Source organism: Quercus robur, chromosome 10, assembly GCF_932294415.1.
Source record: "Quercus robur chromosome 10, dhQueRobu3.1, whole genome shotgun sequence".
In the NCBI taxonomy this organism is placed as follows: domain Eukaryota; kingdom Viridiplantae; phylum Streptophyta; class Magnoliopsida; order Fagales; family Fagaceae; genus Quercus; species Quercus robur.
In genome coordinates, this window is record NC_065543.1 from 33,676,089 (window position 1) to 33,748,177 (window position 72,089).

At 33.5% G+C, this 72,089-nt stretch overlaps 4 protein-coding genes across 9 annotated transcripts in view; 2 read left to right on the forward strand and 2 right to left on the reverse strand.

Annotated features, from left to right (window-relative positions):
* The first annotated feature begins 2,131 nt into the window (after nt 1-2,131).
* LOC126701385 (uncharacterized) lies at nt 2,132-11,912 on the forward strand. Of its 3 annotated transcripts, none has more exons than XM_050399443.1 (11): nt 2,132-2,419; nt 2,519-2,597; nt 3,215-3,462; nt 3,679-3,913; nt 4,852-5,021; nt 6,560-6,702; nt 6,884-7,061; nt 7,218-7,797; nt 8,284-8,396; nt 10,858-11,110; nt 11,508-11,912. In XM_050399443.1, exons 3-11 carry the CDS (start codon nt 3,272-3,274, stop codon nt 11,733-11,735), a joined length of 2,091 nt encoding a protein of 696 aa, XP_050255400.1. In that variant the 5' UTR covers nt 2,132-2,419; nt 2,519-2,597; nt 3,215-3,271; the 3' UTR covers nt 11,736-11,912. The 3 variants fall into 3 exon arrangements, with proteins under 3 accessions (XP_050255400.1, XP_050255401.1, XP_050255402.1); XM_050399445.1 differs by having other exon boundaries at nt 2,150-2,419; nt 10,870-11,110; XM_050399444.1 differs by having other exon boundaries at nt 2,132-2,597.
* A 5,171-nt stretch (nt 11,913-17,083) lies between these two features.
* Nucleotides 17,084-17,731, reverse strand: LOC126703575 (VQ motif-containing protein 20). Its single transcript, XM_050402532.1, has one exon. It carries the CDS (start codon nt 17,729-17,731, stop codon nt 17,084-17,086), a length of 648 nt encoding a protein of 215 aa, XP_050258489.1.
* A 27,977-nt stretch (nt 17,732-45,708) lies between these two features.
* LOC126701393 (synaptotagmin-5) lies at nt 45,709-57,974 on the forward strand. The gene is made up of 14 exons (XM_050399472.1): nt 45,709-46,157; nt 48,542-48,616; nt 48,706-48,813; nt 49,483-49,515; nt 49,617-49,706; nt 51,288-51,410; nt 52,202-52,345; nt 53,180-53,599; nt 54,027-54,158; nt 54,834-55,052; nt 55,162-55,434; nt 56,018-56,155; nt 56,842-57,144; nt 57,549-57,974. Exons 1-14 carry the CDS (start codon nt 45,969-45,971, stop codon nt 57,768-57,770), a joined length of 2,469 nt encoding a protein of 822 aa, XP_050255429.1. The 5' UTR covers nt 45,709-45,968; the 3' UTR covers nt 57,771-57,974.
* Nucleotides 57,975-64,356: 6,382 nt separating this feature from the next.
* Nucleotides 64,357-72,089, reverse strand: part of LOC126702251 (uncharacterized) — an 8,454-nt gene continuing 721 nt past the window's right edge. Inside the window, exons 2-6 of one of the 4 annotated variants that reach the window (XM_050400922.1) lie at nt 69,874-69,991; nt 67,892-68,177; nt 67,594-67,805; nt 66,969-67,233; nt 64,357-64,945 (exon numbers count right to left, since the gene is read on the reverse strand). In XM_050400922.1, coding sequence (XP_050256879.1) covers nt 64,649-64,945; nt 66,969-67,233; nt 67,594-67,805; nt 67,892-68,152 — 1,035 coding nt within the window. In that variant the 5' untranslated portion in view covers nt 68,153-68,177; nt 69,874-69,991 and the 3' untranslated portion in view covers nt 64,357-64,648. The remainder of the gene's footprint in view (nt 64,946-66,968; nt 67,234-67,593; nt 67,806-67,891; nt 68,178-69,873; nt 69,992-72,089) is intronic. The other 3 variants (XM_050400924.1, XM_050400921.1, XM_050400923.1) reach the window with 3 other exon arrangements.

Sequence of the window (72,089 nt, forward strand, 5' to 3'; positions counted from 1 at the left end):
ACTAAGATAAGAGAAGTTTTATAGACTAAGAAAAACCTTTATGACTCATAGACAGCTTACAACAAAAACCTTATGCTGCTCAAGAATATCTGAACTCTTCAATCACATGGAGGTCTTCATGAATGATGCACCCACGGTATGACTGAAACCATAGACCAACTCCAAGAACCTCTTGAAGCTCTACTCTACAGCAGTAGCATTGGGATAAAATCATGACTTCATCCTTGATCACCAATCTCCAATGATATCGTCTTCAAATCTACTTCTCAAACTTTGGTATGATGGCGAAGTAGAGAAAATTAGGGTTTGGATATTATTTGTGCTATGAATTGCTCTATCTCTCTCTCTCTCTCTCTCTCTCTCTCTCTCTCTCTTGTTTTGGTCGACCCTAATATGCCTTATGTAGTCTAGCAACTAAGGCACAAATTAGAGTTGCATAAACGACTTAATGAGTTAATGGGCCTTTACAAAATCTATTTCTCATAGTCTTGATTGATCAACACTCATTCTTGATCTATTGACACTTTCCTCAATAGATTGAAAAACATTCTTGATTGATCAAGAATGTATCAATAATTCATTCTTGATTGATCAAGAATGTGTCAATAATTCATAAACTTCTCTTTCTTTGAGTTGAACTTAGGTCTTTTGTTATGGACTTGAAAACACACCTTATAACTCAACAAAACTTACAGTTTGTCATGGTTTGCCATCACTAAACCTATTGGCCTGTACACACTTAAATGTAATCATGTTGATCACAACCTTGACCTTCAATGTAACAAGCAATTAAATTTGTAATTTCTATTTCAAATTTTTTGGAGAAGGAGATAACATTCTTAAGCAAATTATGCCAACAATCTTCTCTTAGCTTTTGGATAAATGTGTAGAGCATTCGAGGTGTCTTGAGACTTTTCTTGCAAAGCTTGACAAAGGACATCAATAGTACCTATGATTTCCTTCGTTAAATGTAAAATGAATATGAATTGGAAAGATGTCATTATTTTATAAGCTACACTGACATCCTCACATTGAGTGAGAATAAATCCTTTAATATTTCAGCATCGAACAAGTTTCACCAACCATCCTTATTAGGCTACAAATATAATAAAAATGAGAAACCCATAGAGAGTCATCAGCTTACTTCAAAGTTCCTATTTGGTTAGCTCATGTTTTGCTTTCAAGTTCAACAATAGCTAGGATATGTGCAATTTGTGTAGCTTAAGTAGCTTTTAGGTCATCATGGCATTCACATGAAGCACCAATCTCATTGATAAAGAAATTCAAATTGAAGAAGAATTCATGGACAAAAATTGCATCTTTATATGTAACAACTAACAACTTATGCCAAATATAATGTGCACAAAGACAATCATTAAGAAGTAATGTAAAAATGAATGTAAGATAAGTTACCTGGTTTTGAGAGTAACATTAAAGAAAAAAAATTGAATTATTTTATGAAAATATTATTATTAGATCTCTATTTTAAAGTAAAAAGGTTTAAAATAAAGAGATATTTTAGGAGTTCTCGTGAAATTTTTATTAAACCTAATTTAATTTTCTTCAATTATTCTAAATTTTGAGAAGAATGAAAATTTGAGATTTTTAAAAAATAGAAAGTAACAAGTTTTCCCTTCTATTCAGTTATATTTCATTAAACTTTCAAGTTCCAAACATGAAAAGAATATATTAAAAACTTAGGCCTCGTTTGGTAAAATGTCTTAAACACATATTTTCAGTTTTTAAACAATATTACATGCATTTTTATACGCATTTCTATACATTTTTTCCCTCACATATATTTCAAAAAAATACAAACCACGTTACTTAAATTCCTCAAATTCCTCTACCAAATGCCCTAATTCTAATCATTCCACTATCTTGTTTGGAATATTTCTTTTTCTTATTATTCTTATATAGTTTGACTGTCTTTATCTGACTTTTGACCATGTTTTAAACAAATCTTAAGAAACAAAATCTCATTTCAGTGCAATCCAAACGGAGGCTCAGATTCATTTCTACACAAATAAAATTAAAGTGGACTCGAGGTTCGGTTCTTTCAAGGTTCAATGATCTTCTACCCACAGTAACTTTGTGGGATTTATCACATCAACCAAACAATCTCATTTCAGTCCAAATCCAAAAGTCCCTATCTATTCCTACTTTACCTTAATAAAAGTAAAACAATCCTATCTCAACACGTTGTCATAAACCTCTGTACCCGACCTCTTCTGATCCTCTCCCAAAGACAAAACTCGGACACAGAAAAAAACACACAAGCTTCAGACGATGGTGCAAGCTTCTTGATCACTCTCTGCTTAAAATTCTTATTCTACACTTTTTCCTTTATCCATCATAAACCCCATTTCACGCCAAAACCATGACTGTGCCCGTGACGATTATCTTCTGCTTTGTCAGTGTACGTAATCCTTTGAATTTCGCAAATTGGTGATATGGGGGTTTGCTGATTATGCTTTTATGCTCATAATTCGAGGTGGGTTTTCTTCAAATGTGGCAGGAACCAAGAGAATTTCGTGTTTCGTGTAAAGCTGTCATTTTTTCGGGGGGTCTGAACTGAATAGAATATACAATTTGAGGTAAGTTGCTTTCTGTTGTAGTTAGTGAACAAGTTGTTGGGATTAGGTTGTTGATGAATTTTTGGTTGATGAGTTGGTGTAGAATTTGATACTTTTTGTTGTTGTGTAATAAAGTTTGGTCTTTTGTGTTTTGGTTTTTGAGTAGCAATGGCTTATTCCCACATGGTAAATCCATCATTTGCTCCTGGTAAGTTTCATTGCTAAAGGAAAAAGAAAAAGAAAATAGATACTTGGAGATTTGGAACAAATAAGTAATTGTAGTGAGTAATCTTGTGGCTTATATAGAATTGCAGTCAGTTTAAGCGGTGTATTAAAAAGTTGATTCTGGAGCTTCATCTCAAATTGTATTGAGTGATAAACCTGTAATGAATTTTTAAGTAGTAGCAGAGATTGAAAGTACTACGGAGAAATCTGATTCTTAGTTTTTAAATAAAAAGGTGTTAGGTGGGTAATCTCTGTCGGTTCTGCTTAAATAATGGAAGTATCATACAGGCCAAATTTGATGTTTGCACTTAAAATGAAGAGTTCATCTTCCTACGTTTCATCAAATGTAGCTCACTTTGACAGTGGTATTGGTGAAATTGAGGTTTTCTAATTGAATGCATGGATTTTGACAGGTAATTGAGTGTTGGGATTCTGTCCAATGAGATAAGATAGTGAGAGGGAAGTTGGAGATGGCTGTGGCAAGCAAAACCAGAACTATGCTCGAAGGTTTAGTAAGAGAAGGATCATTCAAATGGTTGCTTGGCAGACGCAGTTCTTTTGATGAAGAATTTGAAGAGATGGGAAGGTCTCCATCTGCCCAAAGGAATTGGATACCGGAACTTTCTCCAGTTGCAAATATTGTTATTCGCAGATGCTCAAAGTAAGCTTGTACTCTGTAATGCTTACATGTTTACTATAACAAGAGATGTATCAAGTAGAGTTTTGGTCCAGTGTTATTTGAAATTTCTTTTTAATATTTGGTTCTAGTATGGTCATCAGGCATCCTAGCTTAATTCAAATCCATTTTTTATGGCATATATATGTTCACTGTTTTTTTATTGATATTTATGCTGACAATGAAAACCGAATGATGCAGAATCCTTGGTATCCCTTCAAGTGAACTTCAAGAAAGCTTCAATGCAGAGGCTGCTGAATCTATAAAGCATCCATCACGGTATGCAAGGAACTTGTTGGAATACTGCTGTTTCAGGACGCTGGCTTTGTCCATACAAGTAACAGGTCATCTAGCTGATAAAAAGTTTAGACGCCTAACATATGACATGATGCTAGCTTGGGAGGCTCCAGCTGCTGCCAGCCAACCTGTGCTTAATGTAAGCTTTTCTTGTTCAATTAAGTTGTTAATTGTGCAGTAGTACTACATTTTTACTATGTAATGTGAAGACCTCTCTCTCTTTCTCTCTTACACACACACACACGCGCGCACATGTCAAAGCATGTGCGCATGGGCATCCACCCCCGTCTCAGAGAGACCCCTCACACACAAGTATAGTGTTGCATTTTTGGGTTATTTCCTGGACTCTTAACAGCATATCAATTGAAACTGTAAATACAGATAAAGACAGAAGTAAAAGTCTATTCCAACCATGTGGGCTGTGGTGGAAGCAGAGATGGATAATGTATGATTTTTGTATAGATAAGTAATGTATTAAAAAAGTGCAAAAAAGGGCATAACACTAGTACACTGTACAAATTTTCTTTTTTGAAAAGAAAAAATTTGATCTATGGATCTCTGAAGTCTATGCACTAAACAAGGTCCCAGTAATGTATTATATAAATTAATAAGTTGGCCATTCCAGGGTCACCAAGTGAAATTGGTAGTTTCTTGCCTTCTTGGTGACTACCAGCTAAGGCTAAAATTTAGTTGTTGAGCTTTTTTGAGGCGCATTACCTCCCGAGGGAATATTATTGGTTGAAGGAATATTCTTTGCTGACTTCCACATGCATAGCTTGATAAACTCCTGTACAGTTTAATTTCCTTATACCTGATGATCAATCATGTCATATGTGCTTTATTTGATCTGTTCATTGAAAAGCTATTAAATCTGTCTCACTCTCTCACACACACATGCACGCGCCACACAACTTTTTCTGTAACTAAATATGTGATTCCATTGGTAGAGGCTCCTTTTGAATTCTAGATTCATTTAAAATAATCATATCTGAGGTATTTAAATTATGGTGTCTAAATTCTGCAGTCTTTTGCTTGTTGACATTGCTATGGTCATGTATGGCTGACATCTATCTGCAGGTTGATGAGGATATAGCTGTTGGGGTAGAGGCCTTCTCACGAATAGCTTCAGCAGTCCCTATTATTGCGAATGTGATTATTAGTGAAAATCTTTTCGAGGTGCTTACAAAATCAACTGGTGGTCGGCTTCAGTTTTCTGTCTACGACAAGTATTTAAGTGGACTAGACAGGTTATTTCATGTCCATATTGTTTGCAATTAACCCCTTCCCTTTTCTGACAAACACTTTTTATTTCTTATTGAAATTCTTTAGGTGTCCTTTTTGGTTTTCTTTTGGGGGAAGAGCCGCCCGCTGGGGGAGGAGGGGGAGTGTTGGGAGAAGTGGGAGTTTTTTTTTTCTTCACTTGACATGTTTTAAAGTCACTTTAAGAATTGACTTTCCTGTTGAGCTTCTTGGTCTTTTTCACGCCCATCTAAGCTATTCTTAAGGAGGAGGACCATGGAGACAATTTGAATTTCTCCATCTTCTCTCTCTCTCTTACTAGTTTTAGTAAACAAGAACGGCCCTTTTACTTCTAGTCATAACCATTATCACTTTACAAGTTTATCTGTATATTTCAAATCTTAAGTCATCAAAAAGTGAAAATGTTAACATTATCTGAAGCTTTATTCTGATGGCTGAAACAACCAACAACACAGGAGGAGCTCTCTAACCAAATTAAAGGGATGAAGTTGTATAATATGCCAAATAAGCTTGAAGAATTTCTAGTAATAGGCCAGATCAACAGTGAAAGTGAAAACTACTGTAAGAATGCCAAAAAGCCTTAAACAACATTGATAAACAAAATCTAATGGCTTTATTGCCTTAGATAGCAATAAATTCCTACAAAGGACATTGGTGACAGTGTCACGTAGATTCAGGGGCAAAGTTCCATGGTTTCTGGCCCCTATTGTATATCTTGGGCTGTATCTGCTTTGAAGTTTCATTGTGGCACTGTACACTCAGCCGGCACTTGACTGATGTGTTGGACATGTGGTGGATGTTTTGGAATATGATCTTTATTTTCCCCTGCTAGAATGGTTGATATGCTAATCATTTAAAACATGTGCCATATGGTCGAGCGCATTTTGCTTCATTGTTCAGTGGCTAGAGATTTGTGTTCTCTAGTGTTTACTTTATTTGGAGTATCTGGGTTTATGCTAAAGATGGTAATTCAAATGTCAGCTTCAGCCTCATGACAATGTTCAATAATCACAGGCATGTAAAAATTTGCAAGACTGTTCCTTTATTCTGTGGACTGTTTGGTGAGAAAGGAATAGCTGGACCTTCAGTGATGGGACACCCAACTTGTGTCCTGAAATCATTTGCGTTACGTTCTTTGTATGATTTGATAATTGCATTAGGCAACATCCCTTTTGTTTCTTTTTTGGATTTCTTAGATTCTTTAAATTGCAGCTTGTACTTCTAATGAGTTGATTCATCAAGCAACAAAATATCATTTACTTATAAAACACACCCACACACGTGCACACAAGGACATGTAAAAAATGCTAAGGGCCTCCAGCCTCTAACTCTAATGTAAAAAGCTTCAAAACTCTTAATGTGTTTTGTATTCTTTTAATACTTATCTAAGTTTACACATCATACTTTACTTTATTGTCAAGTTTATGAAAAATCTGGGAGCATTTTTCATTGAATATGTATTAGGGACAGCTATTTATTCCTGACTTTTGTTTGCCTTTTTTTGGGGTTATTTTAAAATCTGCAGAGCTATCAGAAAAATGAAGACCCAATCAGATTCGTCTCTTCTTTCTTCTGTTCGATCATCAAAGGGAGAAAAGATTCTGGAAGTTGATGGAACAGTCACCACCCAACCAGTTCTTGAACATGTAGGAATTTCCACATGGCCAGGTAGGTTAATGGAATTAAGAGATTTTGTGAAATAAATTTCATTCCTACCTTTATTTATAAATGACAAAGTCCATGTTGACTGTTGTAATGGTGTTATCTACTCCACAATGTGATTAAATGTCAGCATAACTTAAATCCAGTATCTGGCCATTTTTATATCATTACTGTGGGGTGTATGCAGGTCGATTAGTTCTGACAGACCACGCACTGCACTTTGAAGCTCTTCGTGTTGTTTCTTATGACAAGGCAAAAAGATATGATTTAGCAGGTGATCTGAAACAAGTTGTTAAACCTGAGATGACTGGACCATGGGGTACTCGACTTTTTGACAAGGCTGTGTCATATAAATCAATTTCCTTGTAAGTTATGATGCTTATCTGTTTATCTTTTAATTGTTAAAATGTTTAGTTGTAATTTGTTAATGTTTAAATTATACATATTATTGCATGTGAACACTGGGCATCTTCTTTTATTCACTACATTGGCCATTAAATTTTTATAGTTTTCCCTTGTAGGTCAGAACCAGTTGTCATAGAATTTCCTGAGCTTAAAGGGCATTCTCGCCGTGATTACTGGCTAGCAATTATCCGAGAGATTTTATATGTTCATAGTTTTATAAATAAGTACCAGATCAAGGGAATTGAACGGGATGAAGCGCTTTCAAAGGCTGTACTTGGGATTCTGCGAGTACAAGCCATTCAAGATGTTAGTTCAGCTATTCCTCTGCAGTGTGAGAGTCTTCTTATGTTTAATCTTTGTGACCAACTTCCAGGTGGAGACTTGATACTGGAAACTCTTGCAAATATGTCAACTTTCAGGGAAATGGACCGGACTAACAACTCTAAGGGTGGGGGTGGAATGTATTCAATATCTGCCTTGGATATGGTTTCTAACTTAGGGTTTGTGTTTGGAACAAGTTCAAATAATTCTAACGAGGCTGGGCTTGTTGTGGGTGAGGTAACTGTGGGAGAGATGACTTCTTTGGAAAGAGCAGTAAAGGAATCTAAAAACAACTATGAAAAAGTGGTGCTAGCACAAGCAACGGTTGATGGAGTTAAAGTAGATGGCATTGACACTAATTTGGCTGTGATGAAGGTAGTTGTAATGCTGATTAAAGAATTTTTGTGGGTTCTCCTGTTAAATTTGCTTACTTGGACATCACTCTTCTTTCTTCTTCTTTGCCTCCTCCGCCCAACCCCCCACTCTTGGTTTTTGTTTTTTTTTGTTTTTTATTTTATTTTATTGAAATATAAATTCAATCAATGATCATCATATTGGTAATGGGATTAGTGAGATGTTATAATTATTAAAACCAAGTAATGGCACTAGGCACCGTTAAAGACCTCTCTCTCTCTTTCTCTCTCTCTCACATACACATTTTTATTTCATTAGAGTAGGTCTTGGTAAAATAGAATGAATAAACACTTGTGTCATAGTCAAATGTTGTTTTATCCCATCTATTTCGGCTCAGCACTATGAATCAGGATCTACTATTCTGTTCTCTCACTTAAACCAAGAGTATCTTCAACATTCTTAAAATCACATATCTTTAAAATCTTCTTGTTTCTTGTGTACTTGCAGGAGTTGCTCTTTCCAATGAGGGAACTTGGGAACTGCATTCTATCTTTGGTTTATTGGGATGATCCTGTGAAGTCTTTTGTGTTCTGTTTAGTTTTCAGTTATATAATTTGCAGGTAAAACTCTTGTTTGTGTGATTTCTTTCTGCTTTACAGACTATCTGGTGAGCTGTGGTAAAATAAATAAATGAATAAAAGAAAAGAAAAATCATATCTGTTGAGCATGAGAAATAAAGGTCAAGTGGTCAACATAAAGTTGAATTAATTGATTGTTGAGATGCAAAGCCACATGTCTTTGGTAACTTCTCACTTCTTGAAATGGGTTTATAACTCGTGTTGTGTACTATAAAAAATGAATATGTTCTAAAGGTTAAATTTAAAGAAAGGTGCACTTAGGTTTTTGAAACACAACAGATACACTTTTTAGAGAATCTTCTCTAAAAAATGTCTGACAGATGTTAAGATGGCATAAAGGATTTTGGAATTAAGCCTGTTACTGAATAATATAAAGTTAAGTCTTGCCTCACATGCCCAATCACATTTCTAGCACCCTAGCATAATAGGAAAAGAAGAAGAAATGATTTCTGTCCTATTGTCCATCATCATTCTGGCTTCATTTATTTCAAGGGAGAATAGTTTGAAAGGCCTTAATACTGCTGGATGAGGAGAATCTACAGCCAGATTTTTCTTTCTATTTTTTTTTTCCCAGGAAAGCTGATGATCCAAAATTTCATAAAGGAGATGCTTTCTTTTGTTTTAAAGGACTCGGGATAATTGATGGGAAAATGGGCATCTTTGCTGTATACTGCTAGAGTCTTACTTGATATCAAGTATCAACCTTACAAAATCATATAATGGTTTTACTTGTTAACAATTGCTCTTGCATTCTTGGGTGCTACCTCTTTCTCATTTAGGTGTCCTCGTAGAAAATATATAGGGTTTTGCTTTTAGCTGGAAAGGTGAAGATTAATGATATCTCATAGTGTGCTACTATGTTTTACATGCGTCAAATTGAGATCATAGGTTCAATGTTGAACAATCTTTAAAGGTGACAGTGATGAAGTCTGATGAGAGTTGAGACTACTCTTGAGGGATTCCATTTTCATTGTTGGTCCTTGTGGTTTTGGGCTATAGAATAATGTCTCTTAGTTTCCTTTCACCCCCCTTAAAAAAAAATCATAATTCTGGTGGGAAATAAAATAAAGATTCTAGTACAAAGGAAATTCTGTTGTATGAATAGTTCCTGATCTGTATACATAAATCATGGATGGTGCAAGGGTGTCACAGTATCACTCCAGCATCAATAAGAATTTTCGGAGGATGTTTCTGGGATCCTTGTGACTTAACTTTTCACATATCTTGTTCTGGATTTTTTTCCCTTTATTTCTCTGGCACATAGGAGTGAGAACATGTTGCCTGTCATATAATATGAAGTAACCTACACCGCGAATTGATATGCATGTAAAATAGGAATGAAAATGTGGTATGTGGTTTACCTATAATGTAAAACAATGTTTATGCAGAAGGGGAATGGTAACATGGTATGCCATTTACATTGGATCATGTATGATGGGATAGGTTTGAATTCAACCAACAAAGATTGCTCCACAAAAAGTTAGATGTTTTAAGCCTTTAATTTTACTTTCTATATTGCATTTTACAGAATTTAAGTTAAATGTGAATGTGATAAGGTAGCTCTAGGTTACTTAGTAACATTTGTGATCACCAAAATCTGTGCATTGGAATTAGTGCGTACCATGTTTCAGATCAAGCTATTGCTGACCATGACTCAAGGATGTTCTTGTCAAAAAAGATAAGAAATCTCAAGAATTTAAAGAATTCTGGTTCTTGTCAAGGGTCCCAGACCCTTTCACTTCCCCCTCCCTCCCATTCCACCTCTCCGCACAAATACCAAACACACAAGCACATGTACAAAACCTTTTTTTTTCATTATGGAACATGCTTTGAGCAAAATACTGGTAATATACCATCTAATGTTTAAAAGTTCAATGATCTGTAATTAGTGCTTCCTATGTTAAATCATTATGTCTCTAATTGGTGCTTCCTAAACTAAGTCAATATTATTTACCCTTATAGAATCAGCATATCTTCTGAATGAAATTGCAACTCTAAAGAAAATTTTAATCCACATTGTTTAGAAGATTGCAGAGAGAAACACGTGATGACTTGGTGATAATACTCGCTTTCTTACAAGCAGTGAGTGGCATACATATTGTCTGCATAAGATTTAAATCTTGCCTTTTCCACTCTAATATAACCTTAACATTGTTGTATGTGCGTGCACCGCTCAGGGGCACGTATGCTTATGTGTATGGTTGTATTTCTAGTGCAATTTGAAATTACTGTTCAAGTTAAGTAGTTCTTTCAACAAAATATAATTTCAATTGAACAAGGAATGGTGGGGGTTTTTTTTCTTCTTCTTCTTGTGGGTGGGGGGGGGGGGGGGGGTGAAAAGCGATGACAGTTTCACCGTTTAGCTTGATAATTGTTTTCGATGCTTTCTGTTAAGTTCCTGGAACACACCAAACTGGGAAATATCTTTTCTGATAAACTACAGCATGCATTTCAGGGGATGGCTGGGCTACACATTTGCTCTTATGCTCATCTTTATTGCGGTTTTCATGGTACTCACACGATTTTGTGGCCAAGTACCTGTTGATGATGTTAAGGTGATAGCACCTCCAGTGTTGAATACAATGGAGCAGCTTTTGGCTGTTCAGAATGCAATTTCTCAAACTGAAGGGTACATCCAGGATGGTAACATTGTTCTACTCAAGATACGGGCCCTGTTGCTATGCATTTTCCCTCAGGTTTTTCTTCCTTCTTTTTGTCCTGACTGCCCTCTGCACCTTCCGTTATTCTCATTGCTTCTCCTGTGATCCATCACAAGCACAAAATCTGGTGCATGTCATTTTTCACTACAGAAGTTTTTATTTTTTATTTTTAAAGTAATGCTAGGGACACAATTTCTCTCAATTTTTGACATGGCCTGTTGTGATTGAAGTAGAATCACTTTCACTTGGGTCCATCACTGACATCATTTTTATTATTTACCAATCACAACTAAAAGCCATATCAGCAGATGTGAAAAAAATTGAGGAAAATGTTCTTACCCTGGACTTATTGTTGTTTTAATGGTCTGCTAGTTTTTGTTATTAAGTCTTTTACTAGCACATGCCAATACATGGGTATTTATGATTTCATCAGGCAAGCGACAAATTCGCAGTTGCTCTCTTGGTCACAGCTTTGATTCTGGCCTTCCTACCTAGTAAGTTCATAGTTCTTATCGTTTTCTTGGAAACTTTCACAAGATATTCACCTCCAAGGAAAGCAATCACAGAGAGATGGATGAGGAGATTGAGAGAGTGGTGGTTCAGCATACCAGCAGCTCCTGTTGCACTTGAAAGAGAAAAAGAGGAAAAAAAGAGAAAGTGATGTAAGTATTAGAGGTAGTGATGGTGTGAAATTTGTTATAGTGTGTACATGTCATTTTTTGTTTTGTTTTGTTTTGAATGTGCCACAGATAACTTTTTGTGGCTTAAATATCAACAGTTAAAAGAGAAGCACAATAAGGAAAAAGAAAATAAATGACATATCAGATGTGATGCTTCATTTGTGTTTGGTACAGCGGAAAATGCAAGTAAATGGAAAATGTTTTATGTGGTTAAAAAAAAAAAAAAAAAAGAAGAAGTTAAATAGAGCGAGAAATGTTCTTTGCATTTTCAAGGAGAAATGTTCTTTGCAAGTCGGGCAATTCCTCCCCAATCCCGCCCTTCAAGGATCCAGATCCTGTGTAATAACTAGATTCTTACATTTGATGTAATGCCTTATGGATGGGATGCAATAACATTTTAACTCTTGTTCGTAGCCGTCCATGAGTATTTCATCATGTGCAGTAGGATTTTGATCCCCTCTAACCCTGGCTCCTTCCCCACGCATCTGAATAATAATATGATTACAACCTCTAGGTCGGAAACTGTAATTCAAATTAAATTACAGTCCATAAAAAATTAATAATAATAATAATAATAATTCATCCAATAAAATAAAAATATTAACTTAAAGGGGCTGAAAAAGGCAAAAAACCCCCCTCAATAATAATATTTTTTATTATAAAAACTGTTAACAGTGTAGCGCTACAGTAGTTTGAACTGTACCTTAAAAAAAAAAAAAAAAACTTTCTTCTCCTTCATGGCATCAATTTCCGAAGAAGAGAACTCAACAACAACCCAAAAAAGTGTAAATAGTGATCATACACTGCTAATTTCAAAGTCAGTTTAGAAGAAATTTCTGATATTGATTTTGCCATTGTAAATTACCAAATTGTGATTGAAACTCCTCCACTTTAAGACCCTCTTGGGACTCTTCAGTCACGTTTCTAGGCTTCTTTGATGACTTGTCGGGGGCATTTGATTCATTGTGATGTGCTTTTGTTATAATACAAATTACGATAACGTGACATTAAAGTTTTTGATTTATTTTATTTTTTCTAATATTACCATAATTTAAAATTACAAAATATATCACATCACTTTAATCTTATCACATTTTTAAATAATGTAATATTGTATTTTTGTATTAAAATTACATTAATGTAAGATTACAATATTATAATATTACGGTGTAACCAAACGCCCCTAAATATTTGGCTTTTAATTGCTCTTGATCACCGTGGAAGTCATAGAGATCAAACAGATCCGCAGCATTGAGGAAATGACTGATTTGAATATTATCCGGCAATTACACCACATAAGCCAATTTTGAACCTTTTATTTTACTTTTTCGAGAAGGAACCTTTTATTTTCTTGATGTCAACTAAGATATAAATCCTTAAGGAAACCTGTCTTTCCTCTACTACTGCCACCAAATACCTTGCACAGCCCACGCCCCACGGCATGCCTCCCTCGTGCCCCTGATTTTGTGTGGCTGCCATTGGTGTATGATGCCACTACATGCTGCCACACCCCATAAACCATCAAGGGTCTAAGAGATACACACCGATGATTCGATATGAATCATATAATATAACTCATTTATTGTAATTTTGATACTATCACTATAAGTACTCAAAAAATAAAGACTCAAGTCCACTAAGAACAGTGGCACCTTACCTTTTATACCAAGCCCAAACAATAGAATTTCTAAGAGAGTGAGAAAAATACTTCAAGTTTAACTTTAAGCTAAATCCTGGTGTATAGCCGAAGAAATTAGTGTGATAGAGAAGAGGAATTTAAGTAACGATTGGTAGTAATTCTCTCCTCAAGTTGGTCTGAGGATTGGTTTCTTATTTATGAGTATTACAAGTTCTAGATCAAATATACACTGTTCACTTCCTTGTTTTTTTGTTCCTTATAAAAAAAAAAAAAATCCGTCCTTGTTTTGGGGATGCTCTCTTCCTTTTATATCCTTCCTACTTGCATCCTAACCCTCCACCTATATGCCTCAAGACATTTCTTAGGATACTTGTTCCATCAAAACTCTATTGAAGCTGGTAGAAGGGGCTACTAGCTGTGACATTACTGTTCAAATGTTATTTTCACATTAATACAGCTGATATGGTTGGTGTAGGGCATTCAATGCGAAGGTGGGAAATATCTCTTTTAAGAAGCTTCCTCTCACATCCTTTGCCCCTATTATGGTTCTTCATAGGACACCAAATGCCCATGCTTCTACTTCCATCCTCGGGTTAACGGAATCCTCAGGGTTTATTTAGCTCTTTGGACTGACATACAAACCATTCTTTGATCTATTTCTCTTCGGTCCTTGCATCCCCACAATCACATTTCGTATTAGTTGGAGAAAGAAAATATCCTAATTAATAAGTGGTTTGTCGCAAGATGAATACACAAATAAAAAAGAGCAATGTTATAAGCATAAATTATTTTACAACATTTTTACAAAATAATGATGTAGCAAATTCTTATTTCTTCTCATTTGAGTTTACCACTAACATTACATTTTTACTTACCAATAATCACCTATCACATCATCAGTTTGTAAAAAAAATTGTAAAATAGTTCGTGGTATTAGCATTTAAAAAAAAAAAAAAACACATGTTGTTAAACATTTGTGATAAAAAAAAAAAGCTTTTGCCAAATTCTGATGGTGGTGCCGTGGTGGTGGTGGTGCTATGGTGGTGTTGTGATATATATATATATATATATATATATATTTATGTGGGTTTTGTGATTGTGATGAGATTTTTGAAGTGGGTTTTGTTGGGTTTTCTGATGGTAGTACTGTGGTGTTGTTATGTATGGTTGTGCCGTGGAATGTGGATTTGTTGCATATGGTGGTGTTGTGGTGGTATATTGTCACTGCGGTCTATGCTGAGAGGAGAGGAAAAAATATTTTAATGAGGCTGATGCATGAGCATAAAAAAAGTGGATAGCTAAATTAGAAAAAATAGAGCTTTTTAGGTTAATTTAACTAAAATTTGAGGAGACTAATGTGAATACTCTTAGATCAACATGTCAAAGATTCAAAATCATATCCTAAAGCATTTTGTTTTCGCGAGTTGGGTTTTGGATTGGCCCATTATTTTTACTGGTTTGGGCAAGTTGACAAGCTTGGGTCAAATTTTGCCAGGGGAATTTTTAACATCTTGGCTTGCCAAGTATGGATAGGAATTCCTACTTCCAATATATATATATAAATAAAGCAAAAAAGTGCCTTTTATATTTTCTGTTGAAGACATGGCTTCATTCTTGAATTCTCCTATTTAAATGATAAATTGTGAATACAAAAAAAAAAAAAAAAAATGCTAGTGTGACTATAAAAGCATAAATGGCTCCATGTAAATTGGGATGATGTATGAAGCTCAATTATATCAATAATTTATTTATCCACGTTTCTCTTAATGTATTTAAAAAGATATATGTTTTTTTTTTTTCCTTATCTTTAATAATTTTTTAAAAGAAATTTCCTTTTATTTTAATGAAAGATTGTCACATCACCTACTAATTAAATAAAATGTGAAAATTAAAAGCTATTACCACTTACTACTATATATTTAAAACAAAATAATATGTCTAGCTAAAAAAGTACTAGAGCCTAGAGGTAAGCCAAACTCTTTTTTTTTTTTTTTAATCTTTTTCTTTTCTTACATACAATTTAATTTATATATCCACGTTTCTTCTAATGTATTATTTATGCAAAAAAGATATGCGCATTTTGAATGAACTTTATAGTGGACATCCCAAGCTTTCATAAGAGAAAGTGGAGGAAGATAATTAACAAGGAAGATTCTAAAGAGTGCTATTAAATGCTCATAATCATCGTCATATGTTTGCCATAATTGTTCAAACTTCTAATTTGAAGGTGCTAAATTCTAATCCAAATAATTAGTGAACATTTGTACACACAAATTACTAAAAAAATTATGTCATAGCTCCAACCATTTTTAACGAGTGTCCTTATGATAATTATTAATAAATTATTTTAAGAAAGTTTTGATTTCACTTTTATGAAAAATACAAAAAGATGTTAAAAAATTTAATTATTTTTTTTATTTTCACATAAAAAGTTTCAAAAAATATATCCTAAATCAATACTCTTAAAGAATCCGTTAACTTTTCCCTTTAATAATTGCAATATTGTATCCAAAAGAATAATAATAATAATAATTGTAATATTTTGTTAAAATTTCCTTCAAACTCGTTTTACAAAAGAGAAGAATGTCGAAATGTGTTTATCTTTGGAAGAAAATCTGAAATTGTGTTAGACAGTTTTATCCACACAGCTGTAATAGATATAACCATCTTAATTTGAACTAATTTACGAGTAATAATTTAAAATTCTAAGGACTGGCAACTGGCAAGTGTTGTCATACAAATTCATTTGACCCTTCACACTCCCTAATCCCCATCTCTCAACCTTTTAACAAAATTTTAATGGCTATTTCCCATTTTGATTTCATTGCAAGTGCAAAAATAATGAGTAACACCAACCTTGCAATAATTTATATATATATATTTCATCAAAATTACTTCAATTGCAATGTGTTATATGTGAGGAGGACTAGTGCTACTAATTCTAACTATCATCATCATTCAAAACAAAACAAACTGAATGTCATTTGTTCAAGGTTCTTTTGAATAGGATTTGTTTTAGATTTTGAACCTTAATTAATACCATATTCTTCTCTTCTAATTGCTTTTCATGCATATGAACTTTTCCGTATTTAAAACCTTGATCAATAGACCTAGTAGTTCATGCTGTACTCATACATTTTACATGTCACATTTGTCATTAATTGTGTGTTACATACTTCCCAAGTTTTAACAATTAACGAAATCAAATATGTATTGTGGAATCCAGTTAGCTTAACTGGTAAAGTCTCTGATAGTTGAATAAGAGATTTAGGGTTCAATCTCCGCTTATACCAAAAACTGATTGGTGTCTTGGTTTGATGATAAATAACTATCATCAGGAATAGATGTCATAGGTTGAAACTCTCTCATGAAAAAAAACATATTTGGCCAAAAAAAAAAAGAAAAAGATAAAAAGAATAACAGTTCCTTTGATGAGATAACAGGAAGAAAATAGGAAAGAATACAGCATATAAAGTCATTCCAACTAAGAAAAAAATTACAAAGAAACAACTTCATTTCATTTTCGTTGCCTTTTATTCTGGCTATCAATGAAAAAACAAAACCCCAGAAAAAAACTAAGTCCTATCTCACAAAATTAGAACCTTATTGGCATGAAAAAGAAATGAAATATTGTTGAAAAAAAAAGAAAAAGAAAAAAACTCATTTCAAGAAATAAAATAACTAAAAACCTTAGTACTCACGAAACTCTCTAATCCCTTCCAAGTTGGAAGATGATGAAACAGAACTCCTCATGTTGGGGGTAAAAAACAAAGAGTCTGTGTAATTATAAAAGGGCTGATTCGAGCACAAAAACTCAGCCGAATTGGGTGTAAAAAATGGGATATTGGTCATGTATGGATTTGGTGTCTCAAAAATCGGTGGCACAAAACAAGAATTCACTTGACCATCACCTAGGCTGCTGCAATTCTCATCGGTAACAACCGATGACGACTCATTGTCATCGTTTCCCACGATCTTCACACTCTTGTTTTCCTCGTCGGACGAGGTTGAAGCATTGCCACCAGATTCAGATTTCTGTCGAGCCGTGTCATGTTCCTCGGACCGCGATTGCCCCGTGAGCTTTTGCACCAATGCCATGAAGTCCCTAGGGTGTGTGTGGATGACCTTCGGGGAATGTGTGTAGATTATGACCGGATGGCGCTGCTGCGGCTTGGCGGTCCCCGCCACGCTGTTAACAAGGGAGGAGGTCGACGAGGATGAGGACACCGACCCCGATGATTTCTTGATGAAATGAGAGTCCTTATTGACCTTCAAGGGAGGTGGGCACAAGACATTGTTGGTGACGTCCTTCTTTGCATGGAATTGTGTAGGACTCATGGTTTGGAAGAACACTTCTAGGCTAATGACCTTAAAAACAATATAAAATAGCTTCAACAAATCAACAAGAAGGTTAGAAATAACATGGAATTAGAGAGAGTTTTTATTATTATTTAATCTTTCTTGTTTTGGGGTAAGTTTGCTCCTAATTGTATGGAATTTGTTGAAACAAATTTAGATGGTTTTTTGGGTGAAGGTAATGGCATAGTGGCAGTTGTATTTATAGGAAAGCCACAAATATTCATGTGCATGTTTCCTTGTTGTTGGGAAAATTATTAGCTATTCTCGGAGTACCATAAATACGTATTCCTTCCTCTCACATTATTGGTGGGTCTTATTAATTAAATTTATAGTGGGACCCATCATTCATGTGAGAATGGGGAGTACGCATTTATGGTACTCCGGGAGTAGCTAATAATTTTCCTTCTTGTTGTTACAACTATTTGATGAGCAATGGTGTTGTGCCATGTAATAGGATTGATGTGCTGGTTTTATAAATTGGTTTAGTAGAATCTTCCTCAATCTATTATTGTGGCGATTTATAACACTATCCAATTGTATTACTTTTAAACGCGTTTCCTAAAATAAGTTGTTAAATTAAAAATACATATGGATAGTATTATGAGAAATGATATGTCCATAATATTTTCACAATATTTTTACAACGAATCCTGTGTGGCAGGTTGTTACTGGTTGTTATTGTTAGGGCAAAAAAGTAACTTAGTATTAGGTTCAAATTTGAACCAATAACAATTAATTACCCGTGATTTATTGTGAAAATGTTATAAAAATATTGTCAACGTAGTATTTCTTGTATTATTAATCAGCATGAAACAGATTAAACGAATTTCTTATAAATCGAGTTGGAGACAAACCATTTTTATGTTTCTTGAAATGGGAGAAGACTAGAGAAAAAGGTGATAAGAGAGAAGTGCCAGGTGGCGGACCGTTGGGGTAGGGAGTATGACGTGTCGAAATGGGAGTGGGTATAGGAAAGCAAGTCCAATGTGTTCGTCTTAGCGGATCTGTCGGTTGAACGCTTTTGTAGGAATATAAGGTTGGGCTTCTGGGAAGCTGAACGCGCTTCTTCACGCGTGCAACGCCCAAAGCTACAATTTGTATGTTTTTTTTTTGACTGACAAAGCTACAATTTGTTACTTTTAGTTACACTTTGGATTTGCAGTGAAGTGAAATAAAAAAACAAAAACAAAAAATAAGGACAAATTTAATTAACTAATTAATTTGCTATAAGTAAGAAAAATTAGAGAGTTAAAAAGAGCATTGCAAGTCAATGAGTCATTCTATTTCTATAGGCCTATTAAAGTGAAACCATTTAATTATTGACTTCTATTTCTTTTCTCGGGTAGTTTGAGATGGGATCTATGTTTGTGAAAGGAATTTATACATGTTGGATATGAATTCAAATAAGTAATTAGGTGTGATACACATTAAATAACACATATTTTATAGTATTTTTCAAGCTAAGAAAGTGAGATAGATTATATATAACAACCATCAAAACAAAGAAAATGGACAATCAATGTAAATGGACTTATACTAAGCCGTAAGCTCTTAGCAAATTTAAACAAGATCACCATAATTTTTGTTTTTTAAATTTAAATCTAAGTGCATTGACTAGCCATAGATTGGAATCCAAGTTACTTCGATTAATGTCTTCTTTCTATATAAGTCTAGATTAACTCCATGTCCTGCTTCTCAAAAAAAAAAAAAAAAAAAAAAAAAAACTCCATGTCCGTTGCCACTATGACTGGTTAAGATAACTCTAGATGCTCACTGTCAATCATATATCCATAACTGAAACTACTTATTAGGCGGGCTTAGTAACAACATCTAAACCGAAATTTTATCCAACAAATTTTTTTAACACAAATAGTATAATCACAAATTTTAACCTTTAACATTGCATATCGCGTGATAGTCATTTTATAAGTATAAATATTTGTGGGTGTAGGATGTAGGGGAGGCAAGACCGGGATTTAAGTATATCACACACATACACTTAGATTAGACTACAGTAAAAAAAGACTTAACTTTTAACTCAACCGAAAATTTTTGGGTTGTTGCAAATATGTTAATTTATTCTTAATCTATTCTTCATATTATACTTTTTATTGTTTATAATATAATTCAATGGTTAAGAGATGGAAGATTTGAATACTAAACATCTTTGTTGAAAACATTAAGAGATGTCAATTGAATTAAAAATTCTCTACCTCCATATTATTATATTTATCCATTAGATGGTCTTTTCTTTTAATGTAAAAAGGTATTGAGCCACAATTAATTTTCAGAGAGATTGTTTTAGAGTCTTTTCTTGTATTTATCTCTTTTCACATGTAATTTTGAAAGGATTGAGTTTTGCTGTTTTGATTTTACTTTCTTTCTAGTGTTGGATGTTAAGAGTTGAGACCATTGCTCCAATGCGTGTGGGATTCACTTCCAGGTGTGTATTTAAAATAAAAAAAAAAATTCATCAGAGAAATTATTGTGTATTCCCAGAGTATTATAAATGCGCACATTTTCTTTTCACATGAATGGTAGGTCCCACTAATTAAATTTATGGTAGGACTTACCATTCATGTGAGAGAAAAAAGTACGCATTGATGATACTCCGAAAATACCTAATAATTTTCTGCCTCGAAAATCGTGTGTGAATGAGTGGACTAGCAATAATTTGGGAGTAGTAATAATAAGGGGAAACATAAGGATTAATGGATTATAATGGATACATGGGGAAAAGAAAAGATTAATTTTTTTAAAAAAAATAATAAAGAAGGATTATGATGGACCCTTCTTTTCATCAAGTTCGGACCATTTTTATTTATTTTATAATCATTCTTTATAAAGGATGTGAGATTTAAATTCTAAATATTTATATTAAAAATATCAATTAATTATTTAATTGAGCTATGTATGCTCTTAGCAGTTCATACCTCCTTTTAACATAAAGAAAATTCATGGTTGTTCAAAGATAAAGATTAAACTTGCTTTAAGTTTATCTATGAAAGATGATGTAGAGCAGACAACACATGCATTCCTAAAGCAGCAAGGACGCAGAAAGTCACAACGCAAGATGAAAGGGGGTGTCAATAGAGGTCATCAGGGTGAGTGTCGAAATTGCATGAAATTTGGTAAGTTGAAGAGAAACGGCATTCTGATTAGGTGAAGTCCTTCATTAAGGCAACGAAAACAATGTTTTTGCTATTTATAGTAATATTCGTTTTTCCTTAATAACTTTTAGTTAAAAGTCAGAATAAGGTCTCATCTGTTTTGGGACGACCCTTAAGGTCAGTAGTTTTTGCATTTAACTCAATTTTTCCATTTTTGGTAAATTTCAGTATTTTGTCACCTAATCACGTAATTAGTGTGAATTAGGGTTTTAGACCTTTTTCTTAGTATTTATATGTTTTGTAGCTGTTAGAGGCAAGAGAGACTATTATCAATAAATATAGACTTTTGTCAAATTATTTTTCTAGTGGATTTTAGTTTTCTTCTCCTTGTAGATTCAGGAAAACTTCTTATGGATTTGAGCTTTATTACTAGGAACTAACAATTTAGTTTTAGTTCCATCAAGAGAGTATCATGCGTGCTTTCTTTAGACTTCCACGACATAAAAAAATAGGTTACAATGTAATATATTGCTTGATGCCGAAAGCAAAAAAAAAATTTTTTTTTTTTTTTTTTTTAAAAGAAATGGAGGGTGTTCTTTTACTTGAGAATATAAAAAGTTATAGCACCTTTAATAATATAAAATAATTAATAACTTATTAATGAATAGTTACAAGAGATGAGTGACAAAAATTGAAGTGTGGATCAAATCACTCATTTGAGATGATTCACATTCCTTTGAGATGATTCACATTTTCTTAGCAAGATTATATAGAAAGGTTATTAGCACGTTGTCCCCTAGGATATGACAAGCCCATCATCCACTGTACACTTTATAAATTTATAAAAACCTGTAAAGTAGAACCTCTTTTTCCCCAAAAATAAGAAAAAAAAAATTTCCCAATTAGGAGATGAATGTATATAAGAGAAAAGATGGCTCAGGAAACTGTTTAGGAAGAACCTTACTTCTGAATGGTGAGATGAATTCTTACTTGTGTGTATTAGGAAAGAAGCCTAAACCCACACACTAAATGAACTTGTGACAATTTATTGACTCTCTCTCATTAACTATATAATATATCAACAATAAGTTAAGTAAATATGAGAAAGTGAGTGAATGTTTTATTGCATCAAGTACAAATTTTGCCAAAGGTTTTGTAACTGAATTGGCACCTCCCTATGTACAAAATACTTGGGGGTTTAAGGGGGAAATGGTTCGAGTTACGGAATTAGCAACATGTTGTAATTATCTCTAAAAAAAAAGTACAAATTTAATTTTTTTTGGGAGAGAATTACCTTGGGAAGACTACTTAAGTAGTTAATATAATATATAGAGACATATGTAATCCGAAAGGCTTAAGCTCAATAGGTATGAGCTTAGGCTGCTAAGCTATGTTATATTAATAACTTTTTTTTTTTTTTTTTCAATTAGTATCCAATGTGAAACTTCACTACTTAATCAAATACACTACTCACACATGAATATTTCAACAAATCTCCCCCTTTGTGTGTGAGCCTTTGACCAAGTCATAATTGTGGCACTTCGGGCAAACCATTGGTTTTAATATCTCTTTGTTTTGGAGATAAATATCTTGGGAAGACTCCTCAAGCGGTTATACTTAGTATAACATATAGAGATATCATTTAATGCAAAATATTTAAAGATATGAGTTCAACTATGTTATATTAAATACACTTTCTTTTCATCAGTATCCAATGTGAGATTTCACTACTTAACTAAATTCACTACTCATACATGAATATTTCAACAAATATTTATTAAAACTAATTATGGGCCCATGTCTTGCATGGGATGACTTATTTATTTATTTGTAAAATATATGAATGAAACTATGTATTTTGGGGGGGGGGGGGGGGGGGATGTTCTTTATTGCATGTTGTGCTTTAAAAATTACTTAGAAAATAAATTAATCAAATGCAAGGTCTGTGATATATATTGTTTTTCCAAATTTACGAAATATATACAAAATAGAACTCATTGAACATTTGACATATACATTAAGGTATAATTCATGTAACTGATTGGAAGATAATATATTTCTTAGTTTTTATTAGATCTCACATCATAGCTTGAAATATTTGAACAACATTTTTTCCCTCGTAATTCACATAACCCTCGAAATCTTACCACTTGATATAGGAGTGTTTCTTCATTGTTATTTTTTTTCTTATACATAAAATGAAGAAAAAATATTGAGTAGATTGCTTTAATTCTATTTGTAGGGCCAGAAAATTTGTGACCCCGGCACACTTTGCATTAGGGCTCAAGGCCCACGCCAAGGACATGCAATGGAAGTCCAAATGGCCTAGAGATGCAACCGAGGATGATTCTGTTCTCGGCATCCCAAGGCGCTTCTAGAAAAAAGGGCGAGTATGGTATATGAGCGGTTCAAGGAAAAGATAGACACCTTCGCATTAATAGGGAAAGGACCCCTGAGCAATGTGGCGATAAGGGACAAGGGAAAGGCTGCCATTATTGCAATTAAGTACTCTGCGCTTGACAGAGCAATGCTTTTCAGCTTTACAACCACCCCCAACCACTTTGGGTATGGGTTGATAGGACAAGTATCAGCCCTAGAAAGTTGGACCTATACGTGGACGTTAGGGGGAGGGTAAAGGCTAGTATAAAAGGAGAAGGAAGCAATCCAGAAAAGGGGCTGGGAAAAAAGGCCAAGAACTAGAGCCTCCCAGGCCGTGCGGAGGAGAAAGAATTCTTGGGCAAGCACAGTTCACTTCTGTGCGTCCACCATGACTAACTACTGTCCGGTGACCAAGGCCTAACCTTTCATCCCACTCTCTACAAATTTATTGTTTGAGACTTTAACGTTCAAACCCAATAAACCAATTTGGGGTCGTTACAAATTGAGTCCCTACAATTGGTGCCGTTTGTGGGAAGGCTTGTGCGTTGGCACAAGTGGCGGTTAGTCATGGTAGGATCAAGCTCCTATCAAATAAGGGTCTGCGAAAGCCCCTTCATCGTTTCCAACAGCCCGCTGTTGTTGCCCTAATATAAAGTCCCACTAGGGGCTACGCTTCAAAGCGCCAGTGGCACGGGCAGTTTTAGAGGCTTCCAACATCAAGTCACCTTAGTCAAGGGGCTAATCCTCAAAACTTTAAAGAAAATCTAAGTTTTGGATAGAACCAAGGTCTTGCATGGTCCTCGGACTCAAACCTATGGGGAAACCAACTACTTAAAGAAAATCTAAGTTTTGGACAGAACCAAGGTCTTGCATGGTTCTCGGACTTAAACCTATGGGGAAACCAACTACTTAAAGAAAATCTAAATTTTGGACAGAACCAAGATCTTGCATGGTTCTCGGAATCAAACCTATGGGGAAACCAACCATTTAAAGAAAATCTAAGTTTTGGACAGAACCAAGGTATTGCATGGTCCTCGGACTCAAACCTATGAGGAAACCAATTACTTTGAAGAAAAGTTATAAGTTTTTGACAGAACCAAGGTCTTGCATGGTCCTCGGACTCAAACCTATGGGGAAACCAACTACTTTAAAGAAAATCTAAGTTTTGGACAGAATCAAGGTCTTACATGGTCCTCGGACTCAAACCTATGGGAAAACCAACTACTTTAAAGAAAAGCTATAAGTTTTGGACAGAACCAAGGTCTTGCATGGTCTTCGGACTCAAACCTATAGGGAAACCAACTACTTTAAAGAAAATCTAAGTTTTGGACAGAACCAAGATCTTGCATGGTCCTCGGACTCAAACCTATGGGAAACCAACTACTTTAAAGAAAAGTTATAAGTTTTAGACAGAATCAAGGTATTGCATGGTCCTCGGACTCAAACCTATGGGGAAACCAACTACTTTAAAGAAAAGCTATAAGTTTTGGACAGAATCAAAGTATTGCATGGTCCTCAGACTCAAACTTATGGGGAAACCAACTACTTAAAAAAAATCTAAGTTTTGGACAGAACCAAGGTATTGCATGGTCCTCGGACTCAAACCTATGGGGAAACCAACTACTTTAAAGAAAATCTAAGTTTTTGACAAAATCAAGGTCTTGTATGGTCCTCGGACTCAAACCTATGGGGAAACTAACTACTTTAAAGAAAAACTATAAGTTTTGGACAGAAAGGTCTTGCATGGTCCTCGGACTCAAACCTATGGGGAAACCAACTACTTTAAAGAAAATCTAAGTTTTGGATAAAACCAAGATCTTGCATAGTCCTCAGACTCAAACCTATGGGGAACCCAACTACTTTAAAGAAAAGTTATAAGTTTTGGACAGAACCAAGGTATTGCATGGTCCTTGGACTCAAACCTATGGGGAAACCAACTACTTTAAAGAAAAGTTATAAGTTTTGGATAGAACCAAGGTATTACATGGTCCTCGGACTCAAACTTATGGGGAAACCAACTACTTAAAGAAAATCTAAGTTTTGGACAAAACCAAGGTATTGCATGGTTCTCGGACTCAAACCTATGGGAAAACTAATCACCAGAAAATGGCCTAAGTCCTAGACAGAATGGAAATCTCGAGCGGTCCTCGGATTCCCAGCTCTAAGGAAACTAACACAAACCAAGTGTTTAGACCCGGTACAGTCGTACCTCGGTCCTCGGACCGGGTGCCAAAAAAGGGTTCAGGCTATGAATTGTCAGGAACATGACAAAGCACCCTAGTGCTCGGCGACCCTCTCGGGTAGTTCATTTTAGGTTACTCATCCTCGGGTGATCACCCCATATGCAATACAGAGCATCAGCGGTTATCTCAGTCAGTCTCATATGGCTAACTTACTTCAAGTCGGCGTTATTGTGCCCATCAGTTTTAATGAGTTCAAAGTGATAGCTCTTTGTTAACAAGAGTTTCAGCCCTAAGTATTGTTCAAAAGAAAAGACCACCAGCATATCCATTCACAAAATAATTATGGCAGAAAAGTAAAAACACGCAAAATGGGGTAAAGTCATCTTTTATTAGACAAAGAAGTAGTACATCGTACAATAAGGGGCTTAAACAAGCCTATACCAGAAGCTAAATACAGAAGTAAAAAGAAAAGCAAAAAAAAAAAAAAAAGATACAGGGGAATGATAAACCCTTCAAGATTTAGCCCTAGCAGTAGCTAAGCACGTTAGGATGGCACCAGTGACGGAAGAGAAGAAGAAGCGGAGGCACCTAGGTGGCACCAGTGATGGAAGAGAGGCAAAAGCAGAGATGCCTAATCCCCGTACCAGCTCTGACTACAATCGAGCAGGTATCATATTAGCAGCGCTCAGGAGAGAGCGGATGGTACCGACGATGAGAAACCTCAGTGCTGTCACATCGAAAATCTGATGCGACCTCTACCTGCTTCAGATTTTGGCTGAAGGAAGAAGGGGCTCCTTTCTTGCCTTATTAAGGGGAAGAAGTGTCTTGAGTCTTTGTCACCCTTGCCCTGACCGGGCCATCTTGAGTCTCGGGGAAACCTAATACTTCTGGAGAGGGTGAGATCCCTTTACCCCCATCCTGTTCTTGACCATATCACCCCCGAAGGCTCAGTCACACTAGTAATAGGGACTATGGGCATAACTAGAGAGTTAGGAATTTGAAAGGCTTAAAATGTCTACAAATAAAGAAAATGACCCCCCACCGTGCTTCTTATATGGGGGGCAAGCCTGGTGGCACTTAATCTGTACAAATCTCCAAGAAAAGCTACAAAACGAGATAAGTCCCACACAACTCCTAACGCCGTCTTCAACCGTTGGATTTGTGTCGCCTCGTAAAGGGAACTTAGTAAAGACGCGCCTCGTGCACCGAAACGGCAATAGCGCGGTGTGAGCAAAACTAAAGGAATGTCTCATAATCAGGAGCATGTCCCAGGCAAATGAAGAGGCACCTGCATTGATGAATGACAAGGCTTGGCAAGCCGTGACATAGGCCCGACGTCACCAAAACCCTCCTCTCCGTTCGAGGGGCCGAACAGCAGGATTTTAAGGGGCTATTGTGGGGCCAGAAAATTTGTGACCCCGGCCCACTTTGCATTAGGGCCCAAGGCCCACGCCGAGGACATGCAACGGAAGTCCAAATGGCCTAGAGATGCAGCCGAGGACAATTCTGTTCTCGGCATCTCAAGGCGCTTCTAGGAAAAAGGGCGAGTATGGTATAGAAGTGGTTCAAGGAAAAGATAGACACCTCCACATTAATGGGGAAAGGACGCTTGAGCAGTGTGGCGACAAGGGAAAGACTGCCATTACTACAATTAAGTACTCTGCGCTTGACAGAGTAATACTTTTCAGCTTTAAAACCACCCCCAACCACTTTGGGTATGGGCTGATAGGACAAGTATCAGCCCTAGAAAGCTGGACCTACACGTGGACGTTAGGGGGAGGGTAAAGGCTAGTATAAAAGGAGAAGGAAGCAATCCAGAAAAGGGGCTGGGAAAAAAGGCCAAGAACCAAAGCCTCCTAGGCCGTGCCGAGGAGAAAGAATTCTTGGGCAAGCACAGTTCACTTTTGTGCGTCCACCATGAACACCATGACTAACCACTGTCCGGTGACCAAGGCCTAACCTTTCAGCCCACTCTCTACAAATTTATTGTTTGGGCCTTTAATGTTCGAGCCCAATAAACCAATTTGGGGTCGTTACAAATTGAGTCCCTACACTATTCATGAAATTTCATGTGGTATTTTAATTTTCACATCACTTATTAATTGAATGGTATTTTTTTTGTTCTTCTTTATCTACAAGTGGATTGTATTTATTTATTCTTAAAGAGTTAACTCACATCGCCTATTGGTATTTGGTTGTACTATATAACTTTATAGACCATGTTGGCGATGTAAAAAACAAAAAAAAGGTTGCATATTAAAAAAATGAATTAAATAGAAACAAAGAAAATGAATTATTAACAATTGTTCACAAAAAAACCTATTGACTATTGCACAAAATACTAACATGAACCTTCAAGGAGATGTCCTATTCATTTTAAGGAATATTTTAACTAAGAAATTTTCTAACTCCTTTTATCCTTCGAGTTGGAAATGCCATTCGGGTTCATTTACCCTAATGCCCTTTGAGTTCTATTTACCCTTTGGGTTCTATTTATCCTTGAGGTTGGAAATACCCTTCGGGTTGGAAGTACCCTTCGGTCTACTTTTACCTTTCGAGTTGGAAATGCCCTTCGAGTTCCATTTACCCTTCAGGTTGGAAATGCTCTTCGGTTCCATTTACCTTTCAAGTTGGAAACGCCCTTCGGTCTACTTTTACCATTTGGGTTGGAAATGCCCTTCAGGTTGAAAAAGCCCTTCGGGTCCATTTACCCTTTGGGTTTCATTTACCCTCTGGGTTTGAAATGCCGTTCAGGTTCCATTTACCCTTCGGGTTTGAAAGGTCCTTCGATCTCTTTTTACCCTTCAGGTACTAGGTTCCCTTTGGGTTGATTATGATGTGACATCAGCCATACTTTCCACTCACATTCACCGTTGGGTAGGAAAGTACCCATTGGGTTAACCAGTACCGAAGATGGATTACACTTAACCCACACCATTTGCGTGTTCTTCACTCATGCATTCCTATAAGGAAAGAACTTGCACACCACGTCCAAAGATTTTTCTACATATTCGTATCCTCCTAGTATGGGAAGTAAAGCCCTAAGATCTCAGAACAATAACTCCATATCTTCCGTAAAGGGAAAGGTCCTATGTTCATGGTATCTTGGTTAGCCTTACACCACTATATAAGCACCAAGTCTCCTTTTCTCCAGGGAATGTGAAATTTCCTAACTCTTACACTTTTGAGTTATTGAAGATTCTTCTATCACTGACTTAATCTTCGGAGATTCTTTGGTTGGCACCCCACCGGTGCTCTTTGTAGGTTCTTTGTTCTTTTGTTCTTTAGGTATCCTAATTGGCATGCGTGTGTACGATCAACTCATCACTGACGATTTTATGCATCATCAATGACAATTCCAAACTTTACTAGTTCAAGAAAAATCAAGTCTATATTGCAAAACTAATAAACAGAAAATCATAAGAAGGATCATTACTCATTCGAAATAACCCAAGAGTCTCATGGGTAAAAAAAGATTGAAAAAGAAAGAACATGGAAGAGTTTTACCTTAATTAGTATCCCATGCTCAATACCATTCATCCATGCAATGATAAAATTCCAGTGTATAAATATCTTTGGATCAAAATCAACTACAAAAGTGATATTAAAATCCATGAATGAACGACAAATCCATAAAAAAAAAAAATCGTTAATAACAAGTAATCTAAACCTTGAGAATAAAAATTAAAACATACAAATATAAAAATGAATTAATGCTACTACAACAAAATCTACAACTTTGGCACAACTTGCTCACATGGTGAGTTGTGGACTCATTTGAACTCACCACTTTTACTCCACCATGATTGCCACATAAGCAAGTTGTAATAAAAGTTGTAGGTTTTGTTGTGGTACTATCATTATTTTATAAAAATTTCAATCGATTGAGAACAATAAAAATTTGATAAGAACTAAAAAAAAAAAAATTACAAATATTGGAAAAGAATGAACTAAACTAATTTTATATATAACATCCTATCCATATTCTTCTCCTCCTCCTTATTGCATGAATTTAAAAACTACACACAAAAAAAGAGAGTAAAACAATGGGAAAAAGAAAAGACCATATTTAAAATTGAAGAGTTGGTTTTGAAAGGGTTTGATCCATAAATAAATCAGCCAAATTGAAATGGTTGAATTTGTTTGTAAGAAACAAAAGGAAAAATATAAATGGATAATATATATATATATATATATATATAAAGATTCCAAAATCAAAATTACTGTTGGAATAAAGAGAGAGGAAAAATATATATTTTTTAGGTTTTTTTTTTTTGGGAGCCCGTCCTTTTTTTTTTTAATGCAAAGTATGAAATAAAATATGATCATTTTTTTTTTTTGAGTTTCAATCTATGGCGTCCGCTCCTGATAATAGCTCTTTATCATCAGACCAAGCCATTAATCTGTTTTTGGTGTAGGCAAGGATTGAACTCCAAGTCTCTTATTCAATTATCAGAGACTTTACCAGTTGAACTAACTGGAACCCACCAATAAAATATTATCATGATTGTGCATTAAAATAGTAAATGAAAATTAATGATTCATTACTATTATTGTGTATTAAATTTAGGATAAAGTTTAGATACAAAATTGATTGTAGTCTAAGGCTACAACCTTACTTAATAAAATAAACATTATTATATATTTTGAAAATCTAGCCGTTGAATTATATGTTCTTTACACTCTTAATACACATGTCAAATTTTGTGTCAATTGAATATTTTTACTATATGATTTATAAGCTTATGTTTTATGAATAATTTTAAATTACCAAAACTTGTCATTAAAACAATTTATTGATGACATAGCTATTGATCTTTAATTTCCTAAAAATTTTGCAAGTATCGAGGATATAAAAAGAAGATGTAATCCAATGGTGGATTTGTCAAAATTCATCTCCAATAAAAAGATATTGAATAAGATTGTAGACTTACGCTACAACCAATTTTGTAGCTAAACAATTATCCTTAAATTTATTAGGAGACAAAAAATAGTGGCATATGTTATATGATATAACCTAAGTATGATTTAAAAATATTAGTTGGCCACAATATGGTTTTATAATGTACATATAGGCAACTTATTTGATAAATAATATATGAATACACCATTAACTTTAAGAGTAATTTTTCCGCCCATAACATGCTAGACATGTTAGTGAGTTTTCGGTGTGGATGGAGGATGTTCCTCCACACCTTTCTGTTGTAATTTTGGCAAATTTGACTATCTCTTCTTAATAATATTATAGTGTTCTTTCTAAAAAAAAAACTTTAAGAGTATTAAATATACAGTATTTGTAATGTATAATTGGTATAAGATTAACTCTAATAAATAATTTTATTATGCTATTAAATGTATTGATATGTCCAAATATGCATGTTATGTTCAAAATTATTGCTTGTCATGTCTTAACATTTATGGGAATGGTAATGGGGCTGGTTTTCTATTCCCTGCCCACGCCCCACTCCCGCTTCAGGCTAGTTTTTTGCCTTACCTATGGGCGCAAGCACCCACGACGGGGTGTCATCCCCCATTGCGTTTTGAGGAGTATGTCTTAGCCTAGGATGGACCACAGTGGAGGGTGTAAAATGGAGTTATCACCTAGTTTAGGTCTAGGATCCATAAATATAGCGCCCTTGTGAAAGGATTGATCTTTATTAGAGCACGTATCTAGAGTTTAGGTATGAGGATGAGAAGGTGTTAGGCACCCAACCCCACTCGACCCATAGGTCAGCCTTCACTCATTGTAAATCCTAATCTCATCAAAGGGTCCTCTAATATGTTATTATAAACTCACACACACTAACATGCATCTAACACCTAAACATGACAAATGTCCCACACTCATTCATAGTATAAAAACCCTACCATTCATCTAACGGCCAAAATGACCAAATACCACTATTTTCCAAAATATATATCAATCTACCACTGTTTTGAAAATATGTAAGAATTTACCACTATTTAGGTACTCAAGTTTGGGGTACTCGAGTTCCACTTGAGTTTGCCATTGTAGCGTGACTAAGCTAGAATTTTAATAATTAAAAAAATGCCACCTTGAACTCAAGCTTGTGGAGCTCGAGTTATATGTTGACATAACTCATGGACTTGGATCATCGAGTATTATAATTAGAAAACTACACAATACTCGAGTTCGTTAAACTCATGTACCATCTAAGTATATACTCTACTTCTCTAAACTTGAGTAGTATGTAAGTACATACTTGAAACACAAACCCCATATCTGTGAGCAGTTCTGTAGCTCAGTCTCTTCCTCCAATCTCACTTGAAACACAAATTCCATATCTATGAATAAGTTTGTCTCTGGTCAACAAATTTGATCCATCGGATTTAAATTTTGTTGAGAACCTTGATGCAAATATGTAGTTGGTGTAAAAATCAAATTTTTGCTAAATATGTGGGGATCTACCAAATGATCCATTATGATTCAATAGAAAAAGTTATGATTCTGAAGTGGTCACTGGGTTTAATTTAATTTTTGTTGTTAATGTTGATGCAATATGTAGATGAAAACTTAATTTAATTTTTGTTGTTAACGTTGATGCAAATATTTAGTATTGGTGAAAAAAAATCTAGGTTATTTGGAGGATGTACTCAGTTCAAGTTTGGATATTTACAAGTGAGAACCAATCTTTCATATTACTGAATAAACATCTTTTGTCATTTAAATAAATTAACTTTCATTTGGACGTATATAACTCAATGTTATGCTGGAAACTTTGACTGTTGTTTTAATTAGTGGATAACATTAAAATGTGTTAGGTTCTAAGACTTTAGGAATTAATGTATTATAACTTCAATTTGTATATGTTGGCAAACCATGACCAAAACATTTAGTCTAGGTTTAGGCTTGCTCAAAGTTGGGATTGATGTAAAGTTGGAATCGAGTAATTGTAGGAATTACTATTCAAAATCTACAAGGCTTAGTCAATCGAAAATTAGACTCGATCGATCGAACCTCATGAATCAGTAATTTTCTGCAGAATTATTAAACCAACCCAAGCCCATATGACGTATAGGGTTAAGTGTTTCACTCCAAGTATAAAAGGAAAAAACCCTAACTACATTTTAGAAGTCTTTGTTGAGTTGTGTGTTGAATCTTTTGTGAGATCTGAGAGGTGTTTACCTTCATACACACACATAGAGTTATCAAGATCAAGATTCACATCAAGAACTTGATGATTGCTTTAGTTGCTGCATAAAAAACTTTCAATAACATCTGAAACATTTGAGAGGTGTCTCAAAGTCACAAGTAGGAGAACTTGTGGTTGCTGTAGATCAAGGAAAGAAGTAGTTCGTGGACTCGGAGCTGTCACATGGTCGTGGTGGTAAGTTTTCTACACGAGGTAGCAATAGGATGTTAGTGGTCTAAGTCTTATTGTACAAACTTCAATTTCTTCATAGTGGATTTGTTTTTACCTTGAGGATAGTTAGGCTAAATCCTCCTTAGGTTTTTTACCGGTTAGGTTTTCCTAGGTCATCAGATCTGTGTGTTTTTTTTTTTTTTTTTTTCACTTTATATCTGTTTTACACATATTGGTTTAACCTAAATCGAATTAACAAACTTGTTAATAAACTTGGCTTAATATTAGGTTAAACATATTGTGTTAAGGGGTCAAAAAACTAACAAGTGGTATCAGAGCAGGTTAGTTCTTGTGTTTAGATCTCTTGATTTAAGAGTTGATCCTTGACCCCTATTGTCATGGAACATGATCACTGTCTTGTGATCCTTCCACACTTTGATGGGAATAACTATGCCTATTGGAAGGTGAGGATGAAAGCCTTCCTGAAATCTATAGATGAGAGAGTGTGGAACTCTGATAAATACAGATGGGAGAAACTAACTACTCCTGTTAGTGAGTGATCGACGTCCCAAAAAGAGGTGGCCGCTTTTAATGGCAAAGCCACACATCATAAAAACAACATCAATGGCTACTATCCTAAGCCAAAAATCACACATCACACATCATGTTATCAACACATCATCCCAACATCATAAACATATCAACACAACATCATAAGCATAAGCACACCAACACAACATCATATCATCATAAAAAAAATTCAAAAAACTCAACATCACACATCAAGGAATTCATCATTCAAATCCATCCAGTTTTGAAAACTTTCTTTTCTCTTGGATATTTGAAACTTAAAATCATTTCTTTTGAAATTCTTCTTAGACTTTTAAAATTCTTGATTTTCTTCTTGTGCCAATCTCTCTCTTGAATTATTGAATTCATTTTTGAATTTTGAAGTTTTCTTAAACTTTTTAGATTTCTCACAACAATTAAGTCACACCAATCACAACGAGTCACATAAGGTTTGGTCCAAACACATCAGGATAGAACCAATCACAGCGCTTTACATCTGGTTTGGTCCAAATACATCAAGACAAATCCAATCAAAATGGGTCACATCAGGTTTAATTCGAACACATTAGGACAGAACCAATCACAACGAGTCACATTAGGTTTGATCCAAACACATCAGGACAAAACCAAGCACAACATATCACATCATTCCTCAAAATCTTCCCTTCAAACAATTTTTTTGTTCTCTCTTTTCTTGTTTCTTTTTTCCTAATCTTCTCATCATTTTTTTTCTTCTCTTTTGTTATCTTCTCATCATCATTCTTTTTTTTTTCTTCTTTTCTCTTTTGTTTACTCTCTAATTTTTTTTTTCAATCTCTCATTCTCATCTTCTCATCATTTTTTTTTCACCTTTGTTTTCTCTCTCTTCAATCTTCTTTTCTTTTATTCCCTCTCTTCTCCTCTTCATCTTCATCCTCTCTTTTCTTCTCTCACTTTCCAAGTCTTCATTTTCTTTTCAAACCTTCCTCTTTCGTTTTTTTTTTCTTTTTCTTTATTTTCAACATCTCACTTTTTTTAAAAAAAATTTCTTTCCCATTCTTTTGGACTTCTAAAAATTGCATTTTTTTTCTTTAAAGCATTAACAAGGAAGTGTTGATTAGGCCATGTGTTCATTGTATTCTTTTCTTTTATGGGGACACATATTTATTCAAACAAATCATTCGTTCATTTTTATTTTATACACCTTTTGCCTTTGGATGACCATCAATTCTCTAGAATTCCTAACACCTCTAGACAAAGATCAAAGATAGTTGAAAGAGACTCTAGATCAAAGAAGTTCTAAACACGATACAAGTTTTGAGACAAATGAATATTTATGAACACAACAAGTTGGAAGAGACTCTAGACCAAAGAAGTTTCAACCACATAAAAAGTTTAGAGATAGTAGAGCTCAACATGATTTGAATACAAATAGGACCTTGAAGAAAATTTGGAGGAATTGAAGAAAGGAGGTAAAAACAAGGAATCATAGATCCAGATGATTTTGTACCCCAATGCATATTCTCTTTGAACTAGTTTTGTATGAATCACCTACCATCTTCATTGATTGGTCCAAATATGAATTTATAATTTGATTATCTCTAGTAAACTCAATCATTATCTTTGTTTGAACATGCATACCTCATTTCTCTCACCTCTCTCTTCTTGTATTCTCCTCAATCAACTCATCTCTCATGTATGGTCACTTTTCTCCTCATCATAGTTGTTTTAGCTTGGAGGTAGCTTCATCTTCTCTTGTATGTTCATTCCTTTGTCATTTTCATTCATGATTTGTCTCTAACTTGGTGAAAGTTCATCATTTTCCTTGTTACTCTTCTTCACTTCTTTTCAAGGTGCCCTAACTTTTGTCTAGGTTGCCCTTTTAGGTTTTTAACCAAACAAACCTTTTTTATTTTTTTATTTTTTCGCTACTAAGATTAGGCTTTCCAAAATTTGTAAGGCTAAACAATCTCAACTTATCAGAGAAGACTTGTTTTTGGACTGTAACGAAGCTGAGATTCTAAGGCTTAAAAAAGAAAAGGTATTTGAGGCTCAAATTCAATTTTATTCTCAAGGTATCCTAATTGCCAAGGATTTCTACTTATCTCGTGCTTGCATTGTTTTCTTCTTTTTCATCCATTTTTCCTTGTCCATTTTGATTCTCAATTTCATTTCCTTTTCCTCTCTTCTTTTCTTGTATCTCCCATTTTTCTTTTCTTTGTTTTTCTCTCTTTTTTCTTTTTCCATGCCTCTTGTTGGGAAAGGGGTATTCTTTTACTTATAAATCATCCTCACTTCCCTCTATCATTCATCCACAAAATTTGCCCCCTGGTATAGGGTTGATCTTTTCCAATATTAGAGTATGCCCTAGTGTTAAGGGTAAACCTTTCAAATCACCATTTCTTAAGAACATGCTCCTAGTGTAGGGGATAATCTCTTGGCATGGGTATAAAGAAAGAAGTAATCTAGGCTCAACGGGGTTAGCAAGTGGAAATAATCTCTCATTGTAAAATGGGTAGCAAAAATATGGCCTTTTATCCCTTCAACCTTGATTTCTTAGCCTTTCTAAACTTAGGTTAGTCTTTTAATCTCATCAAGTTCTCATCATCGTAGTGTCATCCATATGAAACAATAAGTTATTTATTCAATTTCTCTTTCCTATATTTGAACTCACTCATGTCTTGTGCTTCAAGAAATCTCTCATCACTCATCCTTGTGTACTCTCTCACTTGATCGAAGTCTTTTTTTTTTCTTCTCTCTACATCTCAACCTTTTTCTCACTTTCATGCTTGCTTCTTGTGATCGAATGAACTAAGACAATCTTATCTTTTGATTCCTTATTTGAATTAATCAATATGTTAGGTTTAAGGATTCATTCATTTCAAAGCTAGCAAAAAGAGATCACATGATACATGTCATATTTGAATAACCATCTTTTTTGAAAGTGAAACAACATTGACTTGAAAATTCAAAGGAACATGACTCAACAACAAAACATATGGAAAGAATCAACAAGACATCTTAAACAAAGACTCAACAACACAACAAAGGGAAAGACTCAACAACATAACATCGAGAAAGACTCAAATTGACTTGACAAATTAAAGACATGACAATTGAAAAAGACTCAATAAAATTGAAATGGATCATCCTCTAGCAAAGGTATTCTCATGGATCAAATCTCTTAAGCACATCTCTTCATTTGATCTTGCTTCATCTCTAGCATCTTGGCTTGGCAATCACTCCACCATCAATCAAATCTTAAATCTCATGCTTCAATCTAAAGCAATTATTTGTCTTGTGTCCTGACTTTTGGTGAAAAACACAATACTCATTCATGTTCCAGGTGTTTGGGATTGGAATTAGAAGAAGAGTAGGTTCAAGTAGCTTGAGGTAACATTTCTTAGATAAGATTTTAAAGGCCTTTAACAACGATATGTGAATGTCATCAAATTCCCTTCTCTTTTTGGGAGTGTCATTGGCAATAACTTTCTTTCTTTTGGCTTGCCAAAAACATCCTCGGCTTGTGCCATGCATATCTTAAAGCCTATGTAGTCGAGTGATTACATCCTTCATTAGCTCCTCCATGCAAACAAGTGTCTTGTTCATGATGTCAATACTTTCATTCATGCTCTTCATTGCTTCTTGGTATCTTCCTTAGTGAGTAGATCTTGACAAGATTAGGGATGTGCTTTGAGATTATCTTAAGTGTGCCTAAAAATGAATTTGATCAAATAAACATGTGCTCCCAATGTCTTAAGTTTTGGACCCAATGTCTTAATCAACTTTTCTTGCTTGCATCAACTTGTGGACTATATGTATGCCTCATTCATATTCTAAGTCTTGCATTATCTTGGACTTAAAAATAGAATGAACTACATCAATCTTTCAAATTCATGTTTTCCCTATGCTTAAAACCCAATTACATCATTCACACTTCTCACTCTTTCATCTTTCATTGGAGGAAACTAATAAAAATCCAGAAAATTCTTTCATAAAATGCATGCACTTTGTGCAAAACTCGCCCATGTAGGTATAATGTCAAAAACTTTAAAAGGAGCTTCTTACATTGCCACTTTCAACCCCAAACAGTGTCAATAGTTGTCATGAAGTAGCGTTCATATATAATGTGAAATCAATGACATTGTGGAATCCAAGAATCGAGAAGTATAAAAAAGTGCCAATTTTTACTTGGTTATACTAGGATTTTGCACTTTTGGAATTTTTCATTGGAGAGGTCAAAGAAAGTACTCTTGTTAAGAATATTCGGAGAAGCAATCAACCAATAGAATGCTTCACCATTTAACCAATATGAAATCCTACCACTCTAACTCTATCCAAGAAGCCATTTCATGGTTGTAGATCTTGATTTTGACCCAACGAAGACCGATTTTATTCTCAAATTTTATTTTCTTCCTCACTCACTATCGTACTCAAATGCAAATCTTGATGATATATGATACCATGAAACCAACCAGTTTTTGAAGACAGTCATAGAGTCACCAATCTGTACGAACTAGATGGACAATTATGCTTCATCGTTAGATAAATTGGGTCATACCAAGATATTTTGTTGATGATGGAAAACGGCATATATCGTGCTTCTTATTATAAGATTTTGTTTTCTTCCGTCAAAAGTAATTTGTGTAGTACATTCAAGAGGACAAAACATGATTCCATTATTATAAGCTAGAACGAAAAAAGTTCAGCGGAGTTGAGATTTCATGTGCATTTTTTTAAGACAATTCTGTTTATTAGAAGTTTTTTGTAATGCATGGGATAATTCCAAAAATCACTTTTTAAAAAACCATAGTTGATAACTCATTAACAGCAGAGCACTCAACTTCTAAAATCCTCAAAAATAATGTAATTCTCCTGCTTCTATTTTCTCATTCTCTCTCTAAATATTTTATTCTCATCCTTTTATTTTAACAAACCCAAATCCAACATAAATCGATTTTAAAGATTTCAAACCCTTATTAAAGGATGAGATCAAGTAAAAAAAGAAAATCCAGTAAACCTGACCACTTTTGTTCCTAAGTTTGAGAAATTTATCTTATAAATGCTTACCTTTTTTCTCTCACTTTCCCACTTTCTGATTCTGTAGACATTTCCGTCCATTATATATATTTTTCATATACAAACAAAATTTCCAGCATTGATTATGTAAATTTCATCCGTAAGTGATTATCTGGCAAGCCACTTTGGATATAACACAAAACACAAACCCTTGCTACTGATAGTAGAATGAAGGGCTTGACCATTGTAGTACTGGGAAAAGAATCAAAAGGAGATGCGAGTAGAAAATACAAAAAAAATCGTTAGTTTTCATCAGTAATTCAGTATCATTCAAGGGATATTCCCTGGTTACATCGAGGGTGTTACGAGTAAGTTGTGGAGTACCATTAAGCAGTAGTGGTGTGGTGTCCACGGAGGAATGATGAAACTCCATGTGGCTCTGGGAAAACTACCAAAGACACAGTACAAGAGTGATCGATCATAGTGCAGATGTGGTCCATTGAGGCATTGACTATTTACCACTACTTTTGTTGATTAGCATGTGGCGAACGTTGTCCCATTTATCGTTTTCGAGAGAGTGATAATTAGCTTCGAGAAAATATGACAAATGGTTTCCACTGTTTGTCGTTCTAGATGGGGTAAAAAAAAATTTCTATATACTAATTTTTCAAATATCGTACATTTGGTTATTTATTTTGAACTTTATTTCATTAAAATATTAAATTTTTTATAATTATTTCATTTTTTTCATATATACAACAAACACATTTCTTTATCCTTGAAATACATAAAAAAAAATAAAAAATTAAATACAAAATAAATAATATCAGTGTAAATTTGCACGATTATTATATAAACTTACAAATAGGGTTGTACAAAATTTAGAAAACTTAAAGATTCAAACCACAAATCAAAATTTAGATCAAATCTAAATATCAAAAGATTCAAAATCCATTACAACCCCAAGTATTAAACCCCATTACAAACCACCTGTCTAACTGAGTTGAGTGAGTTGAGTCTGAGAGATTGAGAGACTGAGAACACAAGTCTAAAAAAGAGAGAAAGAGACAAGTTAGAGTGTAAGACAACTGAATACGTGTGTGGCTGAGAGTAAATAAGAAAAAAAAAAAATCTTACACCGTGACTTAAAACACTAACCAAATACGGCATCGTTTTTCTTTTTCTTTTCTTTTTTTCCTTTTTTTTTTTTTTTTTTTTTTGGTTTGTTTAAATGCAAGACAACTTAGACAAGACCTGAGTGAGACTATTTAGACTTTAGGATTGACACACGCTAACATTTTTTATTTATTAACAGGCACACTAAAGTTGTTTTTTTTTTTTTTTTTTTTTTTACTTTGCATGCGGGTGAGAAAGAAACTAAGAGTCCTCATCAAAAAAAAAAAAAAAAAAAAAAAAAAGAAAACTGGGAGTCTAAGCACGGTGTGCTCAGCACGCCATATATTTTTAAACAGAGCACGGGCCACGTTGTGAGAAATTGAGAGCACGGCGTGCTCAGCACACCATATATTTTAAAAAAAAACAAAAAAAAACAAAATTATATATATATATATATATTAAACATACTCGGTGCGGTTCTGCTCTCGGCGATGTGCACATCTTGGTGCCGATGGCCACATCGGTTCGATGTTAGTACTGAAGAGATGTCGCTAACCACCGTGCCAGAAACCTTTGGCGGAACTCTGAGGGGGGTGGATTGGTGCAATTAGACCGGTTTCAGTCGATGCTGGTAGATCAACGAACAAGCCTATTTATAAATTTATATAATTATATAATAACTAATGTAGGGTTTTTCAGACAAAACTATATAAAATTTTACACATATTTCTATTTTTCACCCACTTAGTTCTCTTAAGATTTGTATCGAACTAGTCATATTTATTGCTTCAAAGTGATTTCAAGGGTGTAAATCAATTCATTGTTTGAAATCTAATAGCAGAAGAAATAAGAAAAAGTTCTCTTCCAAAAGAGAGAGAGAGAGATGTGAGGAATAGTTTGAGTGAAGTTAATTTGAAAAACAGCTTAGAGTTTGTCTCAAAAAGAGAGAGAGAGAGAGAGATGTAAGAAATAAGTGACAAACTTGTGGTTTTTTATTTTATTATTATTATTTTTTTAGAATAATTTTCCTAAAGAGTATCCCTTTACATGTTACTTCTAGAGAAAATGATGATTTGAATATTTACTGGGTGGGTCCTCATCGTCAATTTTTTCAAATGTTAATTTTCCAATCATCATGCTTCTTGCTCAATCACATGTTGGGATCTCCTTTAAGCAGAGTACTTGGGTTCAAATCTTAATAAGTGTTATCACATTTGTTAGTATCATATAATTTATATCGAATTGAACTAAAAAAAAATGGTATCATAGATATGTATCGGTTATACTCATGAATCATACGATAAATAATTACGTATTATATGGATCGTATTATATTATATTATATTATATTATATGAATTATACCCAGTTAGCTCAACTGATAAAGTCTCTGATGGTTGTATAAGAGATTTGGTATTCAATCCTCGTCTATACCAAAAACTGATTGGTATCTTGGTCTAATAATAAAGAACTAACATCAGAAACGGACACTATAAGTTGAAACTCTCTAAATAAAAATTATATATAAACATGTGCGTTTTTGCTAAATTTTATGCTTTGACATGAATCTAACTAGTTGTTGAGCTTGTTTTTATACAATTATTGGGCTACTCAACTAAGCCCGATAAAATGACGTTTTCTTTTTTCATCTCCTTGCAAAAGAAAGACATGTATAGTTTATATGAAAGTGCAAATTTCTTTTCTATATTGTAAATAAACTATTGATTGAATGACAATAGAACCTTTTTTTTTCTTTTTTCTTTTTTGTTTGGTTATTATGATTATAGGTCAAATAAACTTGAATGGGAATAAGAAAAGTAGAGAAAAAGTTATTGAAATAAAGAACATGAATAGATAGAAACTGTTAGAGATGATGATGAAGAAAATGACCAAGAAGACGAAGTCAAGGAGGATATGATTTTGTAATATGACATTGGCTTGGAGTCTTGGACTATGGAGAGATAAAGCTGATTAATTAAGAAAGATGATGAATATGATCAGCAAAAATTATTTTAACTTTTATATATATATATATATATATTATATTATATTATATTAACCCTTTTGATTTTGATTTTGACCAATTTAACTGTGGATGTTATAAATATATTTTTATTTGACTTATTTAGTTATTTTTATTAAATATTTTATAATAAATATACCTTTAATATATGTATATAACTTTTTTTTTTTATATATATATAAAGTATTGTTTTTGTAGCTTATGATACACGATACAAAAATGAAAAATCGATTTACAATATAATTCATATTTTGAACTAATGAGTATATTATTTGTTTAAACTTTTTACCTAGGGGAAAAATAACTCTTCATTCTTTTCCTTTTTCCTTTTTTTTTTTTTTTTTGAATGATTAATATCAAAATAGGATAAAATTATTGTCCCAAATTTTTTTTTTTTTTTATAAGAAACATAATAACAATTTTTGAAGATATGAGTTCGAACCAAATTTAGCTCAACTGATCAAGTCTTCTAAAATTACACAGATCTCGTACTAGCTAGTAAAATCAAAGATTTTAGAGAATTCAAAGTCTAGTAACCACTAGTAACCAGAAAACAACATCCCAGAAGGGAGCTTTTGTTTTTTTTAGATCAATATTTTGTACTTTAGCTAACACTTTTTAATGTTTCTAACAAAAAAGCTCACGATTCAAATTATTCCTCCTTTATAACTATCAAATTACAACTTTTTTTCTTTGAAAATTTTATTAAAAATAGTCAATATATTGTTTGCTAAGTAGTGTCTCCCCGAATGAAATGAAATCCCAGTGAGAGAGGCTATCAAGGAATGACCATTGTTGTGCTTTGCAATGTGGTGCAAAAACAAAGACATTCATCTAGAGATTTGGAGTACAACCTTAAAGAGTAGAAAGTTGTTGCCAAATGGAATGACACGAAATCTAGATCCGAGATTCGGACTGTACGGTCATACCTCCCTGACCTGCCGAGTCCAACAAGGTGAGCCCACGACAGGGAAGCACGAAACATTGAACAGACAAATTATATATAATATGCACATTCTTACGCGTGAATAAACTAACCAAATCATAGTCATTTTTGCTAAACTAACCAATCATAGTCATAGCATCATAAAAGTAGATTGCTAAAGATTTAAATGCTGTCGTCCATTATTTCTCACTAATTACTAACTAGCCAGCCAGTTCTGACTGGTACAGTTCTTCACAAACCCGTATTCGGATATTCCACAGTTTCACACCATTGCAACCACAAATGTGGAACAAGTGGCCCACACCTGGCTATGCACTAGCCACATATATGTGCTCCCAAGTTGTAGATGGATTAGTATTCGAGAAAAAAAATTCCACGCACATGAGCTCATGGCTTTTGTGGTATAAAGTTGTTGTGACCCATCATATTTATTAGTGTAAAGATTATAAGTTCGAGTTCCCACTATTGCTCAAGCAATTTCACATTATGTATGACATGGTTCATGTGAATGAGAGAATTATAAGTTTCCTATGCCCTCTATGACAGAGTTTGGGTGGGTGGAGACAATAACCATGCACTAACACACGTCAACTCTATTATTATTCAAAAACATATAAATGTAGATGATGGTTTTTAAGACCGTAAAGTGCATCTAAATCTTTTGTTTTTGTTTTTTTTGTTTTTTCCTTTTTATTTGCTAGGTGATCCTTTCTAATTCTTATCTATGTTTATTGGTGCTGCCGTCATTGGAACGAAAGCAACACTGTCTTTCTTCTAAGTTCTACCAAAAAAGATTTTGTCTTCTTCTCAAAAAGTTAAGTTCCACCCAAAAAAAAAAAAAAAATCTGAAAATGTTTTTCTACTTCCTTCTGGAAAACCAAGGTTGGATTAATTAAATGACAAATTAAATTACAATACAATAATATAAACTTTTAAAGTTGGCATGCAATGCACATAAGGCTCGTACTTTTACAATTTTCTTCTCCAAGAAAAAAAAAACTTTTACAATTTTGTTTTATTTTATTTTTTATTTTTTAGAATCTACTTTTACAAAACAGAAATAAAAGATTGATAGACATCTTTACTTCTAATTTTTACAGAGTTTATTTCTCCAACTCAAACCAATAACAATAATTGATAGACATCTTTATCACCAACTTTTAGAGAGTTAAATCTTTGAACTTGAACCAACAACTTATCACATAGTGTACTTACCATCTCATGATTTACATTAAAATCTAACCTCTGAGATATTATGAAAATTCTGTATTTAAAAATTAAGCTTTTATATTAAAAACGTTTAATGATTTCTAACTCAAATTAAATCTTTCCTTTTTGGGGAATAGAATGAAAGATGAGATAGTAATTTTAAAATTTTAAGACCTACCAAGTGTGCGTAATTATCATACTACTCCTTTTAAGGTGGACCTTAAACCAATATAATTTATCCACACATCACCTTTCTTCTATTACTTTGAAGAAAAAAAGGAAGTGTAAGAATCCATCAAGTATGTGTGATTACCAATGTATCCTTTTTGAGAGATGGACTAATATTTGCAAGCATCATCAACTTTTTTTTTTTCCCTTTAAGATAAGATAGATCTCAAATCTCTAGTTACTCGACGGCAAAAGAGTTTAGTGGTTGAGCTAACTAGAATCCACAAATCATCCACTCATTTCTTGATCTACCAACTTGAGGGAAAAAAAAATGTATAAATATTAATTAAAATAGAAGTAAACTATTATTGCTCCTTTAGGAGCTTAGATCTTTTAGGCAACTTCTAAGAAGATTATGAAGGTGAAATTATTTAGTGCACCTAATAGATTACAACATTATCTCACATTAGGATAGTCCTATTCATGTGCCCCACACATAGGGCCTACTCTTATGTGAAATGGAGGCGTAGTACACCAAGTATATAGAATAACAGTCGTTACATGGGTGAATATCCAATAAGAACTAAAATCTTCCAAAATTCTTAGGATAACTTTGTTGTGAAATTCTTTTATATACATACACACTGATCAATGATTGTTTGAATTACTGATGATGTGATAAAATTTTATGCACACAATTTATTGATGGATGGCTAATTTTTGGGACTATCGATCTCATTTAATTCCTTTTTTTAAAAAAAAATTATTTATTTATTTCCTTTAAAAACAAAAACTAGGTAGTCTCATCTAATAGGATTTTTTTTTCTTCTTCTCAAAAATTTAAGCTCTAAAAGAATAGAAAATTTTGAAAATGTTTTGCTAATACTTTATAGAAAATGAAGTTTAACTAATTGACCTTTTTTTTTTTATTTAAAAAATTGAATGACAATACAATAATATAAACTTTTAAGGTTGTATTCAATGCATAATGCTTTTAATTTTACAAAGTTGAGAAAGTGATTGATAAACTTTGGAGAGTTTAATTCTTGGACTCCAACCAACAACATATAGTCGAGGCCATCAAATTAAGATCCAACCTGTATTAAGTATTAACTACAAAAAAAGGGGGTCTAACATCTACAATAATATTAGAAACTTTCATTTTTTTTTTTTAATGATTTCTAACTTAAGTTCTTGCCACATCAAAACAAAAAATTCAGCAGAAAATCTCCACTAGAGCTTGCACCACCAAATCAATATGATTGATAAAATCAAGCTAACAAGGTCCTATGATCCCTTAAATGGCTATTCACCTCATTGAATCTGACCATATCTTGTATAAGCATTCACACTTTGTACATTTCAAAAGTTTCTGAATATCATGTAACTGTAAATAAATACTGAATTTCTATACATACACCCTTTTCCTTTGTCATAAAGGTTCTCAAATAATTTAGCATTCTTAAATCAATATGAAAAATTAGAATGGAAAAGTGTAATTTAATCTTGGAAATATAGACTATTTTAATAAATATAAAAAAATTAAAAATGAGATGAAAAAAAAGAATTTTTTTTTCAATAGTTCAAGAATAAAAAAAAAAAGGTCATTTTTAAAATTTAAGAATAAAATGTCAAATATTTTTAATATCTTAAGTTTAAAGATAAATAATAAACTTTTGAGAAAGTGTAGGGATTGAAATGTTATTTTAACAAAAAAAAAAAAAAATGATTAAAATACTGGTACGAAGGAGAGTACAGGTAGTTTTGCAATAATACGGACAGCAAAACCGTCCATAACTCAAAAATGACAAATCCTTCCAGACTCTAAAATTTAAAGCTTAATTTTTCTGAGTTTATCGCTGACTTTTAGACTTGCCTTTTTCCTCTGTTTTGTTGTTTTGTATAAATAACGTACTTTTCCAATGTCTGTGTCTCTCTCAGCTTATTTCACCTTTTCCTCTTTGGGGCCTTTGGCTTCTTTAACTGTTGAAAACAAAATATATTATTCCACCACTATCCCGGAAATTTAATATTTCTGGATAATTCATTTTCTGACCCTTTTGATAATGAGTTCTTGTTTTACATGGGAATCATTTTTTTGACATAACCATGGAGGTATGAACACCTATTATTTGTTGTATGTAAGGATATAGAGAAGCCAGAAACTGGTTCAGCTGGGTGCTTTCTCAAATGGGTAGGTGGAGAAAGAGAGCTTTGAGTTTTGATGAGGTTGTGGAGTTTGTGAAACGTATCATACAAGAGATGCCTCTAATTCCGTTCTTGATTCCTCTAATATTGATTGTTTGGGCTATTGAGAGATGGGTTTTCTCTGTTACCAATTGGGTTCCACTCATTGTTGCTGTCTGGGCAACTAGACAGGTAATTTCTTTATAGTTCTCCTTTTGTTTTCATGATTCTTTCCTTGAATTTTTTTTTTTTTTTAAATTGTTACTTTTTTTTGGGTGTTGTTTTGGTTTAAGTGAAATTGACTGACTTTATTGTTATGTTGCTCTTTTTTTAAGCTCTTTTAGTTATGATTGTGTTCAGTAATTATTGCATACTAATTAATTATGAGCAAATGAAATTGTCTGGTCTGTGTTGCTTACTTTGAACAGTTTTTTATTTATTTTTTTTTTTTTTTTGGGGGGGGGGGGGGGGGGGGTTGAATTTAGAGCTTTTCAAGTGTACTGTGATATTTCTTTTCCTCCTCAACAGTAGTGAATTTGGCCCTTTATTTCATTGCTAATCTACGTGGCTTTTTTAATATAAATTTATTGCTCTGTGTTGCACTTTTCCCCAGAATTCTGCTACAATAAACTTTTGCATATCTCTACAAGTCTTCTAAAATTGAATTTTTTTTAATGGTCTGTGCGTGTGTGTCTTTATGTAAATATATAATATCTAGTTCTGCTGCTATTCCTGACTGAGTTCTTGTTGAGTTTATTATTAGCTTTATATATTTCTTTATTCAGGCTGAAGCTTGCCTTGCACAGCAGGTTCTCACATCTTTTTGACAGTATAAGTATTGTACTTGAATATGTAATTTCTTCCTTATGAAATCTGATGCAATTCATTGCATCTCCCAAACCATTCCTTTGCCATTGATTAATTATGACATAAAAACAATTAAAATTATACCCTAAATTGAAATTGAAATTGAAATTATTGTTTATTTTATTTTTTATTAGTTTATGCAAATTCAATAGGCAACTTTGATGGAGAGAAGAAATGCTTTGACAGATGTTACTTATCTAAAAAAAAGGAAAAAAAGAAGAAGATATCCTTGAGTATGCTCAGATAGAAAAAATGATGGGAGTTTACACCAAGCAACAACTTATATATATATATATATGTATATATATGTATGTATGTATGTATATGGAAAGCTATTCTGGTATGCATTCTTGCAGAAGTTTATCCAATAACTAGATTTCCTATGAAAAAAAAAAAAAATACAGTAAGTGGGGGTACTCTTTGAACCAATTTTTGGTGGTGGATAATCATGTATTGATATTTCTCCTCTTATTATTTTCTTTGTTTCTTTTCATTATTTGTGCTGCATTGATGGTTGAATAAAAAATTGAGTTACAAAGACAAGATCTTCTCTTTTTTTGGATAAGTAAGAAAATTTTTATCAAACAAGGCTACTTCATGCAAGCCACATGAAGAAACAAAATATATATATATATGTATATATATATATATATATATACAGAAAAACAGAAGAAGAAAAAAAACTATGTACAAATAAGAAGAGAATCTAAGTACTCTCCTTTGTCACACTCACACACACACACATATATCTGCGCACGCACATATGTGGCAAACCCATTTTTGGCATGTAGTTGAAATAGCTTTTACATTGTTGTGTTCATTGTGGAAAGGAGCATTATTGCACACAATAAGATTTTCCTTTGTAGTAGCACTGAGTTTCAATTAGTTTTAGTGTCATCTAATCTCACCCATTATAAAAATGAGGAAATCTGGAAATTTTTACTCATATAACATAGAAACAAGTTGATAGGTTTTTTATATTTCTTTTTCTTTTTAATTGTTGTGTGCCATTATGTCACCCTTTCTTTCTCCTTTAAAATAATCATCATGTAAACTGCCAATGGTCTGGCATTGCTCCCCCATATATAAGGGGTGAGGATAAAGTCATAAATCCAATCCCATACCAGTGTATGAATTCTGTTTACCTATCCAAAAGAAAAAGGGGGAAAAATAATCCAGGGAACTAAATTGTTGTTACAAACTTGAGCATGCTATCTTTATACAAGAGATATCTTTGAGCACAAACTAAGGAACTCATGTGCTGTAGCATTTGAAACATCAGTGCAGGACCAAAATATAGCTGTACTTTTGCCAACTCAAAACCTTTTTTTTTTTTTATATAAATTTTTGGCCAAGCTATTTATGTTGGGGGTTTGAAGTCAGGAGTATAATTTTGATTTTGGCTTGTCTGCCATAATAGAAATCCATTATGTTATAATTTCCTTTATTTATTATAGTTTTAATTTTTCACATACTGTACCTGTCACATTCTTTAAATTATTTGTGATTTTTTCCCACTTCTTTTGATTCAATAAAGTCTAGTTCTATAATAGGCTTCTGCTTAACAGAATTATGCATTAATTTTAATCAGTTCAAAAGACCTCTATACTTTGTCATTGTTTCACACATAATGTGCTTTAGGTTTTTTGGTTAATGAGTTTTGAAATCATACATGGTGATAACCTGAGATGTCACTTTCATGTGTGCAGTATGGAACTTATCAACAGCAAATACTTGTCGAAGACTTGAATGAAAAATGGAAGCGAGTTATACAGAACACCTCAGTAACTTCACATTTGCTTCTTTTTGGTTATACGAACAATGAGTCTTTGAGATTTTTGAAGTCAATTTTTATCCATTTGCATTTTTGTAGGCAATAACACCGTTGGAGCACTGTGAATGGTTGAATAGGCTGTTGATGGAAGTATGGCCTAACTTCATTAGCCCAAAGCTCTCAATAAGGTTCTCAGCCATTGTTGAGGTGAGATCCTGTACTTCATTATACTTGAGATTCACTTTTATTCACTCCACACAGAAATTATGCAACTCCTCTGCTCGATGTTTCATTTCTTGCTAGTATTTGCATGTTTTTATGGTTTAATGAATTCATCTGCACCATGTTAACTAATTCTGTTTGCATGCTTCTCAAACTTTACTGATTAAATAGTTGTGCTAGCATGTTCATAAATTGATTCCTTTTTGAAAAATTTTGGTGTAAGTTTGATCTGATGACAAATACAGTGTAATTCATAGTTTCTACAGTAGATCTATTGCATTTAGATCATGACAAGATCAAAAAATTTCCCCCTAGATCAACTTAGATTTAATCCATGACCCTCCTACTAGTGGGATTACAATGTTTTATAAATTTTTTTGAAAAGAAATCTCCAGAAATGAATATTAGAGTAGTTGATTCCGTGTTGCCATTCCATTATTGACAACTTGACAGGAGTACTGATATTCTCTTTTCGTCTATTGTCATAAAGTCCTTGGAATTGATATACTGCAACCTAATGCTGGAAGAAATTGTGTTCATACTTGTTACCAATATCATAAGTGCTTCAGTAGAATATCTCCCCTTAGTTTGGCGTACATACATACATTACATTTTATAATGATAAACTTAATTGGAAAATCTACTCTTTTGCAGAAACGGTTAAAGCACCGAAAATCAAGGCTTATTGTAAGTGGTCTACTTTTTCTTTTAAATTCATTCATTCATCGTATCTTTGGACTGATGATAACCGAATGCTACCTCTATACTGAAGAAAAGCTATCTTGTAGGAAAAAATTGAATTGCTTGAATTTTCACTGGGTTCAAGCCCACCAAGCCTAGGTCTTCAAGGGACTAGCTGGTCAACTTCGGGTGATCAGGTTTGGTTTCTGATTTTTAGTTCTGAAATTTTATGTGTATCCCATTCTTTTGACAAGGTTCACTTTTTTTTTTTGGAGCGGGGGGTGGTGGGCAGGGATTGTGTTTAATTTTAGATATTATATCAGGAACAAGCCTTTTTCGAAATCCAATATAAAAGCTTGGAAAGAAGGTTTCTACAAATAGGAAGATTTCTTTTGTTGTTTCTCTACTGTTTATTTGTTAGTCAACCTGATTGAAATCCTTTTTCAGGTTTTATTGTTTGAAGTAGAATCCTTTTTCAGTTTTTCTTTTTCTTTTTTTTTTCTTTTTTAAATGTCTTGTTCCTGTTAGCGTTCTATCAGGTGCTTTGAACATGCTGGTTACTTCTTGCTTGTTGCTTTTATTGTTAAAGGCAAGTCTGAGTTGCCATAATTTTATAAGCTGGTAGTGATCAGCTTCTGTGTTTGCTATAAACAAGGAATTGGCCATTATGTCATTCTTTTAAAATTCAGCACTTCCATGTTGGCTTAGCTATATAATGGATGTAAAAATGATTGAAGAATTGGCCTAATTAGTTATCAGATACTGACCTACGCCTTGTGTGTGTGTTCTCTTTATTTTATTTTATTTTCTTGAAATTTTACATACATTAATGTAAGTATGTTTGCATTTCCTCAAATGCAGAAGCAGATCCAAGGAAAATTTAAAATCTCTAGTAAGCAATTTTTAAGTATTGATTTAAGTCCATCACTGGTTCCAAGTGGAATTTGTACCATATAGCCTTCGTTATCTCTGAAATAACAACCTCTAAATAATTTCTACCAGATAAAGCATCAAGTACTGCTGATGCCTCCATGTAAACTCTGTGTTCTTCAATTTCATACTGGTGATGTATATAAATAGTTGTTTCAATGGTTTTTTAAGATGTGCAATTAGCCTTTTGACTTGCCATGTATTGGTCAAGTCACTAACTATGGTTCTCTGTAACCAGTTTTATCTAAAAACTTCTATAAATTTTCTGTGTCTGTGCGTGTTTTGAATGAGAAGAAAAGTACAAAATAATAAACCTTGAAAGCATTGAAAATGGTCAAGGGATCAAGTTGTAACGAAAATATAAAAGAATGTGCTCTACTGAAATTTTAGATACAATTCACTTTGCACTTGTCAAGGTAAACATCGACCTTTGTTTTTGTCTGGGGTGTAAAACTGTCATCTTGGCATCTAAAAGTTACAATAGTATATTATGTTAGTGGGTGATTTTCTTTTAGTAAATATCAAAAACAGAAGCACAGCTGCAAGCCTGCTACTCTATCGTGCCTAGACAGATAAGAAATGTTTGATTCAGTGGCCTGAAAGAACATGACACTCTAATTATGTATAGACTCTGGCCTTGGTGTCTGACATGACTGTAATTGGTACATCATAAGTATCAGATTGCCTGGTTAAGTAATTTACATAATAATAGTTCAAAATTTCAGTATATTCTTGCTGTCACCTAGTGTGGTTTATTGTTATGATTGCTGGTTTGTCTTCTTGAGTCAAGCAGTGAAATTTTGTTGCTAAATTCTTGGGATCTTCATGAAGCATCTTTATGTTGACAGAAAATCATGCGATTGGGTTTTGACTGGGACACAACTGATATGAGCATTTTGTTGCATGCTAAGCTGGCCAAGCCAATGGGGACTGCACGGATTATTATAAATAACCTTCATATCAAGGGTGATGTATGTACAGTATTTCTCTCTCTCTCTCTCTCTCACAGCTTGAAAGGATAGTACAAATCATATATTACAAAAGTAAAAGAAACTGGATGATCATTTTGATTTATTAGTTTGTGAGAATGTGAATCTTGGTCTGGAGGAGGTTCAAGGATTGTGTTGGAGGAGCCAATGAGCTCTAGCTCAAATGGAATCTCCTTTCCTTGTAAGAGCAAGGTGGATGGTAAGGTCATGGGTTCAAGATCCACTAGGAACTTGTGTTACCCAAAAAAAGATATCTTGTTGGAGGTAACCTTTGACGCATTGACCACGAAGTGTGAGGTGCCCATGAAGGGAATAGTTAAGTTAATGCTAGTCAGCTTTTGAAGTTGTAGATTTTTTTTGGCTGAATTTTTGAAGTTGTAGATGTCTAGGCTGTCCCTTACAAATAAAATTGGATGGATTTTTTCTCTTCATTTTATTTCACATTTTGAGTTTTTACCTGATGTAGCATGCATTCAGATTCTTGTATTTAAAGTTAGAGTTGATGATTCCATCTTACATGATATCCTTGGCAGATGTTGAATGGCTATGGCATTGATGCGTCTTAGTTACAGTTTTTGTGTCTTTTTAATGTTAATTTGATCCTTTTTGCTCTCATAAAGAATGGTTTGCCCTGATTTGATGACTGCTTCGATTTTTGTGTCTCTGAAATTTCGATGTCCTACAGTTTCTAAAGGCACTGATTGTTTTGTATTTCTGAAAAGGCAGTTTCAGTGTTTCTAATTGTTATTCATTCAGTGAATTACATTTTACAGCTTCACTTGATGCCAGTTCTGGAGGGGAAGGCAATTTTGTATTCATTTGTGTCAACCCCTGAAGTGAGAATTGGAGTAGCCTTTGGAAGTGGTGGAAGCCAATCACTACCAGCCACAGCGTTGCCTGGTGTTTCTTCTTGGCTGGTGGGTTTCTTAAGTGACCATATTCACTCACATAAAGAATTAATTTAGATTGTATTTCTTTATGTGAGCTGGCTTCAGTTGATCTTGATCTGGTATCATCCTTTTTTATTAGTTTATTGAGTTGTTTTGATGCAGCTTCTGCAGTATTGATAGCAGAAAAGTGCATTTCAAATCACAGCATTTCTATTTTCCATGAATGGTTCTGGAAAGATCCAGTTATATAATGTTTGTAGCACAACTACTGAAATCTTTCTAAAATTAAATTGAGAAATTGCTATGCAGGAGAATGCTGATAAATTAGACTTGGCCCGAACATAGAAGCAGATAGAAAATGGTGAAATTAATCATTTCATGATTATTCTAACACTCACCCTCATGTGGTCCCAAAGTCCTCTCCATTAGGTGCGACCCAAAATGGGAGGTAAAGTGGAGACATGGTTTGAACCCAACAACACCTACTTTGATACCATGATAAATTACGACTTGTCCCAAAAGTATAAGTTGATAAGAAATGATGATTTTAATTATTTAACCATTATTCTAATAAATGCTTACTACTTTTGATGAAACCCAATTTTCTGGAAACTAGGCTGGTTATACAACAGATGAATCTGATGTTATGCTTTAATATTATTACCATATCTCCTTTCACGTCAATATGGTATATACTCACCTGAAATTGGTGAAGTGCTTTTTGTTTTCGATGTTTCTTCTGGCGTAATAAACAATAGCACCTAAGTGATACTAAAGCAAATCTTAGATGGCCAATATGATGACTCTGGCTATACTCTTTGGAAAATATAATAGCTTAATCTGATAATATGTTCTTTGCAGGTTAAAATTTTCACTGACACCTTGGTTAAGACGATGGTTGAACCTCGCCGCCGTTGTTACTCTTTGCCAGCTGTAGACCTAAGGAAGAAGGCTGTTGGTGGTAGCATATATGTGACAGTCATTTCAGCGAGTAAACTTTCTCGGAGTTACTTGAGAGGGAACTCAGTGAGAAGGCAGCAAAATTCTTCTACAAAAGGCACTTTAGAAGAGCTCCATATTGATAAAGATCTGCAGACATTTGTGGAAGTTGAACTTGAAGAGTTAACTAGGAGGACAGATGTGAGATTAGGCTCAAGTCCCACATGGAATTCAACATTCAATATGGTTTTACATGAAGAGACAGGAAGTATTCGATTCCATCTTTATGACTCTACCCCGAACAGTGTGAAGTATGACTATCTAGCAAGTTGTGAAATTAAGGTACTAGCATTCTTGATGCCACTGTCTCAGATTATAAAGCCATGGTCCATCACTATTTGATGTATAATTTAGTTGGTTCCTGCACCTTAAATGTACAGTGACATGCTTGAGACACTAGTCAAAAATCAAGTGTGAATTGTGCCATAATGATATTATGTTAAAATATGTTTCCTTATATTGCTAAGTAGCCTGACTTAAATAAATGGCTAGGTCTGATTCATAACATATCATGACCAATCATGCAATTATCACATTTTCAATTGAGCAACCACAATAATTTATTCACATTGCTAACAAACGTGTTATCAACTAATAGTCTGAAAATTGTCCATCTATTCAACCCTTGTTTACTCTCAGAATATGTACTATGCATATCAATTACTCATTAAAATGTTAGCAAAGTTGAATTCTTGTATCCTATGAGCAGATGAAGTATGTCGCAGATGATTCCACAACATTTTGGGCAATAGGACCTGACTCTGGTGTAATAGCCAAGCATGCATTTTGTGGAATGGAAGTTGATATGGTTATTCCATTTGAGGGGGCTCAGTCAGGGGAGGTAAACATTAATAAATCTCATGACAAGTCATACCTCTTCCCTATATTTATAATTTGTGTCCCATGATTTTTTCTTCTTCTTCCTTCTTTTCACATCAGCGTTTTTACTTATAAAATTAGTCTCCCATGTTCCAAGAACTTAATGAACTTTGTCATCTCAGATTGATATTGACTACAGCAAGTTATTTCATCATATGATACATGAGTTAATAGCGGTCTAACGTACTTGTGATTACTCTAGATCTAATAGGGCTTTTAGTTGACCTAGGCATGGGCATAAACTGCTTTGCCTGTCATGGGTGAATGCCCTTGGATTACCTGGCAACTGGTTATGATGGGTGGAGTCAATTGCCTTACCGGCTAGAGTTGGAGTGTCCAAAGGGCTTCTCTTTAGAAAGGTTCCCTACATTATTAAAAAAAGAAGGTGTTGGGGGGGGGGGGGGGGGGGTGTTAAAAATATTTCATGTTTTCAACCAACTATTGGACCAAAAAATAGTTCACCTAAACCTTGAACAGCAAATAGGGTTTCTTTGCCATATTAAACTGTTATATGTCTCTTTTTCTTTTTCTTTTTTGGATGATAATTAATTGTTTTAGTTTTCTCACTACAATATGCTTCTTTGAAATAGAAGTTCTTGTTTTTATTTTTTTCCCCTCGTTCAAATTAATTTTACAGTTGACAGTGAGACTTGTCTTAAAAGAATGGCAATTCTCGGATGGTTCACACAGCTTGAACAGCTATCATCTTAGCTTGCAACAATCAATCAATGGGACATCAACTGTTCTGGCAAGAACTGGAAGGAAGATCAATATAACTGTTGTGGAAGGAAAAGATCTTATTGCAAAAGAAAAATCTGGAAAGTGTGATCCATATGTTAAATTGCAATATGGAAAGGTAGGTTTCTCTTTTCTTCATAGTCTCATGTTATATGAACTGAGGTCAAATATCCTGAACATTCTAGCATTACTTCTGGTGTAACATATATGTGTTTGGACCTTTTCAGGCTCTCCAGAAAACTAAGTCTATGCATGCTTTAAATCCCATATGGAACCAGAAATTTGAATTTGATGAGATAGGAGGCGATGAATATCTTAAAATAAAATGCTACAATGAAGACACCTTTGGAGATGACCACATAGGTTGCGCACGAGTAAATTTGGAAGGACTGGTGGAGGGGTCAACATGGGATGTATGGGTTCCCCTTGAAAAAGTGAATTCAGGAGAGCTAAGGCTTCAAATAGAAGCAGTCAGAGTTGATGACTTCGACGGATCAAGGGTATGTTTTTATTAGAATGAAAAGAGATCATCCCAATCAGTTAGATATGAAAATACAGAAAAGAAAAACTTAACAAGGACATGAAAAGTGTATGAGCATGTAGCATGTTTGTCTGTGTGTTTATGGACATGATCTTGTGAATGTTCCTGAACCAGATGTTGCAATTTTAGGCCTGGCCTGTTCAGCCTGCTCAATATAAAGAGTAAATGCTGACATTGAATTTTGGTTTGTCCTGAGTTAGCTTGGTCATTTAAAAAAAAAAATTACTATAATCTTAGTGGAGTGGTCTGTCCTGCGGAGTTCTGGCCTTGGTGCAATGACAAGTGCCCTCTGCCCAACCGATGTATTTTGGATTTGATTTTGAGAATCTGCCTCTTAAAAATTGGGGGTGAGGATTGCTACCAACCTCCTTTCCCTAGACCCTGCAGAGGGGGAAGTTTTGTGCATTGGATACAACCTTTACTCAAGCTTAGCCTGCCAATTTTTTCAGCATAATGTTGCCCCGAATATGTACTTATTTAGATTAAACGTGTCTACTCTGATACGCTTTTTTTTTCTTCTTTTCTTTTCTTGTAATTTTCAGGGTTCAACCATAGGTTCAGGAAGTGGCTGGATTGAACTCATTCTCATTGAAGCAAAAGACCTTGTTGCAGCTGATCTCAGAGGGACAAGTGATCCCTATGTGAGGGCACATTATGGGAACTTGAAGAAAAGAACAAAGGTTTGAGACAACCACATTTTTATTGCAATTATGATACAGCTAGCTAATTTTCCAGTTCAGCTGTCATGATCAAGTTTCTGAAACATAATAAAGGAGTGTGCAATTCTGGAAAGAGAGTGTTGTTGTTGTCTTTGTTTTTTTGTTTTTTCTTTTTTGTGGGAGATGGTTAGAAATACTTACACACTAAATATGCTGCCCTTGATTTGGGGAGATACCATCTCGCCCCAATGGTGCAGTGGTCTGGAAAGAGAGTTTTCTGCTTAAGATATATCACTTTGACTTGTTCCTTAGAAAATATTCCTTTGATTTATTTCTTATAAAAGTCACAGTACATTCCTCTCTAGTTTGCTTGCATTTGAGCAACTAACTACAAGCATGAGTTCTCAACTGTTTCAATTGGTCGCCCCTTTACTTATTTTTTTTCATCTGTCAAACATGGAGCTATGTGAATGGTGGATTTAATAACACATTTTCAAGAAATCTCATTGCCAAAAAATTTCATGACTAAATGATGTTTGGCTTATATGTATGTCTTAATGAGGAAAAGCTGAATTGGTTATTGATTGTGTAATTTTATGTCCATTGATGACCATCATTTATGAAAGAAGCATATAACTGCGGGTGCTTGCAATTAATCTTTTGGTGAGATTGCACCATCTCAAATGCTTACTTCTGTGCCATTACAGGTCATCTACAAAACTCTAAATCCCCAGTGGAATCAGACCTTAGAATTCCCTGATGATGGCAGCCCCTTAGTTTTGTATGTAAAAGACCACAATGATTTACTACCCACAACAAGTATAGGTGATTGTGTTGTAGAATATCAGAGATTGCCTCCGAATCAGAGATCTGACAAGTGGATACCCCTGCAAGGGGTTAAAAGGGGAGAGATTCATATTCAAATTACGAGAAGAGTTCCCGAACTACAGAAGAAATCTAGTTTAGATTCTGAACCATCCTTAACTAGAGCACATCGTATTTCTGGCCAGGTGATATATATTTCTTTTCCTAGACCATATATATTTCACTTTCTAGCATGTATTGTGATCAGATGAGCTCAGATTCCCACTTGACTAAATGTCATTGATAACTTTTGGTTCAAAATCACAAATTAGTCTTCTCCCATGTGATTGCATTATCTAAACCAGTCTTCTCCCAGCACACAAAATTTCATTATCATGGTTGGATTTTCAATTTGTAGTGCTATTTTAGTATTCTATTTCCTTATTAGTCCATATCACCATCTTAAGATAATTAATGATCATTTTGGTCTATTCATACTGTATGTGTCTCAAGGTATAAAAACCCATTATCCTGAAACTATAAGTTTGAATGACTTTAATTTTAATGCTTTTATGTCTAACTTGTGTTTGTTAAAAATGAGTCTGATCAGATGAAGCAAACGTTGGTCAAGTTTCAATCTTTAATTGAGGATGGCAATCTTGAAGAACTCTCAGCAGCTTTGAGTGAGATAGAAAGCATTGAGGATACGCAAGAAGAGTACATGATACAGCTTGAGACTGAGCAAATGCTTCTTATTAACAAGATTACAGAGCTTGATCAGGAAGTTTTTAGCTCATCTCCTTCTTTGAGCAGAATGTCTTCTGACAATTGAAACATTCCTTCAAGTTTTAGCCTTAATGATTGTTTTTTCCCTTGATATAGTTTTTCTTACACAAGAATCATCTCGGATAGCCTAGTGTACATGGTTCTCCAACTCACAAGTCTTTAATGGTTCATGTCAGGCTGTGTATATTGAATATGGATGCATGACTAATACTTAATATTGAATGAAAATATAGCATTTGCTCTTTCAGAATTTGAGAATTCCAGTGTCTTTAATTATGTTAGAAATTGCTCCAAAAAAAAAAAAACAATGAGGCTCTTTGTTCTTATGTATTGGTATTAGATGCTACTAAACATCAGTTGCAGACTACAATATTCTGCGCAATTGATTAGAGACTTCCTATATTTTCATTATGATTAATGAGTCACTAGCCTCTTTACACGCATATACTCTTTTTTGTTTGTTTGTTATTAATAAAAAAAAATATAATGTTTTTAAGTTATTACAGAAAATAGTTGTAATTTAGAGAATGTAGATATTTTTTTCCTTCTTTTTCCAATCATATATATGGCATTTTCGTAAGAGTCGGAGAAAGACAGTAGTCTCCTATTGAAGTGATTGAGTTGATTGAATGTCTAATTGACTTGATTGGAAAATGCAAAAATGCTTTTAGGATTCTTTCTTGGGTTGCATAGTTGCAAGCCTATAAATATCTTGTTGGAGATATGTTTTCAAGTATTGGTCTTGATGAAATTGTTTTATGCCCAACATTATTCACATTACTCAACTTGATAATCTTAGCCCAATTGTATCAGTTTGGGAACAATTTATCTATCTTTTTGTTAAAATTAATATACATAAAACCTAAAAGATAGAATAAGGCGATATATATATATATATATATATATATTTTTTTTTAATGGGTGTTGAAATTACTATAGCAAAAAAATAGAAGTAAAGTGGAACTTAAAATAAACAGAAGGTGCGCAAAAAGGGAGAGAAACTTGCAAAGTAGTGATTTTTATTTTTATTTTTATTTTTTATTTTGTTTTACCAAAAACAAGCTTAGGGAGATCCGTAGTAGTAATAGAAATAAGCTAGCCAAAGCTTGAAATAAGCTTCTTTCTTGAGAGACTCATGTGCAACTTGTAAATAGTGAATAAAAAAGTTGCCAAGAAGGTACCCAATAAGCTTGATGTCACTGGACACATTAAAAAACGAGGATAGAACCTTAAATTGAAAGATATAATAAAAATAAATTCAAATGATTAAATTAAGAGAATAAAAATTGAAAGAAACCATTAAACCACGTACTTGATTCTTTGAATGTCAAGAAATAATGCAAAGCAAGCTTGGAAATACTAAGATTTCAAAGCTTCCTCTAGATTCTGCCTATTTACTCCTCTGGAGTCTGGACCCTCTAATTTACAAAACTAATGCAAAGCTGGAAAGTGCAAGTGTCTGCTGAATGCTTAATTCAGAGAAACATAAATATTAAAATTGAAATCCTTAATAATGGTGTGGGATCTTATTTATACTAATTCTTAGCAATATATTTTCAGGTTCATTATCTTATTTTTAGGCATCATAATAATTTTAGAGCTTGCATAACGATCAAATCTTCCATGAGAATCTTGGTGTAACAATTGTCATTTTCCCTACTTTTGTTTTCGAGACCTGAAGTTGCCTAAGCTGCTACATGTTCGAGCACATATGTTGGTAGAGAAGGCAACAAAGCAGCACATACTTAAAACCAAATATGCTCGGTATAATGAGAACACAAGTGCTTGGATAAAAGAGACTTAGAGACCACTATTTTCCCTGAAAAAGAATTACTCATGCAGATGAAACCCAAGTTCATGAAATAAAATTTCTAACTTAATTTATATATATGCGTGACCATGAAATTGCCCTTAATTATTAGAACCCCAATACAGTTTATTTATTTATTTTAACGATAGAATTTCAACTTATAACATTTACTCCATGATAATTGCTTTTACCAACATGTTAAAACAATAATAGATTTTTTATTTAGTAGTCTTCTAGAACGATAGTACCCAAATCCAAACTTATTTACAAGTATGGTTAAATATTTATACATTCAAAGCAACATATTCCTGTAGAATCAGATTAGTCTCAATATTCAATTCTCAAGCATCAGGGTTCGTGAAAAAAAAAAAAAAACCATTTTAGCACCAAGCAGTCTAAAAACCACTTGCGGGATTCCACTGGAGCTCAAAGGAATTCCATCAATGGACAATCAATCTTCGGCAGGCTGTAATGGAGTCTCTTGGTCTTACCACGTACACCTCACCCTTACTATTTTTTTTTGGTAAACTCACGCTTATCTAATTAGACAGCTTTACATCAATACTATATATCCCAACACTTTTCTCCGTATTGAACTTTGGAAACATCTAGTAATACTAGGGACATAGCAATTTTCACATTCTTAATCACATATCCTGATATGACAAAACTATAATTGGAGTTAACATTACTTTTATATGGAACTACTAATAACATCACTTTTATTAGTACTAATCAAACATGTCACTTCAATAAAGGCGTTAATGGGCTCTTGCTCTTAATTTTTAAACTATGCAGCAATTTATCCCTATTTTAAAACTATATAGTAGCATGTCCTTCTTTTGGAACTCGATTTTTAGAAAATCCAGTTCCCCTTATAACTCGGCTTTACCATTTCCGAGTTATCTTTTGCACCTTTCTAGTGTTTTGGGCCTTTTGGCTATAACTTTTTGCTCATAATTCCAATTGATTCGGAATTAGTGTCTTTGAAAGGAAATTTAATTATCTACAACTTTTCCATAAAATAAAGAAAACCAAATTTCAATGTTTGCAAGGTCAAAAATGTGATTAAGTCACTATTGAAAAATTGTAATGGTTTTTTGAGCATTTTCTAAAGGGAAATCATATTAATGCCGATCAGTATTATTTAGGTTCCAATTAATATCGATCAGTATTAATCAGATTTCAATTAGTACTGATCGGCACTAATAATTTCCCAATTAATATTGGTCGGCACTAATAAAAAAACTCAAAATACCGATTGGTAATAAGAAAACTTGAGTTATTGGGGGAATTCGATTTTCAGAAAACTGAGTTCTAAAACAAGGACATACACCTAAATAGTTTGAAGACAGGGACAAATTGCTGCATAGTTTAAACATTACGGGTAACAGCCCACTTTCCCCCTTCAATAGATATGAAAATTGTTGTGTTCTTAGATTTATTGGAAAACATGACCTGACGCTGAAGCAACATGTTGCCCCTCGAAAAAAAAAGGCCCCAAAATACTTATATTCTTGTGCTGGGGTCAAGGTCACAATGGCTAAAAAAAAATTTATTATATTATCAACTGCATTCTTCTACGCAACAGTTTATAAAAATTCTAATGCATGGTACAATACTTGTCATAAATAGTAAATACAATACTCGTTTACTCGGCTCCAAGCTCCAACTCCAGTCCATGGCGGCATTTACTGGTATCTTTCTCTTTCTCTCTCTCTTGCTATCTCACTGATTTGAGCTGTTATATACTGTTCTTGTTTTTGATGATAAGCTACTGGCTGAATGTGTGGTTAAAAAGCAAGTTACTTTTTTAGTATTGTACAACACCAAAGATGTCATGGAAGGTGAATGGATATTTATTTGTTCATAACTTTAATTATAAATCTAGTCATAGACCCATGCGATACGTGAAAATATATAACTATTTTGTAACGTTATATAATGTATGAGTTATTCTCTAAAATGTACAGGAGATATTATTTTTAAAATTATTTTTCATCTCATCTCTATAAATATATCATTCTATTATTTTTGAGTTTTTATTTTATTTTTTTTTGAAAAACTTAGGTGCATTTGATCAATATTATTCCATTATTTTTTTGAGATAAAAGATAGAAATACTATTTTTTTTTTCAAGTGATCTATATTATTCAAACTTTTGTATAGTGTGTTATAGTTTTTTTTTTTTTTTCTACAACTAAAATTTTTAAGTTCCAAATTCTCATTATCTTAAGAAGATTATCATGATAACTAAACATCATCACAAATTTACAATTAATATTACTCAAATAATTTATAGAGACATTCAAATACATAATCATCTCACTTCTAAAATATCTAAAAATTAACTCAAACCAAAACTAGAGAGAGAGAGAGAGAACAATCACCTTTTTTGGAAGAGAGAAACATATAACAAAATTATATAAAAAAATATGAGTTGAAGAATATTCAAAAAAAAAATGTATAGTTGCAAACACCAAATTATCCAAGTCATGCTATGTAGTAAAATAACAATCATTCTGTAATTTCATAGGATAACATGTAACAAACAAAGAAAATAAAATTAAAAAGATAAAAAAAAATTAAAATATAACTAAATCATATCAACATAAAGTAGAGTTAAACATAAAAATCCATCAATCTAAGGAATTAAACATCCACCAAAAGAAAGAATATATATATATATATATATAGAGAGAGAGAGAGAGAGAGAGAGAGAGAGAGAGAGAGAGAGAGAGATTATTCACCTTTTTGTGTGAGCAAAATATGGATTGAATGGAAGAGAAAATAATAAATTTTTGTGGTAAAAAAATGGGGAGAAGAAGAGTCAAAATAAAAATAAGATGAAGGGGTGGAAAAATTGTAAGGTTAAGGTGTAGAGTAGTTGAGAGATAAAAAGGTAAAAATATGTAAATGTTGGAGAATGTGTAACTGTAAAGTGGCAAATTAATAAGGAGATAAATAATTAAAAATGAAAGAGAAAATATTGAAAATAAATTGATAATATGGTACTGATGTAACTCAACGGGAGCGCAATAATATTAAAGGCTACACTTCAGCTTTTATATAGATAGATAGATAGATTATATGTTAAATATAATAAATTAATAATAGTGTGGCTAAGTTTATGTAATAAAAATAATTATATTATGGGTTTCAGTTAGTTCAACTGGTAAAGTATTTAATCTCCACTTACACCAAAAAATCAATTAGTGTCTTGGTATGATGATAAAAAGCAAAATTAGCCGTGTAATGGTTTGAATTGTTCTATATAAATTTTTTTTGGTGTTGTGAGTAATTTAAACTTTGTTGTACACAACATATATATATATATATATATATATAATTTATACTATTAATAAGAGGATTCTCCTATTTCGTCTTCAAGTTTTGGTGTACCAAAATATCCTCATACAAATTCAAAAATAACATACCCTTTAATTTAATTTTTTTTCTTACAAAAAAACAAAAAAAATATTAAAACAATAATACTATTTCACATATAAAAGGAAAAAAAAAAAAAACCGTTATTCTCATCACCCATTTGTATTTAAATGTCTAATTCCTATCTGTATTTGTTATCTATTTGAATTCAAATACTTCAATTATCTTTATAAAAAAAAAAAAAAAATTACTTCTTCCAAAAAATGTTAAAAGAGTAATACTATCTCACATACAAAAGGGGAAAAAAAAACTGTTATTCTTACCACCAATTTGTATTCAAATATTTGATTTCTATCTATATTTGTTATCTATTTGTATTCAAATACTTCAATTATCTTTATATAAAAAAATACAAAATTAATTCTTTAAAAAAAAAAAGCCACTACCTCATGTAAAAACTACACATTCTTATCCCGAAATTTTTATGTTAAAAAAAAAAAAAAAAAAAAATTCTTTAAACATTTCAAAATGTCTGTTATCTAAATTTTATACCGTCATCACAAATCCCCATCCATCCACACTAATGAATATCATCTTTCTTTTGTGTAAATCTCAAATTTTTTTTCTTATCATAATTCTTATTCAATTCAATAATTTCAAATGTCCCATTGGGTTTCAACTTTTTACGATTTTCTATCTCATTTTTAAACATTATTCTACTTTACCTTAACCTCTTTCTTAAAAAAAATAAATAAAATAATAATAATAATAATAATACGCATGGTTATTTATATATCGCTTTTAAACATTATAATACTAAACAATAAATAAATAAATAAATAAGAGCATTATTGCACTCGTGTGATGAGTCTAGTTGTTATATAGCTTGTTTAAAAAAAATTATATTTTAAGTTCCAAAATGTGGATAACTTATTGGAACATCATCCATAATAATTAATGGATATTTTAAGAGAGAATATATTAAAAACTCAAAAACTACTACTTAATGTGATCCTAAATTCTTTCTCAAAAAAAAAAAAAAAAAATGTGATCCAAAATTATGGGACTTAGATCCTCTAGATTTCTTAGGGTACTCTATTTATAGATTTTCTTAAATCCTAACTACACTTTAATTATTTATGATATAGATTCTGCCATATCAGCATTCTACTAACAATATTCTTAAAATAATAAATAATGTTGTAAACAAAACAATTAAAATTATTGTTATTAGAATGCTAACATGGCAAAATCTAATCCATTAAATTATTAAAGAATGATTAAGATTTAAAAAAATCTATTTGGTAGAATACCCTAAGAAATCTAGAAGATCTGAATCCTAAATTATGACCACCAATATAAAAGTATTATGCTAATGAATGCGCTATCAATAAAAAATATAAAAAGTTAATCAACCCATTGAAATCCATCGAGCGCATCTTAAAACTAGGCCATATAAATATAGTACTCACGAATATCAAATGAGTTTGTGAGTGATTGTTTAACTCTATACATATAAAGAGAGATGATTAGAATGTTTGGCTTAGAACCAATTAATAAATTATTTTATCACAATGAAAGAGTACAGGACATAACTTTATTATTTAAGTTTCTAACATATGAAATAAAGTACTTATTTGGGTTCATCAACCTTTTATTTTTAACTTAAGAATTTTGCTATATTTAGTCTCTTTCCTTAGAAAAATTTTCTGGCTTTGCCACTGAGGTTACTTCTCCCATCTCAAAATTGCCTTGATGATAGTATCACCCATTCCATCAGCATATGAGAAAAAGTGCCCAGCTCCCGGAAGCTCATGATAGTGAATCCATGGCAATTGTTGGGCAATGTATCGTTGCAGTGTAACAGGCACAATCCAATCTTCATCTCCATGCCACAAGTGGACAGAACCTTCATTGTTTGGAAATGGATTTTCCAAATCCATAGGACTGAACTCCCAAGCAGAAAATCCAACAATCAGGTCACGATGGAGGGACTCAAATTCTCCTTGCTGTCTTACCTGTGCCTAAGGAAGCCACATTTAGGGTCCATTTGATTAGGCGTTTTGGAAGTTTAAAAGAGCATTTTTTTTACAAATGTTCATTTTAAACTCAAAACACAGTTTTCCAATAGCTTATAAAAATACACTCTTAGAAAATAAGAACATTTAAAGAATTTTTTTTCTTTTTTTTTTTTCCTATTAGTAACTCATGCACTTCATGGAAATTGAACCTGAGAAATATGTCGATTATAGTACCAAAAAAATATGCTTTTAAATCCATATCAATTGGCCCATAAAAAAAATAAATAAATAAAAAATGAGAGAGAGAGAGAGAGAAAGGGTAGATTTACATGAAAATAATAAATAAATAAAAGAACTGAAAAGAAAGCCTCTTAACATAACACAAATTTCCTCCCTTTAAACTTTTGTCGTATAAGATGCTTTAATCAGTTAATCAAACCTTAAGTTTGGCTGGGAAAAGGAGCTGAAAGCCTAATCTTATCTCAAAATTCTGTTTCTATTAGTGGTGCACCAGAATTTGTTAAGCACATCTTTATACAAGAGTGATGTTCACTGCATTTTTAGATTCCAAGATTGTTATTACAATACTCTACCATAGTAGAATCAATTACCAATATGCATAACTAAACTTAGTGTGTGTATGGCATTGGCTTAAAATGTCAGCTTTTTTTACTATTTAGTTTTTTTTTTTTGCTACTATTCATAGGTCTTATTGCACTTTTTGGTACTATTCATATGTTTTACGGTACTATTTCAGCTACCTGTTAGTTTTATCTACAGCACTTTCAGCAAAAAGTTTTCAATTTTAGCTAAATAAGCTGTTCCCAAACACTGAGAATTATTTAGTCAACCCCTATTTCAAGTCAAGTTTCGTCACTTTAAGAGGTAAATAACTGGTTTTTTTACAGAAAAATGTGGTGGCATTTCAGTCCTTAATCATAATTCTTTTACAGTTTATATTTGTTCTTAGAGATCCTTCACAGCCATTAGTTTTATTACGAAACAAACGAGGGGGAAAAATAAACAAATACAACCACGATTGCAAGACGAAGAGAATGTCATTAGGGATCATAAAGTCCATGAAAAAACACCAAATTTCAGGGGTTTATAAGAGGAGACATAAAGATATAGTGCACACCACACAAAGATATTTCCCAATGAAAACTATCACTATGTACTTTATGAAATTTTAGCAAAAGGACGAAAGAAATCTTTACAGGGAAGGCCAAAAGTCAATCCCAACGAACAAGTGCAGAGCATTTGGTTCTCTCATTTTTACTCTATATAAACTAACCATCTAAGTCATTATTTCAAGCCTAATCTTTATTTGTCATAAGTTAATAGAGTTTCAATGAAAATCCATTATCAATTTTACTCAATATGAAGTATGAACCATAACATTACTCTACTGGTGGCCTAGCAATATCTCCAGGCATGCAAAATTGATGTGACTGGGGATCTTATCCAATCCACAGCAATTATTTATTAGATTGAAGCCATCACAAATACCAAACAAATTTTAATATGTTAAGCTAAATGTTCTTATATTAAATTATGATCATAACTCAAACCATTAAGCACAAAATGAAATTAGAAAATAACAAAGCCTAACCAAACACATGCTATTAAGGAGTCATACCTTCACTCCTAATTGCTATATATTTAGAAATTAATAAGATATTCAAAGTTTATGGTGTCCTTTCACAGCCTTTTGTGACCAATATATCATTGTGGTATGCAGTAAATTCTAATACTAATTATCTACAGAAATCAGGCAACCGTTTCTGTAGTCTTTAATAGACATATTTGTCAGCAGAAAAGCTTAAAATTTTGCTTTGCATTTCAATAGTACAACAGATCAGGATAATCATACAAATAAAGATAATTTTGCTTTGCATTTTGCTTTGTTATAGATAAATTTGCAACTTCACTCTTAAAATAAAGATATATATGCACCTAGTATGAAAATTGGATTAATGAAATAAAAATTTTGAACTTGCAACCTGTATGAAAATTAGATGCTAACCATATAGTTTTCTCTGTCAGAGAGCTTTGCCATGAGTTCTTTGTCTTGGGGAGAAAAAATATCCATATTATTTGCTGCAACGCTAAGAGAGGGGAACCATTTTTGAGTGTTCCACCAGTAGGTAAGCCAAGGAGTGTAGTGAGCAACACGGAGTGTCCATTGATCTTGCCAAAGCTGCTGGTTGTAGACTTCACCAGATAAGTTTCCAGGAAAACCCGGCCACCAGTAGTTAACCGCTGGAGCTAATAGTCCTGCCCCTGCTAACCTGTTAGTGTTCCAAGTACCCCACACATAAGAGAAAAGGCACTGCACATAAAGTGGCAAATGCAGCAGTTCTTGTTATTCTCTTGTCTAGTATTTATTTATGGATAAAACCTGTTACACAAACCCTCTTACACACACCATTACGCACAATTTTTTAACTCAAATTGGGAGTTGAAAACATTATTTCAGTTTTGAAATCATGTCTTCAATACAGGATTTCAATTCAAAAAATTAGTGTGCAACAGTGTGTGTGAAATCATACTTCATGATTTCAGTTCAAAAAATTAGTGTGCAACTGTGTGTATGTATGGTGTGTGTAACAAACACTACCCTTTATTTATATAGCAAGGGTAAATCATACCTGTGAGGAATGTACTTGAGGCAACTCCAAAGCACCTGCCCACCCATTGAGAAACCAATTACATAGAATTTTGATCCCAATCCCAATTGATCAGCAAGCTCTTCTATATCCAAAGCCATGCTCTTCACTGTTCGCTTTGGATTAGGATCACTCTCCCCATAACCAGGTCTGTCAAAAGACACAACGTAGATCCCCAACTCTTCAACGATTTCCTAAAAGAACCAACCATTGATTCAAATGATACCAAGTCCAAGAATATCATATTTATATGTATATATAACAACCACTGGATAAGTACCGGAGATAGTGTTTTGGCGATGACAGCATCATGCCTGCAAAAATCAAAAGCATGGACATAGACAATTTTATATTTGGCTGTTTCTTTAGGCACACCATGTTCTTTGTATGCCAAATGCCTTCCATCACTAAGTTTGATTCTTGTTGCTGTAACAGGGGGACCATCTGGAGAACCACATATCTTGGGTGGAGGAGGTTGGGTTGCCTTATAAGCCCATGCCAGAAACACCACAAAAATCAACACTACAGCTCTCTTCAACATCCTTGAAGTGTTGATCAACGTTATACTAAATTATGGTGACAAAAAATATTAATCAATCAACACATTAAGCTCCATGAGTCTAAGCACAAAAATTTTAGTAAAGGACTTGCATATATATTTTGCAACATATTTATTTAGAATAAGTTCTGCCTGCAGTGGCTGCAGATTACGAGAACAAAATACTAGGTTGACAACTCACATTAACTATAGAAGTATGGTTGCTTTGAAATCCATAGTCCGGATGTGGAAAAGGCCTCTCTAGCATCAATTCAAAAAATGAAAATAAAAACACCAATGCCAGCTTAATGAAGAAACATTCTATTCCAGCGACATCAGTTGCTTGTGATTTGTGGAGTTTTGTTTTAGATCTTTTAGGATTCAATCGGTGTTACCAGAAAAGGTCATTGATCTTTTGTTTGGTTGGAGCAATTGGGTTGACAAACATTCATCGGATATTTGGAGTATAGTCCCTATATGATTTATGTGGAAATTGTGGAGGTAAAGGAATCATTGTAATTTTGAGAATATTGAAAATTCGGTGACTCAATTAATAGCATTGTTTATTAGATCTTTGTTTGATTGGTCTCATGCATGTGTGGAGTTTTAACAATAGTAATTCCATAGATGAATTGAAAGATTCACTACACTTCTTTATATAATACATTTTCTTTGTAATTCTTTTAGTGGTCTTTTTCCAATAAAAATATCATTACTTACCAAATAATAATAAATTGTCAAAAAATTAAAGGTATGTGTTTATATATTGATTTATCAGTTACTCACTCAATAAGTTTTGATGCCTCAACCTCATCCTCCAATCCAATGTGAATTAATCTCACCAAGCAAACAGATACCACTTGAAGGAAACAAAATCCTCCATCATGCTACTTATAACATAAAGGGGAGAGAGACCAAGTTGTTTCAAATTTCAAAAATTCAAATAAAAAACTTTTCTTTCCATTAAATAGATTTCCAATTCAAATCAAAAGTAAAATTCAAACAAAAACACACAACTTCAAAGTAAATTTCCAATAAAAAGGGGGAAGATAACTTTGATTAAAACCATTCTTTCGAGTTTGCCCAGTTTCTTCCTTTGAATTGTTTCCATTCCGGTGGAGGTGGCTAGCTGTATAGAGAAACTTCAAAGGGATTTCTTATGGAGTGGAATTAGTGAGGAACCTAAATTTCATTTGGTTAATTGGGCTCAGATTTGTGAACCATTGCAGTTTGGAGGATTGGGTGTTTGGAACTTGAGAAGATTCAACCAAGCATTGTTAGGAAAATAGTTGTGGAGATATGGGACCAAGAGAGATAATCTATGGAGGAGGGTCATAGAGGTGAAGTATGGGAGTGAATGGGGTGGCTAATGTACAAAAGGGGTGTCATGGTGTAAGTCTCTGGAAATCCATAAGATAAGAGCGGTTGACTTTTTCTTAGTTTATACGATTCGATATAGGTGATGGTACTTGAGTAAAATTTTGGCATGATTTGTGATATAGAATTAGTCATGATAAGAAGTCTTTTATAGCAAGGTTATGCCTTTTTCTAATGGGATACTCCATTGGGATATCTAGTTCTCTAGCTCAATCCAAGATTGGGACTTGGAGTCTTTGACTGCTTTTATGTATTTGATCTATTCCACCACAGTGAAAAGAGAGGGACTTGATAAATTATGATGGAGGCTAGACAAGAATTGGGGTTTTGAGGTGCGTGGGTACTACCTTTACATTTGCTCGACTATTGGCATGTCATGTCCTTGGAAGTTGGTGAGACAATCGAAAGTTCCTCGTAGAATAGCTTTCTTCTTGTGGACTGCTATCCTAGGGAAGATTTTTCCTTCTGATAATTTACGGAAGATGTTAGAGACATATTTTATGTAATTGGCTAATCTTTTGACAAAACGCACTTTACTACTTTACTTGCAATTGGGTAGATCTAAGATGAGTTTAGTACTTCAAGAAACAAGTGTTCAAGTTTAGTATTGAAACCATGCAAATCTGACCAAGAAACGAATGAAGAAGTGCTATTCATTAAAACTCGACAGATGTCTCGACAGAAGCTGTATCTATTGAAAATTATGAAATCAGAAATTTCAGATCTGATTATCCGTATATCCTTGAGTATTTGTGTAAGGTTTCTTTTCTCATAACCCTAGACATATATAAAGATTATTTTAGGGGCCGTCACAGTGGATGCAAAGGTTGTTGCACTAGTTGTTACATGCATTGTGTGACCGGAGATAGAAATCTCTGTAGAAATTATTGTGTCTTTACGCCAAGGGTTTTGTGACCAAGGGGCTTCCTAATCTTCATCGCTAATGAACTAAAGAACTTTGCAGCCAACATCTTCCTCAAGTTGGTGTGTTAGTCACGTACTGGGATCCGTGCATCATTGGTTAATCACGTACTGGGATTCGTGCATTGAACGGAGAGATTGCCGCTACAATACAAGTCCAATTGGGTATTGGGGTAAGGGTTCAACTGTAGGTTGGTATTAGGTACTGTGATTTCTTTTACTTGTAACCGCTTATGATTGATAATAGTGGATTTTCGAGAATGGTGATCTTAAATTCATCCGGTAGGGTTTTACCTCGGTGGTTTTCACCATTCGTAAACAAATCACCTATATTAAATTTACTTTCCACTGCATTTAACTTAGTGATTTGTTTGTGCTACTATGCTTACTGCATGTAATTTGATCTAATGAATGCACTTGAATAATTAATTGATTAATTTACCAAATGGGTCAATACATTCTTGGCTTATCAGAAGAGATGTATTATTGTTGTAAAATAGTGTCATATGTGTAAATAGAGTGGGGAGTTAGTGGATGAACTTCTACTTCATGTTCCCACAGCTTATGAGTTATGGACGATGGTGTGGAGTTTGTTTAGTCTCCTTTAGGTAATGCCACAAAGTGTCCTTGAATTTATAGCAACTTTTGTAAGGTGCCTTTGGTAGAAATCAAAATATAGCTTTTTGGAGGGTTGTGCCGCATTGCATTATGTGGTGTCTTTGGTGACAATGGAATGCAAGATGCTTTGAGAGATGTCTTATGTCTTTTTTCATACTTTACTAGATTGGAGTGTTGCTTTGAAATCTTTTCCCTGTTCTAATTTAATTTTTAAAGTTCAAGTGCAAGAAGTGAAACATTTTCAATAACAAAGAGATAAAATTATATATTGTTCAAAGTAAAATTTAGGAACTAAAATTATATATTGTTCAAGGTATATATATATATATATATGGGGAATTACACTTTTCCCACTTGTAATTTGCCCAAAAAACACTTTGCTTATCTGTGGTTTAAAAATGCCAAAGGCCTTATAACTAAATTGACACCTCTCCATGCACAAAGTGCTTGGGGGTCCAGGGAGAAAAGGTTTGAGATACAGGGTTAATAGTATGTTGTAATTATTTCTCAAAAAAAAAAAAAAAAAAAAAAAAAACTGTGATTTAAAAATTGACACTTTACCCACCTCTCTAATTATCTACCTCGGTTAAAAAATGAGGTAAATTTGTATTTTTGCCACCATTAATTTTATGCCTTTCTCCTCTCAAAACATAAAAAACTAAAAAAATCAAAAGAAAAGAAGATCTAAAAGTTAGGTTTTATAAAATTCAGATCTATAAGATCTAATTTTCTTTTCAATCAATGAAAGATTGTGGTTTTATGTATGTGAGCTGGTTAGCTTTGATTGAATCTTCTCCTTTTGCACGTAGATAATTGAGGAAATGGTGCTGTGCTTTCCTTCAACACCCAAGAAATTGTTGATGACTGGCGCATTCCTCGGCTCTGGTGCTGCTCTTTTTGCTGCCGGTGTGCATCTCTCTTATGTCAACATTTGCCCCTCAGCAATCTTTCGTCAAGGAAAGATTGAAAAAGAAGTATGGGAAATGAAGAGTTCAGCTCACTGCTCTAAGTACACTTGTCTCAT

Coding starts and splice junctions, on each gene's coding strand:
- LOC126701385 (XM_050399444.1), top strand. CDS start 3,272: ATGGCTGTGGCAAGCAAAACCAGAACTATGCTCGAAGGTTTAGTAAGA. Junction 3,463..3,678: donor GTTATTCGCAGATGCTCAAA/GTAAGCTTGTAC, acceptor CGAATGATGCAG/AATCCTTGGTATCCCTTCAA. Junction 7,062..7,217: donor TCATATAAATCAATTTCCTT/GTAAGTTATGAT, acceptor TTTCCCTTGTAG/GTCAGAACCAGTTGTCATAG.
- LOC126703575 (XM_050402532.1), bottom strand. CDS start 17,731: ATGAGTCCTACACAATTCCATGCAAAGAAGGACGTCACCAACAATGTC.
- LOC126701393 (XM_050399472.1), top strand. CDS start 45,969: ATGGGTAGGTGGAGAAAGAGAGCTTTGAGTTTTGATGAGGTTGTGGAG. Junction 48,617..48,705: donor GAGTTATACAGAACACCTCA/GTAACTTCACAT, acceptor GCATTTTTGTAG/GCAATAACACCGTTGGAGCA. Junction 54,159..54,833: donor AGGGGGCTCAGTCAGGGGAG/GTAAACATTAAT, acceptor TTAATTTTACAG/TTGACAGTGAGACTTGTCTT.